General features: G+C 38.3%; 2 protein-coding genes and 1 non-coding gene across 7 annotated transcripts; all 3 read right to left on the bottom strand.

Moving 5' to 3' along the window:
* Window positions 1-493: 493 nt before the first annotated feature.
* On the bottom strand, window positions 494-11849 carry NDUFA12 (NADH:ubiquinone oxidoreductase subunit A12). Its single transcript, XM_070407933.1, has 4 exons — window positions 11722-11849; window positions 10761-10843; window positions 7996-8083; window positions 494-768 (listed from the first exon to the last, which is right to left on the bottom strand). The coding sequence occupies exons 1-4, from the start codon at window positions 11805-11807 to the stop codon at window positions 588-590; spliced, it is 438 nt and encodes a 145-aa protein (XP_070264034.1). The 5' UTR covers window positions 11808-11849; the 3' UTR covers window positions 494-587.
* A 5552-nt stretch (window positions 11850-17401) lies between these two features.
* Window positions 17402-60072, bottom strand: NR2C1 (nuclear receptor subfamily 2 group C member 1). 5 transcript variants are annotated; one of them, XM_070410834.1, is made up of 15 exons: window positions 59049-59381; window positions 51760-51832; window positions 49651-49724; window positions 48198-48428; window positions 44464-44545; window positions 42250-42429; window positions 41107-41254; window positions 40921-41011; window positions 36036-36220; window positions 34677-34842; window positions 29189-29310; window positions 24654-24793; window positions 22474-22611; window positions 21529-21634; window positions 17402-19498 (listed from the first exon to the last, which is right to left on the bottom strand). In XM_070410834.1, the coding sequence occupies exons 3-15, from the start codon at window positions 49702-49704 to the stop codon at window positions 19324-19326; spliced, it is 1818 nt and encodes a 605-aa protein (XP_070266935.1). In that variant the 5' UTR covers window positions 49705-49724; window positions 51760-51832; window positions 59049-59381; the 3' UTR covers window positions 17402-19323. The 5 variants fall into 5 exon arrangements, with proteins under 5 accessions (XP_070266935.1, XP_070266937.1, XP_070266934.1 ...); XM_070410836.1 differs by lacking the exons at window positions 51760-51832; window positions 59049-59381 and adding an exon at window positions 59883-60072 and having other exon boundaries at window positions 22474-22596; XM_070410833.1 differs by lacking the exons at window positions 51760-51832; window positions 59049-59381 and adding an exon at window positions 59883-60072.
* On the bottom strand, window positions 24320-24455 carry LOC139007904 (small nucleolar RNA SNORA48). Its single transcript, XR_011471035.1, has one exon. It is a non-coding gene; the product is annotated as a small nucleolar RNA SNORA48 (small nucleolar RNA).
* Window positions 60073-60948: the final 876 nt, after the last annotated feature.

Consider the following 60948-nt stretch of genomic DNA (forward strand, 5'->3'; position numbering starts at 1 on the left):
CCCAGAAACAACCAATGCCAAAGACCCCTCATTTCCAGGAAGGTCTGCCTACAACCCATTTTTTGGAATCAATATAGACATTAAAGTTCTTTTATTTGCAAACAACAAAAAAAATCAGTGACCCTAGTTAGCTTAAAGAAATAATATAGTGGATGGATTCTAGAATGGTTCACACATCCAAATAAACTGGAAAGAACCAAAGCCCAGGAAACATGAATCTCTGAAAACCTCCGTAGAGCTACCATAAAAGCCATCCATCCAGTTCTGTTCACTCAACCTCTCTGTCTCTCGAGAAGATCTGTTGGGCTCAGCTCAGCTTTAGGTCTTCCCCTATCAATCAGCTGTGGTAGGGAGGCAGTCGCAAAGCACAGACACGGCCCTGGGTAAGGAGAACTGTAAACCAGCACCCACCCCAACAGAAGTCTATTTCAATTACCCACATCTGTAAGCCTCTATTTTGCAACTGATAAATAATAACAAGGGCAAAAAGACATTGTTTAATCAAATAATTTTAATTAACAGTAAGCAGCAAAAGTGCAATTACATGAAAAGCCTCATATTTTACATGTTTAAATTGTTCATTGTCTTTACTTGTAAGGTGTTGAAGGTGGGACCCACTCCTGAATCTTCTTTCTAGTGGTGGAATAAGGTACATATTGCTCTGAAGTGCCACTCAGGTTGAATTTATGGTTTGTCCAAATGAATTTACGAGCAGTAGGTGGTTTTGTTGTTGGAGGATCATCAGTCATACAGTGAAGCCAACGGTGCCTTAAAGAGAAAGAAGACAGTTAGGAAGAGGCCGTGCAGTGTCGGGGAGGAAGGTTAAGAGGGCAGCTCTGGGGCTATTTTGTTGCTTGAGCTCAAATTTTAGCTCCATCACTAACTAACTGAACTTTTCTATGACTTAGTTTTCTCATCTGAACATCTTATTTCCTAAAGAGGGATAAGGATTAAATGAGATGATACACATAAAGCACCTAGAAAAATTCCTGTGCATAGTAGGAATTCAACAAATGCTAGCTATTACTATTATCCTTACTGTATTTCATCAAATCTAGGACACCATCAATTTTAAGATACACCATTATTTTATGTATCTCTAAAAACTAAAAAATGCTGCCAATTAACTTATGAGACTATTGATAGAATATGTACCTAATTTTAGATGTAAAAATATGTTAGAAAATTGATGAACTACAGTATCACTATGAGATGCTAGAGGCTGACTCTGGAGTTCCTGTGTGCTGAGTTGCTCTGCCTCATGAAGCTGTAGTTGGAAACCCAATGCTGAGGAAAAGGAAGAGGTAGAGGGTCTCTACATGCACCTTAAATTCAAGCTTAAGTCTGAACACTGGAGAACATAACATTTGTTACCTTAAAATTATTAGATCACAGTTCACAAGTATTTCAGCTTTAAGCGTTTAACCATTTAATTTCAAAGGATACTTGCTGGGAGGGGCCAGAAATCTGGCCTGAAGGAAGCTAGGAGCTTTCCTTGGAGTCTACAGGGGGGTGTCTCTCTAATGACAGAGAAAGGAAGAATCAATGTCCAAGGGACAAAGAGTAGAACTGAGCAGGAAGCCAAGCTGAATTTATATGGGAAAGGAAGGAGCGAGAACTCATCCCACATCCCCCAAGGCTCAGCGCTCATAATACAGATATGACCCTATAAAAACAGGGAACGAGGAGACAGGCATAGAACGCAGCTCCAAGAAAAAAAGGTTAACCAGCTACAGAGAAAAGGGTAAGGGGAGGAGGTTTCACTAAAATAATTAAGACTAAACCTAATAAGAAAAATTTATGATGCTATGTATGTTCAAGAGTGTTTATTAGCAATAATTGATAATACATAAAATCTGAAAACGTTTACCCAGTAAGGCTACTGGCAAGAGTCAGGGAATGAGTAAACAATTTATTCTCATAAGAAACAGGCTAGCATAACCCTTCTGTTACAATTAGTATTGAATAAAGGCTAAAGAAATAATATGATTTCCACACCAAAGAGTTTTTGCAAAACAGGTTTTCATTTTTATTCCAATCAATTAAAGACACCATTGGACTAACAGCACTGTCTAGAAAACTATGTTGCAGCTGGCATTAGAGCTTCAATTTTATGTCACTTATTTTCTTAAAGGACAAAATACAAAATTACTTAAACTTGATGATAAAGGCAGTGACACTACAAATGAGGACACTGAGAGAAAGGCAAAAAGTTATAAATACCAAAGAGATAAATACTTATAATGAAAATATAATACATTTTGGGAAAAACTCAGTACTCAAATATTAGTTGTGTCAAAATAACTGGAAACAAAGATATTAAATGACAATTATATACTAAGCTGCTGTAAGAAAGAAAGAACTCTTACCATTTGCAACAGCATGGATGGACCTGGAGACCATTATGCTAAGCGAAATAAGCCAGTCAGAGAAAGATAAATATCACATGATCTCACTCATTTGTGGAATATAATGAACAACATAAACTGATGAATAAAAATAGATACAGAGATACAGGTAGCCTTCCCAGGCTGCTGAAATGCTAATCTCTCTTTCCTCTTACCTTGCTAGCTACTACTCATTCTTCGGTGCTGGCTTGACCTCTGTGCTAAGCTCCAGATTCAGTTACTCCGCTGTTTTTGTGGCATATCTATTCACTTGGATTTCTGACAGGTATCTCAAACTGATATCTCCAAAAAAGAGGCTTCTGATTCCAACCCTCCACACACCCCAACCTCCCTTCTCCCAGTATTCCCATCTGAGTGAATGATATCACCACCTATGAATCACCTGATTCCTCTCTATCACCTCCCAGTAATCCCCCCTACCTGCCATCCTCTTCTCTACACAAGCTTCTAGAACATTTTATGCCAACCAAAAAAAACCTGATCAGTGTATACTGTATACATTTCGCCTCCTCCACATCTGTACATTCCCAACCAAAGACTGAAAACAGTATAGGCATTTACAATCTGCATTTAAGTGGATCCATGCAGTTCAAACCCGTGTTGTTCATGGGTCAACTGTATAAACTCCAAGAGAGCAAGGATGCAACAAGAAGAACCTGACATTGCTTCTGTGACATTCTTGCCAGAGCATAGTCTGAATCTAGTCATAAGGAAACACTGTACAAACCCAGCCTGGGGGACATTCTACCCTATAACATATCTGACCTGTAATTTTCAAAAGTGCCAAGGTCATAAAAGATAAGGAAAAGCTGAGCAACCAATCCAAGGTGAAAGAGCCTAGAGAGAATTAAGATGCACATGAAATGTCTGATTAGATCATCTTGCAATAAAGGACATTGTTGGAACCACTTGATGAAACTTGAATGAGGTCTGAAGATTACACAGTAGTGGTGTATCATTGGTAATTTCCTGACTTTGATGGTTATATTGTGGTTATGCAGCAGGAATCACACATTAAAATATTCAGGAGTGATGGGGCATCATTTTGGCAACTTAATATGAAATGATTCAAATACTTGTGACTTTTCAAAAATTTGATATTCCCAATTTTTAAAAAATTGTGAAACAGATCACATCCTATCCTACCCTCCAATGAGAAAAAGTCAAAGTGTTCACCATGACTTACAAGATCTACATGATCTAGGCCCTATTTCTCCTACTTCATTTCCTAATATCTTCCCCTCTCATTCCATTCCAGTCAAATTGGCCATATTGCTGTTCTTTGAATACAAGAAATACATCTCAAACACACAGGGCTTTTGCACTTGGTTACTGCTGCCTGGAGCTCTTCACCACCACCCCACCCCCTTTCTCCTTGCTCTCTTCATTTCCTTGAAGAAGTCTTTACTAACCCCAGGATAAAGCAGCCACCTAACCCTCCATGCTCTTTATCCCTTTATGAATGACAGCTTCATATTATCTTCTTTGTGTTTATTGTTGCCTAAAACATATAACGTATTTATTTTTCTCTTTGAGAGCAAGAACTTTGTTTTATTCACTGTTGTATCCCTGGTGTCTGCAATAGGTCTTTGCACCTGATAGGTATACAATAAATAAAGTTATTTGAATGCATAAAGATGACACACTGTATGTGTTATTCATTACTCTATGTGTAAGATAATACCTGGCTCTAATAAATCAACCCTACTTCAAACTTATTCAGGAATCAAATCACAGGCAAGAATCCACAGATTTAGAATTCCACAGTACATGACACTCAGCAAAAGGGAGTCTGAGAAACAAACAGCTGCGCTTGTCTCACATCACTTCTTCCCACAAAGACTAATCACAGGCCTTTAAACTTCCCTTACAAACAAGGGTCACTGAAGGTACTCAGCCTTTAGAGGAGGCTCCACTCCACAGAGAAATTCAGCTCTAATCCTCAATTGCCCTCAGGCACCTGCTGGAGTGCTGTCTTCTACCACTGTCAGCTTTTCTCCATGTGATGCCAGATTATATAAAAGGGCTTGCTTGGCTGAACAGCACTTTTATCTCTTCATATCTTTTACTATTTTGTAATTTTAAATTTGTTTCATCTCACATAATTTAAATCAGTTCCCTCCCCCATGCCCTACTCTCCCAAAATATAGACCCTGAGACCAATGTTAGATGAGTACTCTGAAGGAGATAGATCTCAATGTGAACAACACACCTACCTGCCTTCTACATCTTTACAGGACCAATCCCACCCAAAAAAAACAACCAAACAAACAAATAAAAACCGGGACATTTTTTAATTTCTAAAACCAATAATTCACTTTGAGACCTTGGTCTTGAATAGTGCCCCTGACATTCAGAACGCCCCTTCTGAGAAGGTAGACAGCTCTAAACCTAAAATCACAGCTCCGCAGACCTTAACAGAACCATACATTACTTCCCATTTAAAAGAGGAAATCCAGCCTCAAACGTGGCATCAGTGCTGCTATTAAGAGCCAATGAGTTTTAGTATAGACATAATCCAATACTGTGGTTTTCAAACCACATCAATGTCATGGTTCAATGCTCCTAACTGGTCCACGTGGTAGACCAGAGGTTGAAAACTGGTTGTAGGTGAAGTCTTATAAACATGTTTGCTTAGCTCACACAATATAAAACAAAAACAAACAAATAAACAAAAACAAACCTATTCTGAACAATCAAATAGCCCATTTAGTTTAAATAAAATTAAAAATTCACTTTCTTAGTCACATTTCAAAGGGACACATGTGGCTAGTGGCTACCCTACTGAACAGAACAGATACAGAACATCCTAGCATGTATTAGATAGTGATGTATTTAAGTTGACAAATATTTTAAATTAACATAAAAAAAACCAAGAAATCTCACCATAAAATACAGATTTCTACTTTCCCTTGAAAAATCATCTATCTGGAAACCCTTGGTCAAATTCTCACCTGATGGAACTGAGGAAGAATGAATAGTGCTGCTGCCCTCTTTGATGTAGTATGTGCTTTTCAGTTCATTATAGTCTTCACTATTCCTTATTGTCTCACATCTCACTCACTTTGGTTAAATGCGTGGATTTCTGATTGAGCTTTTACAATGGAAGTGAATACTCTGAGATTATCCCACTTGCCCAAAACTATTTCTGATGATTAAGCTCAACTAAAATAAAATGTCAGTTAACTTGATAAACTTACTTTTAGTTTTTTGGTGAAATTTTCTAAACTAGAAAGGATCTCCCCAGATTATTGTATATCAAACAAATGGTATTATTTCAGCAATCTATGGAATAGAGATCGGTACTTTGTCTTTTTTTTAAAGTAAATCTTTATTGTTCAGATTATTAGTTGTTCATCCCCCCCCCCCCCCCCCCCATAGCTCCCCTCCATCCGGTTCCCCCCCGCCTCTGCCCTTACCCGCCCCCACCACTGTTCTCATCCATAGGTGTACAATTTTTGTCCAGTCTCTTCCCACCCCACCCCCGTCCCCCACCCCCGAGAATAGTCAGTCCACTCCCTTTCTATGCCTTTGATTCTATTATATTCACCGGTTTATTCTGTTCATCAGATTATTTATTCACTTGATTTTTAGATTCACTTGTTGATAGATGTGTATTTGTTGTTCATAATTTGTATCTTTACCTTTTTCTTCTTCTTCCTCTTCTTAAAGGATACCTTTCAGCATTTCATATAATACTGGTTTGGTGGTGATGAACTCCTTTAGCTTTTCCTTATCTGTGAAGCTCTTTATCTGACCTTCAATTCTGAATGATAGCTTTGCTGGATAAAGTAATCTTGGTTGTAGGTTCCTGGTATTCATCACTTTGAATATTTCTTGCCATTCCCTTCTGGCCTGCATAGTTTCTATTGAGAAATCAGCTGACAATCGTATGGGTGCTCTGTTGTAGGTAATTGACTGTTTTTCTCTTGCTGCTTTTAAGATTGTCTCTTTGTCTTTTGCTCTTGGCATTTTAATTATGATGTGTCTTGGCGTGGTCCTCTTTAGATTCCTTTTGTTTGGGGTTCTCTGCGCTTCCTGGACTTGTAAGTTTATTTCTTTCACCAGGTAGGGGAAGTTTTCTGTCATTATTTCTTCAAATAGATTTTCAATATCTTGCTCTCTCTCTTCTTCTGGCACCCCCATAATTCGGATGTTGGTATGCTTGAAGTTGTCCCAGAGGCTCCTTACACTATCTTCATATTTTTGGATTCTTTTTTCTTTTTGTTTTTCCGGTTGGGTGATTTTTGCTTCTTCGTATTTCAAATCTTTGACTTAATTCTTGTGATCCTCTAGTCTGCTGTTGGAACTCTGCATAATATCCTTTATTTCAGATAGTGCATGCTTAATTTCTAATTGGTCCTTTTTCATAACCTCAAGGGTCTCACTGGATTTCTTGAGGGTCTCACTAAATTTATCGGCAGTCTCACTGGATTTCTTGAGGGTGGTTTCTAGAAAATTCTTGAAAAACCTTAAAAGTGTGGTTTTGAACTCTATATCTAGCTAGTAGTTAGCTTTCCCCCATTTCTGTCATTTGTGACCTGTTTCTTTGTCTCCGCATTTTTTATGCTTCCCTGTGTTGATAGAGTGGCTTTCTGTGTTAGGTGTCCTATAAGGCCCAGTGGATCAGCCTTCCCAATTACCTGAGGTGGACACTCTTGGTGCACCCCTTTGTGGGCTTTGTGCACAGTCTGGTTGTAGTTAAGCTTTGATTGTTGTAGGTATCACTGGGAGGAATTGACCTCCGAAATCAGTACTTTGTTTTGAAATATTTAATATTTGGCAATTCAAGTAAAAGCATTAGAATTTCATTTCAAAATGGTTATATATAGTTATAAAAATCAGTTTTTAGAGATCTAAGGAACTTGGGGTTCTCATTTTACAGGTGAGAAAACTAAGTCCCAGAGAGATTAAGAAACTTGCTTAAGGTAGAGCTGCAAAAGATTAGCGCCAGAGTTCTTTTTGCTTTTCCCTTCACCCACAGCCAGGTGTTACTGTGGAATATTGTTTTTTCCCATAAAACAGCTACACCACTATATATCCCCACAAATAATGTGTTGTCACACCTCCATCAAGAAATAGGGTCTATGTTCTTTCCCATTAAACTTGGGCAGAATTATCTAATTGCTTCAACCAATGAAATGAGAAACTGATACTGAGCGATCTCTAAGACTAAGTGTGGACAAGGCCTCTCTCTCTCTCTCCCTCTCTCTCTCTCCCCTCTCTCTCTCTCTCTCTCTCAGCACTTGCCTGAGGAAGCCCCAGCTATGCCCCCAACTGACAGTCAACATCAACTTCCAGACACTGAATGAAGTCTTCAGATGGCTGTGGTATCCAGCTTTTGAACCTTGCACCTAAGGCCCGAAATCCTGGAGCAGAGATAAGCCATCCACAGGTTGCAACTATCTAAATTCCTGACCTACAAAAACTATGAAATATATAACTGAGACAGATGCTTTCAGAATACCATTAACTGCCTTATAAATAAATAAGCTATTTAATAAATATTTGTATAATAAAACAAACATTGCCAAACCCCCTTATCTCCCCCCCCCCCTAAAAAAAATAGAATGTTGACTTAGCTTACCATTCAGGGGGCACCATGCTTCCATCCACATCCCAGAATGTATTTTTGCCATTCATTTCAGTAGTATATATAACCCACCGGTGACGGCCTGAGTGAAAAGAGCAACATTTAGAAAAATGTGAAAAAGTAAAGATAACTTTAAAAGAAAACACAAGCCAAATCCGGTTTGGCTCAGTGGATAGAGCGTCGGCCTGAGGACTGAAAGGTCCCAGGTTCAATTCCGGTCAATGGCATGTACCTGGGTTGCGGGCACATCCCCAGTGGGAGATGTGCAGGAGGCAGCTGATCGATGTTTCTCTCTCATCGATGTTTCTAACTCTCTATCTCTCTCCCTTCCTCTCTGTAAAAAATCAATAAAATATATTTAAAAAATAAAAATAAAAAAAATAAAAGAAAACACAAAAAACCATAATTGCAAAATATCAAAGAAGACAATCTTTTAGTTAAGACTTTTATGTGCTCTTACATAAGAGAAATAGCACCCAAGGTGTAATGGTGAAGGCAAGCTCCAGGAAGTGTATGGCAACCTTCTATCAACAGCCTGGCAGCTGCCAAAGCAAATCCCTGAACAGGGACTAAGACCTCCTCTGTGGGCGGGGCTCAGGCCTTTCCCACAGGGGAGAACCCTTGCTTCTACCCATGCCAAGAAAGCAATGGAGAGGGTAGGGGAATGTGTTCCCAGCCAAACAGGGTATTCAGGAGAGAAAGTGCTCCTCCTGCAAATGGGGCAGCAGAAATGTACTCACAGCAATCATACTTGGCTTATATGTTTCCATATAAATATTTTTAAATGACTACCAGAGATCCTTTCAGAAATTGAATACACATAATAAGCAAACTATGTAAATGATGGTTAAATAAGTAGGACAGTTCATGTCATCAAAATAATACGGCTATGGCCTTGTTTAACACATTTCTATGGAGTAGTTGGAGGCCTAGCCACAATTTACAAGACTATTTCTTTATTTTTTATTATTATTATTTTTTTAGAGAGAGTGGAAGGGAGAGACAGAGAAACATCAATGTGAGAGAGGCATGTTGATTGGTTGCCTCCCACACATACCCCGAGGGGGTCTGGGGATCTAGCCTGGAACTGAGATACATGCCCTTGACCGAAATCAAGCCCGGAGCCCTTTAGTCCATGGGCCGATGCTCTATCCACTGAGCCAAACTGGCTAGGGCTACAAGACTATTTATTTTGGGTCCTTAAGATGGGCAAAGACCTGGATTCCAATCAAGATTCCGTCACTTATCTGTGAATATTAGGTACATTTTATGAGACTCAGTCAGTTTCTTTGTCTATAAAAGTAAATGTTTATACCTCATTTGAAGGTTGCTGTGAAAATTAAATATCACACATATACATCTACTTTAACATCAGACATGTAAGTGCAAAATAAGTATCAATTCCTTCTACCCCTTCCTCACTGCCCCAACCCACAGGGAATACTGAATTCAACTCTATAATAGATTTTAAACCAGTAAGCACAAGGTAATCTGCATTTACTTTATAGAGTTTATTTTATAATCAACAAATATAAAGTAATGCAATTTAAACATGACCATATCTATTTAAAGAAATACAGATTTAACCCTAACCAGTTTTGCTCAGTGGATAGAGCGTAGGCCTGTGGATTCAAGGGTCCCAGGTTCGATTCCGGTCAAGGACATGTACGTTGGTTGCAGGCACATACCCAGTAGGGAGTGTGCAGGAGGCAGCTGATTGATGTTTCTCTCTCGTCGATGTTTCTAACTCTCTATTCCTCTCCCTTCCTCTCTGTAAAAAAATCAATAAAATATATTTTTTTAAAAATAATAAAGAAATACAGATTTCAACCAGGATCTGCTTCTTCTATTAGAGAGATCAATCTTGACAATAAATAACTAAAAGTAAGCTGTAATCCAATAAGGCAGGGGAACCTGAAGGCAAATGGAGAAAACCTTGGGTAAGGTTCATACAGTTAGGCCATGATGCTAGAGCTGGGCCTTAACAATCTTGAGATAAATATATTAAAATTTTAAATGTGTATGCTCAGACGCAGCAATTCCATGTACAGAAATTTATTCTTAGAATATTAGAAGTAGGTACAAGCAAGTTCACTGAAACATTGTTTCTAGCAAAAAAAAAAAAAAAAAAAAGTTGAAGGCAACCTAAATGGCTATTGATAGTAAAGTGTGTTTGGCTTCAGTGTATAGAGCGTCGGCCTGTGGACTCAAGGGTCCCGGGTTCAATTCCGGTCAGGGGCACATGCCTGGTTTGCGAGCTCGGTCCCCAATGGGGGGGCGTGCGGGAGGCAGCTGATTGGTGATTCTCTCTCATCATTGATGTTTCTATCTCTCTTTCCCTCTCCCTTCCTCTCTGAAATCAGTAATATATATATATATATATGTATATATATATATATATATATAAATTTTTAAAAAATAGTAGTGTTTGAAAAAATAATGGTTCTTCTATACAATGGAATATTGTGTTGCTATTAAAAAGAATGCTGTGAAAATTTTTTTAAATAAAAATACACAAATATCCAAACAAAAAAGAATGCTGTAGATACATCCAACTAACTAATATGGGAAAATTGCCCAAGGTTTTTATGAAAAAAAAAAAAAAAAAATTCCGTTTATCAACAACATGAATAACACGGAATAAAAAGAGTGTATGTCGGTTTATACATTCATTAAAGAAGCTACTTGTACATTATGGGAAACAGAGTCAAATCAAAATTTAAGCTCACTCCCTTTACTCATACCCATACTGCACTCACCAAAAAACTGCTTGTTGTCTTCATAGTACTTGTTTCCATATTTGTCTTCACCCACTAATGTACCAACCCTCACATCATTTGCCCTGTGAATACCCAAAAGAAAAGAGATAGTTTAGAAAGATTCTTTGTTCAAAACACAAACATAAGTAGAGAATACCGACTTTAAGAAACAAAGGCTGCTGCATCAAAAAGAAAAAAGAGGAGATGCTTGGGGAGGGACACTAGTGTAAACTTCCAGCCTTCATCTCGAGGCTCACCCCGCCCACTGCTGCACACTCGCCTCCAGGTGCAGCTCTAGAACACACGCTCCTGTTGCCCCCAGTGCCACCTGAAGAGCAAAAGGCGGGATAAACTGGCCCAGACGATATACTTAAACTGCACTAAATATAAAGATGCAAATTACAAAACTCCTTTTATCTCCTATCAGAGGCACTGGAGTTAGTAAAAACCTTCAGGAAATCAGGAAGCCAAAGTCTATCATCTTAAAATGATATGAATGTCCGAGCTGTCATTCGACTCGGGGTCTCCAACCGGCTTCCACGGACGTTGCTGCTAGTTGGATTCAGCGAATGTCAGGACTAGCAGAGACCTTTACGATCACCTTGTGCAACGCCTTACCGCACACAGTAGGAAACTGAAGGCCAATAAAGGGTTAAAAAGACCGTTCCCAAGGTCACACCGTGCGTGGTTAGCAACGCTCATTACGCTCCAGGAAGCAGGGCAGGGGGCAGCCGAGATGCCCTCGCCTCCACGTCCCAGCCGCGTCTGGAGCTGGCTGTGGTCCTGTCTCTGGGAGACCCCGGGAAGAGACTAAGGCCCGGGGGTGAAAGGCAGAGATTGGGCCGGCTGTCCTTGACCAGAGCTGCGGTTTCTCCAAGGTGACCCAAGCCCGCGCCCCTTTCCAAAAGCCCAGCCAGCTCAAGTCCAGCCCAGAGGCCGGGCGCATGGCTCCGCCGCCTACCTGAAGAGCATTCGCAGCCAGCCTCGGAGGCCGTTGTGGCCGCTGACCTGCTGCAGTCCTCGCCTCAGGACCTGCAGGAACTCCATCTTGCCCCGCAGGCCTGGCCTTCCGGGTGCGCTGCTCAAAATGCGGCCGGGGGAAGCGAACGCTCACTTGCAGGGAGCCTACCACACAAGGTTCCCACAGTCTGCGCATGCGCGCAGAGCTGGCGCTTGCTCGCGCGACTGCTTTCCCATTTCCGAAGAAAGTGCGGTTAGGTTTCCTTGGGAAGCAAAGGCACAATAAACTTTCACCAATGCATATAAGTTGCATTTAGAAGGCGGGATATGTGGTGGAAAACACCTAGACTAGGCTTCCCCAGGTGGAAGTTCCTCTTTTGGAGACCCCAGGTTCCCCATCTCAAATGATTGATTCAGACTTCAAAATCCTTCCTAGGGCCAAGATTCTTTAGAAACAAGATGCCATTAAGGAATTCAATATCGAGCTCATAATGATATTGAGTACACATACTAGCGTTGTGTAGGAATAGCGAGGAGGAATCGAAACGTATATGATTAAGTATCTGCTCTCAAGGATTTGGTGATTTAGTTTCAAGGTTAAAATTCAAGTATTTAAATTTATTACAAAAGTAATTTGTGCATTATATATAGTTTACTTTAAAATAAACAAATATAAACTAATGCAATTTAAACATGACCATATCTATTTAAAGAAATACAGATTTCAATCAGGATTGCTGCTTCTATTAGAGAGATCAATCTTGAGAATAAGTAACAAAAAGTAAGCTATAATCCAATGAGGCAGGGGAATGCAAAGGCAGATGGAGGAAACCTTGGGTAGGTTTTCATAGAATTAGGTATGGCCCTAGAGCTGGGCCTTAACAATCTCACAATGAACACATTAAAAATGTAAATGTGTGTACAATACGTATGTACAATTTATATTTTTTATATATGTACATAATTTTTGATAGTTCAATTGGTTTCTTTCATTTCAGATTTACCCCATTGGAATTAATATTCAAAGTGTGCATACATTTTTTTTTAGATACCCTATGTATATACTGTCATACAGGAACAGAGCAACACAGTCGCAAATGAAGCCCCTAAACTCGTTCCCCCTCACCCAGAACTGCCTGGAGTGAGGCGGGGCTCAGAGTCTGATCAGGAGGCCTCCTGGATCTTCAGAGGCAGTGCCCTTAGCTTCCTTGCTTGAGGATGTGTAAACCTGCTCCAGCAGTGGCACAAGCCCTAGTCCCTGGGTGTCCTGCTGTCCATAGAAATCTTCAGCTTGTCCAGGTAGGAGTCCTGGGACCTCACCAGGTCAGGGGCACTCTGGTAGAACTCCACTACCAGCAGCATCTCATGAAGGATGTCATTAGTCAGGAAGCTGTCCTGGACATAGGCTATCTCCACCTCTGTGGGGATGCTTAAGTCACTGGACCTTTGCCAGCAGGGACACCAGCCGGTTACTACCAGCCACTCCAAGCCTCCCAACCCATAATGCTCCATCCCACACATCAGGCCCTGCTGTGCATATTTAAAATTTTAAATAGTGCAGGCTATTAAATAAACACTATTCCTAATTTTCCAGTGGCTATTTCATTTTAAACAATATGCTTTAAAAAAAATCTATATATTCCTTGACCCATCAATTTGGAACACTTTCTCTTGATTCTCAGCTATTTGAGATGAGAAATTTAGCACCTCACTTTCTTCACCTATTTTCATCCTTTGCTCTTCAGACTCTAGGTCAACATTATCATTACTTTCAAAAGATTAAGGTTTATAAGATTTACACTTGAATCGTAACTGCAAGTTTCCATTGCTGTGAGTTTAAAAACTGAAGCACAGTATTTCATGAAAGGATCAAGTAATATAACTAGATCCAGGAAAAGTATTTAATTTTATACTATTAAATCTTCAACCCCAAAGGAAAAACTTGCAAATATCAGGGTTCAAATTTTCTTAGACTCTATTAATTAGTCAAAATTCAAAATCACATTTGAATTTGTTTTTTTTTAAATATATTTGATTTTTTACAGAAAGGAAGGGAGAGGGATAGAGAGTCAGAAACATCGATGAGAAACATTGATCAGCTGCCTCCTGCACCCCCCCCACTGGGGATGTGCCCGCAATCAAGGTACATGCCCTCCACTGGAATCGAACCTGGGACCCTTCAGTCCCCAGGCCGATGCTCTATCCACTGAGCCAAACCAGCCAGGGCGAATTTGTTTTATGTTGAACTGTGATTTTCATGCACTTTTTGTTTTCCTATTTTTTAAAAGTATCCATTTGAAATATTTTTATATAAGAACTCTTAAAAACAGAATCATATTGTCATTATCTCACATTAAAAAGTTAGTAATTCCTTAATATTAAATACTCAGAGGGTTCAAATTTCCCCAACGGTCTCAATACCTTTAGTTTTTCCAACCATATGTTGTAACTGGTTGATCTTTATTTCTTTTAGTCTATAGGTTTCTCCCATTTTCCACCCCCTGCTTCTTTTTTTGTCCTTCCAATATATTTGATGAAGACACTGGCAGTTTCTCCCGTAGAATTTCCCTTAGTCTGGATTTTGTTGATTGTGCCTCTCATTAGTATTCTTCTATCCCCTGTATTTCCTGTATATTAGTAATTAATCTAGGTGCTTGACCAGATTGGTGGGGTGTTAAGTATATTTTATGTGATGATATCCTTCCATCAGGACACACACATGGTGTCCGCTTGCTTCACTTTTCATTTTAGCAGCCACTGATGAGCACTGCCTAGGCCATAATTTCCTAATATCCCTAAAGTTCTTTTTCCTTTTCTTTACTTGAAATTTTAAATTGAGATAGTTATAGAGTCACATGCAGTGTAGGGTAATACAGAGATCCTATCCTGTTTATACTTCTGTTTCTCTTAATGGTATAACATTTTGCAAACTATACCATCACAACCAGGATACTGACATTAATGCAATCCACTGAGCTTTACCTCTACTCATTTGTGTGTGTGTGTGCGTATTTAGTTCTACAGTTTTATCACCTACAAGTTCTTGTATGGCACCACAGTCAAGATAGTGAACAGTTCTATCACAAGATATCTCTTCTCTCCCCTCTAAAACCCCCTCTTCCTTAAACTCTTACTATTAAAATATAAGACCTCCTGATTTGACTCCCTAATGTTTTCTTATTTTCTATTTCTTTATCTTTTCTTATGCTTTCTGGGCGAGTTCAACTTCATCTTCCAACGAATTGCTTTGGCTATAATTTTTAATTTCCAGGGACTGTTCCTTGCACCAATTTTCCCTTTTTAAAGTATCCTGTTCTCATTTAATGGATATAACATCTAGCTTTTCAAAATATCAATGAGGGTATTTTTCTGATCCCTCCATTATATCCCCCCCCCCCCCCCCCCCCCGCTCTATGTGTGATTCTTAGGTATTACAGATTTTCCTTAAATATCTGGGGATCCGGGCTCCACACTCCTATTTAATAGGCACTAAAGAGTTCAATGAAAACACCATGTATACACACACACGTCTTGAAAGCGGGTTTCATGGAAGTGATAATGTGATAATCAGGCATGTTATCTAGACACAAGCAAAAGTGAGTGTCTGGAGATCATTTCTCTGGAGGTAGTTTTTCTGAAAACAGCATTCTGGAAACACAATTAGAGAGCCCACATTCAGAATGCAGATTTTAACTTAATCCATATTTTCTTGGATGGCATTTTTTTTCCCATTGACTTTTTTAGAGAGTGAAAGGGAGGGGGGACTGAAAAACATGGATTGGTTGCCTCCCACATGTGCTCTGAGAGGGGTGGGGAGACAGGGATTGGAGCCTGCAACTGAGGTACGAGGTACGTGCTCTTATTGGAATCAAACCCATGATCCCTCAGTCTGCTGGCCAATGTTCTAACCACTGAGCAACTGGCTAGGGCTTAATCCATATTTTCAACCCTATATCTAATCCAAGCCTTCTATTATGCCTGGCATCCTGTAAGTCCTATGATCTTCCAGTTAGTTTTTAAATAGCATTAACCTTTGACTTGCTGCTCAAAAAGGGGGGTGGGGGCAGCCCGGCTTGCATGGCTCAGGAGTTGAGCATCAACCTATGAACCAGGAGGTCACGGTTCATTCCCAGTCAGGGCACATGCCCAAGTTACGGGCTCAATCCCGTGTTGGGCATGCAGGAGGCAGCTGATCAATGATTTTCTCTTATCATTTGATGTTTCTCTCTCTCTCTCTCTCTATAAACACACACACACACACACACACACACACACACACAGAGTGGCCAGAAATTATGACCATCCCATCAGTACTTCGTTGGGCCACTTTTGCCTTCAATACTGCGGCGATTCTTCTTGGCATCGATTCCACAAGATGTTGAAAGGTGATGCAAGGAATCTGACACCATGCCTGATGAATAGCACTGTCCAGTTCTGTGAGATTTGATGGTTGTGGAACCAGCTGCTTGATGGCTCTTTTAACTTTGTCCCACAGATGCTCAATTAGATTGAGATCTGGTGATTGTGGGGGCCACCTAAGCAAGGTAAAGTCTCCCTCATGTTCTTGAAAGCACTCCTGCACAATACAAGCACCGTGGCATGGCGCATTGTCTTGTTGGAAGAAGCCATCTCCATTGGGATATGCCATCAACATGACAGGATGAACTTGATTAGCAACGATACTTAGGTATGTTGTGCTATTCAGACATTGCTTCACATGAATTAAAGGGCCCAAATCATGCCAGGAAAACATGCCCCAAACCATAACACTGCCACCAGCTTGAAGGGTTGTACTCATGCATGTGGGGTGCATGCTTTCATGCTGTTTCTGCCAAATTCTCACTCTGCCATCTGCATGATGCAACTGGAAATGTGATTCATCGGACCACATGACTTTTTTCCAATGCTCGACTGTCCAATCCTTGTGTTCCTGTGCAAATTGGAGATGATGATTTATCTTGGTAACTGCAGACAGCAAAGGTGTTTGAACAGGCCTTCGGCTTCCATATCCCATACGATGCAGTGTACGGCTAATATGCCTACAAACGTCAGGTGGTCATAATAATCTGGCCACTGAGTGTATATGTATTTATTATTTTAAATAAATATATTAAAAAAGGGGGGGGGGACGAAAGTGATCGCCTGGCTTAAGTATAAACAAAGACAGTTCAATGATTCTGTACACAGACTTGCAATCAATTCTTTCTTATTTATGTCCCAAGCACCATCTCTGAATATGAGCACCTGGGTCCTCCAGATAATGAGCATCTTTTCTGGATACTGCAAGGTGTACAGGCGTCTTTCTCACTGTATTGCCTTTTGCAGGCACTCATATTAGAGTGTCCTTGATTCTGGCTTTCTCTACCTGGATTTTGTTTTCTAAAAACTTATTGAACTCTCTTATCCTTTGATTTCTTCTCTTTTGTTTTGTCATTATGTAGTTATACTTTACTGCTTTACTGTCATTTTACTGAGATTTCAGGAGAGCAAGAAAATAAATTAATAGTCAATCTAATATTTAGCTAGAAGTCTTCAAATTGAATTATAATCCTAAAATAATGGATATGGAAATGTTTTCCCTTCCTGGAAGTACTTTAATAAATCTTACTAGAAATTTCTTAATAATGTGGCCAACAAACAAAAGGATAACTACTCAACAAATAGAACTCTGAAATCAAATATACTGTCAGGAAACAAATTTATAATGCAGGTCACATTTTAATAAAGATCTAAAAACACTTCCAAATATAACTACAAATTTAATCATGAAAAACACCTGCAGTAAACATTTGTGTTAATTGACCATTATTACATTATTTCTAAATCCGTGGCTTACTTCTTTGGATTATAAAGGTATAAACCTACTAATTTTCCCATTTGTGTATTTTTATAGTAAATGTAGTTTTCTCCAGCTAATGTTATAAATAAACCTAATGACAAAAAAAAAATCATGTTTTAAGTAGGGAAAAATTTCCCTTAGTAAGTTGGTAAAGACTGTACAGTGATACTTTTAAACTTTTGATTTACTATAAAGTAGTAATTAGTAAAATCCACAGCCTCCCCAAATTCAGCTTCTCTTCTATTACAAAAATCTTTGTAAAAGAAGTATTCTGAGTACAATGAAATCTCCATTTTGTTTTTTATAACAAAGCAACAAATAGACATACTAAAACAATTCATCATGAAATCAGAGCAAATAAATATTTAATAGCATTAGGTTTGCTATGGAAAACATTACTCTGGAAGACATCCAAGGAATTTAAAATGCTTTTGTTGTAGCAATAACAAGGCTTTAGGTTGATGCTCATACTGAAATAGCCCTCCCCTCTTTATAGTGAAAAATCAGTGCATATTCCTTTATCAGCGGTTCTCAACCTGTGGGTCGTGACCCCTTTGGCAGTCGAACAACCCTTTCACAGGGGTCGCCTAAGACCATCCTACATATCAGGTATTTACATTACGATTCATAACAGTAGCAACATTACAGTTATGAAGTAGCAACGAAAACAATTTTATGGTTGGGTCACAACATGAGGAACTGTATTTAAAGGGCCAGAAGGTTGAGAACCACTGCTTTATATACTAAAAAATTTTAATTTTTAAAAACTATTAACTGCCTTAAAATAATTGTTTCACTCACCTTGAAAACACAGATTGGTTATGATAAATCCATTATTTAACAAACTGTATTTCTAATGACCTAAAAGAAATTGGCTAACACCCATGGAAGGGTCAGGAAACTATATAATGCGGATCAGGAAAGAGGGAGAGGACAGATGTTTTCTGTGCAATGGAAGAGCAACACGTGTAAGATCTCTTCTGCAATACTGAAACATTTTGGGCTCAACCAGTTTCTACTACTTTTAAAACACTGCAGTAAACTGAAAATATTAAAACATGAACCTTATCTTATTCTCAAAAAAAATTTTCTGCTGTATACATAAATAAAAAGTGCTTGTAACTAATAATATACACCACTAAAAAAGTCAAGTCTTAAGATCATGAATATCCTGTCTCATTGCCAGCAATGAGTGGTCTATGCTATGGGTGCCACAACATTTACAGAAGACAGAAAAATATATCTTCAATTATGATTTCCTCTGGTTCTAATGTTATCATTACACCATTGACCATAATCTTATGACAAAGTAATTAAAAGATTATAGAAGCGTAAAATACAAGGATATCCTCAGAGATTTCTGACAATTACGTATCTGTACGAGCTCATAATGAAGTTAAACATGAATAGAACACAATTCTGGAAAAAAAAAAAAAACACAAAGAACTAGTTTATTTGTTTCACCAAATAAGATATAAGAGATCTTAGTTTAGATAGTTAAAAGGTGACAGCTTTAGGTATCATCTTAACCAAGAAAAAATTCATAGTATTTCTTATTCACTTAAATAAGACAGGAAAGGGAACTCTAATTCCTGCTACCTGCCCAGTCACTTTGAAAATTCTTCTTAAGAAAGTAAAAATAAAAATATCTTGGTTTTTGGTTATTCTTTAAAGTCAAAATTTCCAGGTGCTCTGGAAAACCATGAGTTCAATTTGGTGTCTTGTGTTCTGAGAAAGAACAATTTTACACTGAGTGCTCAGCTTTCATATGCTGTGACCAATTATTTGTGAGTTATAATCTGCAGGTTCCATTTTTAAAATATGTGGGATAACACTGTCAATTCGTACATTGCCAATGAGACCTTTGAAAAACAATTCTTCAGTGATGGTAGCATTCATCAACCTCAAAGCTGGCAATCTGAGTAGTAGTCTGGACAACCTAAAAACAAAAAAGAAAGGGGAGGGGGACAAGATTATAAATCAAAGAGAGAGTAAGTAGAAAAATATGAGTAATTTCTGCATGTATATTATTTGTGGTCTAATTGAATAAAAGATCTAATTTTCAAAAGTTGAAATAAAAACCTTAGAATTCAAGCTTTAGAGTGTATGACAATCAACTGGATATAAGTGCAGTCTGACAGACTTCATAGTCAAGCCTTGCTCTTAACTGCTATGCCATTAAACCACGGTTCAAGCTATATGTTTAAAAATGGTATAGGAGCTTATTTTAGGTTGTAAGAACAGCAATATTTCGTGTTATCAGGGCATACAGACTCAATTATAATAGTTTTCTTGATTTTGCTTTAAGAAATACTACTGGGAATGGTAAAACAGGCAATGGTTGTTATTACTGGGAAAAGCACAAGACAATGGAATCAAGATCACTGGACTCACATTTTGATTCAGTTGCCCTCCTAGCTGTGTGCTCCCTGCCTCTCTTCAGTTTTTTTTGTGAAAATTAAAATGATATCTGCCAGTTTCTGTATAGTGAGGTTCTTAAATTTTGGCAGGATATCTTGTGTGAAAGAAAGTACATTATACATTGAAAACTGCTATCGAAAGATAATTTGTTATTTTTAAGTAACTAGAAATGTAAGAAATTCAAAAATAATTCCAAAGATCAGTGAAAGCACCTGGAATCTAATGAAACAAAAGTCAGCCAACAACGGTACATCTAAGGAAGAAAAAATGTAAATACTGTATTTACTTTATAATGAGGCATAAAACAACTTTAGAAACATTTTTAAAAATCTGAAAAATAATCATGACAAACCAACAACAAAAGAACCACCTTTCCAAAAAGCTTGTGGTAATGTTTATCCTGCCTCTAGTCCAGCGGTCGGCAAACTCAATAGTCAACAGAGCCAAGTATCAACAGTACAATGATTGAAATTTCTTTTGAGAGCCAAATTTTTTAAACTTAAACTATATAGGTAGGTACATTGTTAGTAACTTAATTAGGGTACTCCTAAGGCTTAGGAAGAGCCACACTCAAGGAGCCAAAGAGTCACATGTGGCTCGTGAGCCGCAGTTTGCTGACCACGACTCTAGTCTAAGGCCTTGCACTCCAATGCTTGCGACCAAATGAAACCAGCAGCCCCAGAATTAAGTGACCTTCATATAGCCATGTATCCTATTTCTCAAATTACTCAGTTCCTTTTGTTCCCACCAGCTGAGTTGCATCCACAGAACTGGTAGAAAGCAGGATAAGAGAACTGGTTAACTAAGTCTCATTTTCACGATGGAACTGGCTTATACATTTATTATTTAATACCTATAAAACATTGTTATATGTGAAATGTTCTTTTACTAGCTTGAAGTATATTAAATAATGTTAGTAAACACATTTTTATAGCCCTTGCTATAAAACAGGCACTGTTCTAAGCTCTTTACATTATTAACTGATTTAAGCGTTACACTAATTGTAAAATGTGGATACTATTATCTCCATTTTACAGGTGAAGAAACTGAAACAGAGAAGTTAAAAACTACGTGCCCAATGTCATACAGCTAATAAGGTAAGATCAGAGGTCAAACCTAGGTACTCTGGCTTCGATGGCATTGTGTTTACTCTACAATACAGTCCTTCAAACATTTAATTGATCTTATAAAATATGTTTAAAAAATTTCTACGTTAGTAGAAATATCATAAGCCAAATCTCAAAGTTATTTATATAAAACAAAGAGTTTGGGCACTACTGCCAGACTACCTGGATCCAGTCAGGCTCTGCCAATTATTGTGATCTTGAGCAAGTTACTTAACCTCTGTGTGCTAAAGTCATCTCTATATAAATACAAGAAATGGATGAAATATTACATGCAATAATGCATACTGCTTTTCATAGCATTAACTATTTCAAAGTTTAACTAGAACATTTTATTTACTCTTGAAACATAAAATAATGAAATAACAGATTCACAAAAAAGTTAAAAATTAATATAGTTAAATAGCATTTAACTTCTAGATACCTGTAGGTGTCATCTGGATATGTTCTGGTTATATAATCTTGAAATTCCACATAAGCCTTTTCCTGAAATTTCTCAATCTGTTCCATGTTTTCTAGACCTGGATGGTCTGAAACATGAAAGAATATATTATTATCCTGCTTCTGAATGTTCATTTACTAAGACATCTAGAGTAGAGGTGGAAGGGAATGAGAAGAACAGTTCAGTCAAAAATGAAACCTCTTCATATGTGTGGCTCTTTCCATAAATATTACTAAGTACCAGGCACTGTACTTTAAAGCCTGTAAAACTATTTTATCTCATACACAAATTCTAATATCTAATAAAAAATGAGATCAATGGGTTCTACTAAAATAGATATTATTTTCTTTTATCCCAAAAGTGGAGAAGGAATTTTGCTCACTGGTTTTAGCTTTTCTTTTTTTCACATCCAAATAAGTGTCCAGCATTCATAAAACTCACCAATTTAAAGTGTATAATTCAATTATTTTAGATTTTTCACAGAACTGTGCAACCATCACCATAATATAATTTTAGAACATTTATGTCACTCCAAAAGAATGCTGTACCATTCAGTCACTCCCTATTCTTCCCTCTCCTTAGTCCTTGGTAATTACTAATTACTAACCTACTTTATGTCTGTAAAATTTGCCTATCCTAGATATCCCATTTAAATAGAATTATGTAATATGTGGTCTTTTGTGACTGGCTTCTTTCCCTTAGCATACTGTTTTCAAGGTTCATCCATGTGTAAGAACTTAATTTTATAGCTGACTGATATTCCATTGTATGCATATATTACATTTGGTTTATTTATTCATTTGTTGATGAACACTTGTTTCCACTTTAACTGCATCATTTTATATTCCCACCAGCAGGGTATGAGGGATTCAATTTCACCACAAGCTCAAACATTGTATTTTAGATAAGATGTCACTATTTGTGTACCTGGACTGAAGAGCACTATTGCTTTCAGGTAGGCATATTCATAGCCATCAACACAGAGTTTAACCATGCTGTTGCAAAACTCCTGGAGTTTGAAGATGTGCTCCATCAATAATTTTCTTCTTTCTGTTGACATTTTATCTTTAATTAAAAACAAACAAAAGCTTCTAATTTTCTGCTAAAATGTATGACTATTTTTATCCAACATATTTCCTTCCCATTAATTTCCAGCGTTAAATATAACCAATCTGTACATGTTTCAAATTCAATATCTCTACAAGTACAGATGAAACTAATCAATGATCTTTGGACAGGCTTCATTCAAGAAAAAAACAAACAAGCTGTTAGTATAAAAAACCCTAAACATAATGTTTCTCCTTTCAAGACACACCTTTGAAAAAATAAGCTGTAAAGACAATCATCTGAAAAACTGGCAAAAGAAATTCAAAATATTCAAATTTGGTAACAGGATTTTATTTAAGCTTATATTGATTTTTAAAAGTGAGCAAAATCATCTAGATTTTTAAAAGTTACCAACACTGCCCAGCTGGTGTGGCCCAGTGTTTGAGTGCTGACCTATGAACCAGGAATGGTTGGATCCCAGTGAGGGCACCTGCCTGCACCTGCCTACGTTGTGGGCTCAATCCCCAGTAGGGGGTATGCAGGAGGTGGCAGATCAAAGATTCTCTCTCCCTCTCCCTTCCACTCTGAAATTAATAAAAATAATAATAATAAATAAAAAAGTTAACAACACTAGTAAAATAAAAATATTTAGCAAAAAAAAACCATTGTCAAAACCAAAGGAGACTAAGTAAAATTTACTGTGGAGGGATATGTTTAAAACACATCTGATTACTCAATTACAGCTTTAGTGAGAGTAGGCTATATAATGCATTACAAACTTATGAGAAAACAATCAAGATCAGGAGTCCACAAATAACATGGGGATGCAGTGCTGCTTTCTGGAGCTACTGCTGATGAAATTTTAAGGAGGACACATATAATTTAAAAATCATATAAAACAGTAAGAAATGGAATATGGTAAAGAAATAAAACATAATTCCCAATTTATATATTCCTAAACGCAAGTGACAGCTTCATTTGAAGAGGGGGCACATTTTTGGTCAGTCACATGTCTTTCTGAAGTAAAATATTTATAAATCAGTGACTGCCTGACTCCTTAAATTAGCGGTTCTCAACCTGTGGGTCGCGACCCCTTTGGGGGTCGAACGACCCTTTCACAGGGGTCGCCTAAGACCATCGGAAAACACATATATAATTACCTATTGTTTTTGTGATTAATCACTATGCTTTAATTATGTTCAATTTGTAACAATGAAAATATATCCTGCATATCAGATATTTACATTACGATTCATTAACAGTAGCAAAATTACAGTTATGAAGTAGCAATGAAAATAATTTTATGGTTGGGGGTCACCACAACAGGAGGAACTGTATCAAAGGGTCACGGCATTAGGAAGGTTGAGAACCACTGCCTTGAATGAACGTTGTCATTATCTTGGCATCAAGAAAAGGAAAAAAGAGAGGAAGGACTGTTTTGTGACTCTTCAGTACTTTTTAAATAAGAGAATATACCCTGGTGAATTGACCAAAAAAGATCTTGGAATTCAAAGGGTTACAATGAAGAAAGGTAACTTAAAAATTGGTTGGAAGAATACATTTTAAAGTATTTACTCAACTTTATATAAGCTAACCCTGGATTCCTTGGTACCTATACCAAAATACAAAAATTCACAAGGCCTGGTCAGAAATAGCCAACCAGACTTAAATATACTTGTTTCAATCTTGTTGTGCTTTAAAACATTTTAAAATTCAAAAATTTTTTTCAAGTGTCCAGGGCATGAACCAGGCATGGGCACAGACCAAACACCAAGCTAGGATAAACAAGGAGTTACTCGGTCCCTGGCTGACATGAAACAAGCATCACCAAATCTGGTGCAACTCTATCCAAGTCAGGGACATACAAATTTAAATATTCAAAAATATTTTTTTTTGGTGGTCAATGAAATGAAATTATCAAAATGTAAAAATTATCTAAAGTAAAAAGAATGTTGTCATCTAAAACATTATCATCAGATATGTAACTTTAATAGTAAAACACTTTATAAAACTGACATCCTCTCTTATATCCTGGGAAAAGGAAATAAAGTGCTTTTTACCTTGTTGAAGGCTACTGTGAAGGCAATTGACAAATGTTGCTAATATAGTTGCCACATTCATTACTTGCCAGCACTGGGCAAGACCAAGAGTAAAAAGTTCATTCCAATAAGCTTTCACCAATGATATGCTGTTTTCCTGCCTATTAAAAACACACACACAAATCAGATATTATTAAAATATATTTTATAAACTTTACAATTGACTCATATATTTTATAGTAAAATACTAGTGAAGTACAATTTACTCTAGAAAGATGAACTAGATCAATTCTGTGTTCTGTATACCTGACAGCACTTGATGAGAAAGGCTTAGAACTTTAATTAGCTAGCTCATTAATCAGTCAGCCAGTTTATAAGTACAGTTTCAAACTGCAGAAGTTGGGGCTTTAATACCACATTTCATGGAAACAGATAGCATAAAGATTGTTTTTAAAAATATTAAAATTAAAAGCATGCATTTAAAAAACTTTTCTCAAGTTTTATTTTGTCTTTAATGTAGGTAAATACTCTCTTTTTAAAAAAAAAACGGGCAATTAAAATTATTTAATGGTAGGTAACAACCAATTTCCTAGGAGAAATGGTTTCTTCTTTAAGTATGTTTCAGATGAGATATTATCTCTATAAATGAGACACCAAGGATTTTACTAGGGGTAAGAAGGATAAGAAAGATCAAAAGTTTTTTCCTGAATTTCTAAATAAGAAATCTCAGCATGAGAGAATAGAAAAAGTAGTAATAGGAGTCAAGAGACCAGGGTTTTAAAACCTAGATCATCAACTTATTATCCATTTGAAATCAGGCAAATAAGCTCCCAAGTTTCAGGCTGTTTAGCTATATAAAATGCAGAGACTCTATAACCTATATCTAGTTATTATGAGGCACAAATGTAAGAATTATGTGAACAGGCCATGACATAAAGTACAAAAAGCCAGGCACTGTAGGAAGCATTGGAAAAACAGCAACAAACAATATGGATTAGGTCTGCCTTCATGAAGCAGAAGGGCAACATAATAAATACGCCATTTTAAATACTTTATATAAATATATACACATATACATATGATTATATATACATTAAGTTAGTTTTAGGCAATAGAAATTCTACATTACTATAAAGTATGATGCTGCATTAGAAAATGGGGATGGGAGGGCCATGTTCAGGTAAGGTAGCTGGGGAAGGCCTTACTAAGGGCCTGACATTTGAGTAGAGAAAAACAGAAAAGAACTTAAAAAAAAACACACACAAATTCTAGGGGAAAAGTAATCTAAGAAGAACAAGGGCCAAACCTGTTGAGGTGAGAACCAGGATGTAGTAGGTACTCAAAAACTGTTGAGTGGATTAATAAATGCTATCCTCCCTTAGTTTTTTAAATTTCTAAACATTTTATTTCAAACTATGGTCTTTTTATGAGTCAGCAGTTATATTAACTTTTTCCTTTAAATTTATTGGGGTGACATTGGTTAATAAAATTATATGTTTAAAGTGTACAATTCTATAATACATCTGTCTATTGCACTGTGCGATCACCACCCAAAGTCAAGTCTCCTTTTGTCACTATATTTGACCCCCTTTACCCTTTACTACCTCTCCACTCTCCTTCCCCTACGGTAACTACCATACTGTTGTCTGTGTCTAAGTTTCAGTTTTATATCCCACATGAGTGAAATCATATGGTTCTTGAGTTTTTCTGTCTGACTTATTTTGCTTAGCATGATATGTTCAAGATCCATCCATGTTGCTGCAAATGGCAGTATTTCATTTTTTCTTATGGCTGAGTAGTATTCCATTGTATATATGTACATCTTCTTTATCCAGTCATCTATTGAAGGATACTTTGGTTGTTTCCATGTCTTGGCTATGGTTAATAATGCTTCAGATGTTTTAATTCATGGATCTCTCAGACGAGCTTGTGTGATGAGCTGGGAATCCTTTGTTGGATCATAGCTATGCAACTTGTAACTTCAAGGGAAGAGAACAGGGGAACCTCCCATGCCTCAATTCCTCTGATGTAACTCCTCCTCCCCTCTTAAATATCCTTTCACTGGCTAAATCCTTTCTATCCCTTAATCTATAACTCAGAGCTCACTTTAAAAAAAAAAAAATTCTCTTACCACATTCCTCTCCCAAGATAGTTCATCATTCCTCCTTCAGTGTCACATATTCATTTATATTTTATACTTATTTCATGGTATTCTAATTTATTGGTTTTGGAGTCTGTCTCCTATACTAGATTAAAACCTTACTGAAGGCTTATTCATGTCTGTATCTCTGTCAACAGCACAGTAGATGGCATATAGAAGAAATTCAGCAAATGATTTCTGATTTCAGGGGATATAGAACAGGGAGAAGTTAGAATTTAGAAAAAACAGAGTTAGAAAAGCTATGGGCATGGACTCTTTTCCTATCAAATAATCTTTAAACCCAAACCTATATACTAAAATCATTTGTCAAGTTAAAACACATAGCCTTCTTTATGACATTACATTTTATTTAAGAATTGAATATACTCAAACAAAACCTTATATTGCCAACTTCAGAGTTATAGAAAGTAATTTTTCTCACTGGAAATTTTTCAGCTGAAATTTTTACTCCAGGCTGATCACTCTTTTCCATTTAGTACCTGAGAAGCATTACTTGCCATAAAAAAGTGGCCATTTAAAATTTATTTAAAAGTAAAGTTTAAATGAAAAGAAAATCAATAGTTTTAATCGCCATATGAAAATGAAAAATTTTAATCTCAAACAAACTAAAAGAAAATAAGATACTATTTTTCATTTATCAGAAAAGATGGATAAAATCCAGAATTAATGAGGATGTGAGAAAATAAGCATTCATTCTTGTACATTGCTGATGGGAGTGTAAACTGTCTCAAATCATTTTGGAGGACAATTTGGTAGCATGTAGCAAAAATGGAAAGGTACACCTCTTAGACGCAGCAGTTCCACTTATAATAATGTACTTTATAGAAATACTAACACAAGTACTCAGTTGGCATCCATCTTTTTAATTCAAACTAAAAGTTATTTAGTGATAATAAAGAGAACTTACATAGCAGCTACACTAATAGTAGGTAAGTCTAACTGCAAAGAATCAGTTAGATTGGCTGTTACACTGAACCAGATTTTTAATACAGATCACAGGGAAATGTGGATGCCACTATAAAATTATACTGTTATAATCAGAAACCTCAGGTTTTATTTTTGCTTTCTTCAACATTTGGACTATTTCCATAGGATAATCACACTTAATTTAACAGAAGTACTTAAGATCGGTATGTTACAAATAACTCAAGGAGTTCAAATCACTACCCCCAAAATCCTTCCTGTTGTTGTTTTACTATAATAATTGATATCCAATTATAAAAAACAGCATCAGATTACTTTTCAAGGTACAAGTATGCCAATTACAAGCTTAGAGAACTACAGTAAATGCTTTAAAAGAACTGCTAATGTATAAATGTAGATTATATTTTAATTTTTCTTAAAAAACAGACTGGAGAAATTCTTAAAGTTAAATGTTGTTTTGAGAGAAAGAGCTAACAACCATTTTAAAGGTTAATCATTCTAAATCAGGCTCTTCGTCTATTGTAATTATATTATTTAAATACATTACTTAATACATGATATTAACGCATGGTATAGCCAACGTTGATTAATAAACCAAATTACAGTGGGGTTCTACATATGCCTCTTAAAGTAATAATTCAGATATGTTTCTTAGTTATATTCTAAATATTCCCTAAGGATAAAGGATGGGCATGGACCCTTCAGTTATTATTCTTATTTGGCAAATGGAAAAACAGATTTACAGAATATGAAAGTGAAAAGTTTACAAAATCGTATTGGTGAGTAGGGTCCTGTAACTAGAATAATACTTTTCTAACTATGGTATTAACATATTCCATGGTCTCTTTGTTTCTTCATACCAGCTACTTTAAAGCAATCTGGCAAACTTTAGGCAAAGCTTGGGTTTCTTATAGTAAACCATTTCCTTTAACATCTGATTACTTCAGAACAGACTACAGATGTGCTATTCAATAGAAAGAACAAAATTCTAAATTATCATAGTAGTACTATGGGGTTTACATTTTCTTTCTTTTTTTCCCCTTAATCACACACAATTATTTCTGTTTTTAAACATATTCACTGCTTACAAGTTTCCGCTCCTTATTAAAATGTTTGAGATGAGCACTAGTCGTGTAAGGAAAACAACAACCCTGGGATAACCCTATAGGCTCCCTACCTTTAAGTCATTCAGAGACAGGCTATTACGAATGCTGGCCATGATTTATCAGTTCCACCGCATATATCCCCTTCAAATTAACTTAGTCAATTCATGAAATATGGATACTCTTACACATAAATATAATACAAAAATACTAGTTGCCATGATTTGTGACATCAATGACAAAACTTAAAGTTATGTGGTACCATTTTTTTTTTCCTTTAATGCAGATCCTCCCAAAATAAAAGTTCTTGTTTAATGTATATTTGTGCTACAAAACCTCATTTACATTTAAGATTTTAAAACACTTACCCCAAAGCCTGGAAGGAAGGAATAGAAAGTGCCCAGTGCATCGATAAGAACAGCAGTCTGGAGGCAGACTCCCCGATATAGTGCACATTCAGGTACTCAGGCATAGGAGAAGGCATGGTGAGCTAGTGTGAACAGGGATTGAGATAAATTATCTTATGACCAACAGTCCTAAAGTGTAATTTCTTTGAAAAAGTTAAATGCAAACCATAACTTATTACACATGAGTCTAATAGATTGACCAAAAGGTAAACCTTGAGATAATCTAAGACACTGGACTTTACAGCTAAAAATAGGATTTAGAATAAATGAGATCATAGTTTCTAACAAAGCAATATTCAGACAAGCAGAATCCTACTTAATAAATATCCAACTATGATATTATCTGGTTGTATTTTTATAAAATATACTTTTATTGAATTCAATGAGGAAAGAAGAGGGAGAGAAAGAAATTATCAATGATGAGAGAGAATAATTGATTGGCCGCCTCCCATACATTCCCTTCTGGGGATGGAGGCCACAACTCTAGCATGTGCCCTGATTGGGAATTGAACTCTGACCTTCTGGTTCATAGGTTGATGTTCAACCACTGAGCCATGCCAGCTAGGCTCTCTGGTTGTTTTTAAAAGTTACTTTTTGTCTTTGTCTAACAATTTCTTCCTTTCTTCCCTTTCTTTATTAAAAAATAGTATACAACAAATTCACTTTAAGGAGCAATCCTGTATATATTAAATGTTCCTTTCATTTAGGCTATGGAGTTAAATTCAAATGCGTATAGGCTCAGGAGAGTATTGATTGAAGCAGGCCATCTGCGAAGTGCATATTCCCAGAGAAAGGGCACAGCTGTGACCTGAGTTCAACACATTAAAAACATATGGGAAAAACAGATGCCTGCTATCAATTTTTCAAAGAGGAGGTTCTTTGTAAAAATAAAATCCCCATTTAATCAACAGGTAAAACCAAGTATGTCTGTGGCCATAATTTTCACAGGCTTCCAGTTTGTACTGCTGACCTTAGATAGTTATTTTAATATGTTTTTCACTGATTTTTATTTTATTTTTTGAAAGAGAGAGGAAGAAGGATAGAGATATAGAGATAGAAACATCGATGAGACAGAAACATCGATTGGCTGCCTCCTGTATGCCCCCTACTGGGGATCAAGCCCATAATCCAGGCGTGTGCCCTGACCAGGAATCGAACAAGTGACCTCTTGGATCAGGAGTTGATGCTTAACCACTGAGCACACTGGCCGGGCCTTAGGTAATTATTTTAAATGTGTGACCACTGCCTGGCCAGTGTGGCTCAGTGGTTGAGTGCCAACCTATGAACCAGGAGGTTGATGAATCCAAATTTCCTTCACTGAAGAAAAGAATAATCTATAGAGTACCTTCTAGGCATTAAATTAGTAAGATAAACTGAGATGTAATGGCACAGAAAAAACATCTCATAGATACCTAGAGAAAAAACTGCAAAACAATATGTGGATGATCCAACTTACACATATAAATAAAGGAGAGAAGGAAATACACCACACAGTTAACAGCAGTAGCTAACCCTGGGGTGGGATAAGCTCGATGTGCCCATATATATTTTTCTGGGGAATGGATATATAGCTTTCCACAAATTCTCAAAGGTGTCTATGATGCCAAGAAGATCAAAGGATTTGTTGTTGTTAATCACCTGAGGATATTTTCCCATTGATTTTTAGAGAGAATGGCACGGCTCAGTGGTTAAGTGTTGACCTATGAACCAGGAGGTCATGGTTCCATTCCTGGTCAGGGCACATGCCCAGGTTGCAGGCTTGATCCCCAGTGGGGGGCGTGCAGGAGGCAGCCAATCAATGATTCTCCTTCATCATTGATGTTTCTATCTCTTTCTTCCTCTCCCTTCCTCTCTGAAATCAATAAAAATATGTTAAAAAAATAAGAGAGTGGAAGGGAGGCAGAGAGACAGAGAGAGAGAAACATTGACGTGAGAGAGACACATCAATTGCTTGCCTCCCACAAGCACCCTGACCAGGGCCGGGATGGAGCCTGCAACCAAGTTACCGGCCCTTGACCGGAATCAAACCCAGGAACCTTCAGTCCACAGGCCGATGCTCTAACCACTGAGCAAAACAAACTAGGGCCGAGGTGATTTAGAGCAGTGGTTCTCAACCTTCCTTATGTTGCGACTCTTTGATACAGTTCCTCATGTTGTGGTGACTCCCAATTTCATTGTTTCAAATTGAACATAATTAAAGCATAGTGATTAATCAAAAAACAATATGTAATTATATATGTGTTTTCCGATGGTCTTAGGCGACCCCTGTGAAAGGGTCGTTCTACCCCCAAAGGGGTCGCAACCCACAGGTTGAGAACTGATGATTTAGAGTGTTGAGACATGACTAAACTAGGATACCTACTTTACAAGTTATTGTCTACATAATTACCTTTCTAGCAGTTTCTATATGTAATTTTCATAATGGGTTAAATAATATAGCTTTAAAATAATCATTTGACTTGAGTTAGAAGATCTGGATTCTATTCCCAACTTGTCATTAATTAACTGTGTGGCCCTGGATCACATATTAATTCAGCAACCATTTATTGAGAGTTCATTGTGAGCCACCTAGCTAAGTGCTGTATGTATACTGTAGTCTCAATAGAGAAATAAAATGGGAAGTGAATGAACTGTAGAAAAGGCTAAAAAAAGAGAATGACATGTCTGAGAAATAATGGGCAATGGGAAGCTATTGAAGGTTTTTATGTAGCAGAGTAACATAACTGGATTGACTTTTAATAATTATTATTTTGTTATCAGTGCTCAAGATGGAGAAGAGAGACTGTAAGCAAAGATATTACTATAACACTTAGAGAAATTTAAAAGGCCTGAAATATGGCATTGAAAATGAAGAGAAAGGGAGAAATTCTAATAGACTGGTTAGGATTATGTCAGGGAATGAGGCTAGGAAAATGACAACAACTCCCAAACAGCAAATGTGGTGACTAGGATTGTGATTCTAATATTTGGATAATAAATTTTAGAGAACAGTTTGGGAAATCACCTACCTCTATCTCAAACACTTATTTTCAAATGGGAATAGTATCCACCTTGATTATTTGTATAAGCAAATTGAAATAATCAAGTGAGACAAAGCATATGAAATCACACCAAAAACTCTGAAGTTTAACAGAAATGTTAAATATTGCTGCTGTCATAGATTCTTCAGAATAAAAATTTAAGAAGCATTATTAGACTATTTCTCCTTACTGTCTGGGTTGCTTTGAACAAGACACTAAAAACCTCCAAATCTCTTTTTTTATTCAGAAAATGACAATAAAAATATGAACCTTCTCAACAGACTGTAGTGAGGCTCAAATCAAAGAATGCATGTGGAAGCATGCTGCAAACTACACTCACTGTATGTAAAAATGCAAGAAAGGGACAAAATGCTATTAGTAGCTCAGCAATCAAGAGAAAATTCATTTTTTGATTACAGATGGCATGTCTTGAAACTCATGACCATAAAACATCAAGGAAAGAACTAACCCTGAAGGTACTAGGTTGGGAAGTCACTGAAAAGTGAGACTCTGATTTCATAGAGTCTGTAAATAAGATTCAGGGAAAGAAGGAGCTGTCTTTCTTCAGGAGAATAAGAAACTTTACAGTGCTCATTATGAGGATATCCAGAGTATAGTAGGATAAAGATGAAATGGAAAAAAGAAAAAGTTCTATTTGCCTAATTCATTTGTCCAAAACAAATATTTGAAAGAAAAAGAAAACTCTGAGGACCAATATCAACAAAAATGGTGAACTACTTCTACTTTCGACAGAAGCATTCTTGAGTACCTTTTCCTTGCATTGGGTCCTCTTCCTACTTCTTTTACCCTTCCTTCTCATTTAAATCCAAAGGGGGAAATAAAACTGATAAATATCTTTTACTTAGAATAAGAAAGAGCAATGGGAAAAATCAGTTTTGCTTTGCTCCACCCCTGTCCATAGCTCCTACCATATTTTTAAGGATGACACTGATTATTCCCATTGCCTCCTCTTATAGCCTTCCTAAAAAGTGTTCTTGTACAATGCAAATAAAACTTTTCTAATTTTTTTCATGTTATCTTTGTAAAATTTTACATAAAGATTGGTTTCACTGATGTTTTACTGACTATCAAATTAGAGCAATTATTATTTAAGTCACTGTGTTTTCTCTGTGGCTATTTCTACCAAGTAGTTAAAATTTGCATAAACAAACTTTATTATATGCAATTTTGGCCAGTATTAGATTTATTTTGTGCTCATTATTTCTACCAGTGATGTGTGTATGTATGCTGTAGTCTCAATAGATATAGTTATCTACTTGATAACTATATGTTTTCATAAGAAACCCATGGAAATGTGTATTCTATAGTAAAGTTATGAGCAATTACACTCAGGTATTCCAGAACTACTATGTATTGTTAAATGTCCTACATACTTCCAAACACTGCATATAATTTGCTAACAGTATTCACAGCTAGCTGGCAGAGCAAAGATACAAAGTGGTTAAAATGGAGGGTCAAAACAGCTGGGTCTTAATTAGGGCCTCAATGGTCAGCATATCTATAGCTGAATGACAACCATCTGTACTACAAATCAAATATTATAAAGTTATTTTCTAATGTTGTATATGTGTTACTCCTAGTATTCTAAATGTAACGTTTCCATCATAAATTTATGTATATTAGGGGAGCAGAAAATAAGTTACAAATGTACCTTCTCCAAAATGTTTAAAGTATTAAAAGCTAATACAAAGTTAAAATGTGTTAAATGATTTTTACCTTCTTAAAATAATTGAGAGCTAGCAAATTGGGGTAATACATAATAAATGGAGTTCTCTGTAGTTACTCTGATAAGAGCAGAGTATCTGAGTCTTAGATACTGGTTTATACTAAAGTAATAGTAGCGAGGCATTGAAAAAACCAGTGCATTTGACAGATCATGATTGCCAATATTTAATGTCAAAAAAGCAACAACTTGCCCTGACCAGTTTGGCACAGTGGCTGGAGCGTCAGCCTGTGGACTGAAGAGTCCCAGATTCGATTCTGGTCAAGGGCATGTACCTTGGTTGCGGGCACATCCCCAGTAGGGGGTGTGCAGGAGGCAGCTGATCAATGTTTCACTCTCATGGATGTTTCTAGCTCTCTATCCCTCTCCCTTCCTCTCTGTAAAAAATCAAATAAAATATATTTTTTTAAAAAGCAACAACTTATGTATAAATGTTCTAAAAGCTAACTTTTATAAACTGAAACCCATTAATTAATATTTTAACTATGCTTTAGAAACAGGATTTATTAAGCCATTATTTTATATAGGCAGATGTATATGTTTTAGCTGCTGTTTTGAATTCTATCAGGGATATTTCTGACTTTTAAAAGTACAACAAATATACTTTGTTTTTTGAAAGGAAGATTAAAATCAAAATGGATAATACAACATAAAAATTATAAAAAATATATATATATGGAAATACCCTGAAAGCTACATGTGAATCGCTGAGAAGTGGCCCCTCTTTTTCGATGTAATTTATGCTTGAGTCTCCAGCAATTAGATGTACGTTTCCTTCCATGCCCTCTACTGAGCTCTGACAGGCTGTGCTCTCTCCAGGATTCAATGCTTTTGCAAGAGTGTCAAATGCCCTATAAGGAGACATCAGAAGCTGTGAGCTTGGACATCTCCACAATAAAATAAAAATTGTATATAAAATTCTGGAATTAAGATTTAGGCCTAAAAACTGTTTAGGAAATAAAACTTTGGTGTATCACTGAACACTCTATTTCAGTGATATCTATGACTCTCCAAAAGCAACAAATTAAGACTTCATATGTATGAAAAAATATATTAATGTATTATCAGAGAACTAGTCTTTAAAAAAAATCTTAAGTAATTAAGGAGGTATAATTTTTATACTTTGGTATAAAAATATGCTTTTACAAGTTATACATTTGTTACAAGATATCAGCTCGTTCATTTTACATTAGCAGTTATTTAGAAAGAACAAGGGCTAGAATTTACGTTGACCTGACTGTGTTCTATACAACATAAAGTTAGGTTTTAACTTTATTTTATAATTCAGAGAATATTTTAAAACTTGTGGTTACATAGCTACATCTAAACGGTAAGAATTTGAGATTAGAATAGCAAATAATTAACTAATGTTAGTAAATAATTATTCAAAGTAGTTCTCCATATTTTCTAATGAGATGCCTTCTAGATTTACTTAAAACCTCTTGTTCAACAAAGTACTTAATGAGATTCTTAAATGAAGTTTCTTCAATATTTGAGGTGATGGAAAGAATGTGAAAAAAGCCTAAAGAAATCTGATTTCTACATGCTAAATATTAATATTGAGAGAATGAAAAATAGAATTCTGATGAGTTTCCTGAAGTGTAACTTAAAAATTTGATTTAACTAAGTCTTTAAAACTATTTCATCACTAAAAATTGATGGGAAAAATGAACATGACTCCCTAATAAAGATAAATGGTTAACTCTAAATACACAGAAGATAAAATCTGACAACTAAACTATATCTGAAATTTCAGACCCAAATAATCATCTTTAGTGGAAAAAAATTCCTGAATTTTATGACTACATTTCTAACATATAATAATATTCACTTATTGCTCATTATGTATAATGTAGCCTGCTGGAAAAATTTTACATCTGAATGCAATTTTTTAGTTAAAACTGACTATGCCTTACATTTTCTAAACCTAAAGAAAATACCAGTTTTTTGAAACTTCTATAAATAGTATTCAACCTAAAAATATCTTAAGAAATACTAAAGGACACTTAAACAAAAGGACACTTAAGATCAAAACAGACCTTACCTTGAAACATCACCATTGGTATGAATTTCTTGATTAAATTCACACAAAGAGGCATCACCATTACTTAATCCTTCAATCATAGACATTTTATTACTATTTTGAAAAAGATCTTTAGTTTTTCCAAGATTTGCTAATGATGTAACCACACTGGCCAATGTACTTAAATCTCCCTGACATGTATCAGCCTTAAAAAAAAAAAAAAAATAATTAAATTCTGCAAGTAGGTATCTGTCAACTTTTAAATCTGAAATATCCAGTTGTAAATTATGAAATGCCAAAATAAAAGTACTTTAAGATGAAATCTAAAAAGTAAAATCAAAGAGCTGTGAGCATTTAGAAGCTTGTTGAGGAAAATACATGTTTAAAAACATCAGGTACATTTTCTATGTTTTCAACAATACGTTATACAAAAATTACTTCAAACCAAAAAAGGCACTTAATGGCTCACCTACCCATCCATATCACAGTCACTTAAAAGGCAATTAAATTACCTGGCCTGGTGGTTCAATTGGTTGGAGAGTCGACCTATACACCAAAAGGTTTTGGGTTAAATTCCCAGTCATGGCATGTACCTAGGTTGTGGGTTTGAAACCCGGTGGGGCGAGTATGGGAGGCAATCAATCAATGTTTCTCTCACATCAATGCCTCTATCTCTCTCCTTTCCTCTCTCTCTAAAATCAGTAAGAACTTATTCTTGGTGAGGATAAAAAAAAAAGGCTATTAGATTATCCTTTTTAAATTTTGATAGTTATAATTTCCAAAACATAAAATAGAAATTATAAAGAATGTAATAAAATTGTAAAGAATGTAATAAAATTATTATTAGTGAAGAGAGGGAAAAAATGTAAATGTATTATTGAACAGACTTCCTAGGATGCCAACTTTTACTAGGCACTGTGTAGTAAATACCAGGAAATGTGCAGCTCAAAAATCTTACATATTTAAGATACTGGGCTATTTTTACATATTACATTATTTTCCCATTTGCCTTCAGCTTCTTTTTTTGTTAATGGTGCATATATTTGTATATATTTACATATTAATTAGCTTATTAAAAACAACTTTCCTTAACTCTGACTACCCAGAAATATAATTTGTACAGCAAAGGTAGTAAAGTGCTTGATTCTTCTTCCTTTTATTTTCCAATTAGTAGAGGAATAAATCAATGTCGTAGCAACCTCTAATGGCAATAGTGAGTTTTGAGTAACATTTTAAATTCATAGATTTTTATATATTTGATGTTTTTCAATCCATTAGTCATTCTTTTTTAAATGTCCAAATTATTCCATCCTAACCTAATGAGAGGTCTTCAGTTGCCTTCTCTGACATATTGACAGGATCCCTTAATGGTGTGTTTTATTCTTCTTTTATGGTTTTTGTTTTCAGTGTTCTTAATCCTAAGAGAATACATGTTTCTGTGATTCATTTGTTATGGTAATTCTTTAGTTTATGTGAAATTAATTTTGGTGAATAAGTAGAATGAAATAATTTTTGAGTTCTCCCCAAATGAATGAATGGTCCCAGAATCATTACTGAGCAACCCATCAGTTACTGAGTTCTTGCATGATTACTACTTATATATTTTATTTAATCCTAACACTGTGAAATAAGAATCATCATCCCTTTATTGATGATAAGAATTATCCATCATCACTCCAGCAGTAGATAGGGGAAGCAGGGTGGGAAGCCAGGTCTGATGGAAAAACCCATGTTCCTAACCATTCTGCTGTAGCCTTCTTATATTTGAGTAAAAGATTTGCCCTAGCCGGTTTGGCTCAGTAGATAGAGCATCAGCCTGTGGACCGAAGGGTCCTGGGTTCGATTCCGGTCAGGGGCACGTACCTTGGTTGCAGGCTCCTCCCTAGCCCAGGCCCTGGTCAGGGCTTGTGCAGAAGGCAACCCATCAGTGTGTTTCTCTCACATCAATGTTTCTCTCTGACTTTCCCTCTCTCTTCCACGCTCGCTAAAAATCAATGGAAAAATATCCTCGGATGAGGATTAACCAAAAAAAAAAAAAAAAAAAAAAAAAATTAACATTTTTTTTTTTTTAAATATATTTTATTGATTTTTTACAGAGAGGAAGGGAGAGAGATAGAGAGTTAGAAACATCGATGAGAGAGAAACATCGATCAGCTGCCTCCTGCACATCTCCTACTGGGGATGTGCCCGCAACCCCAGGTACATGCCCTTGACCGGAATCGAACCTGGGACCTTTCAGTCCGCAGGCCGACGCTCTATCCACTGAGCCAAACCGGTTTTGGCAAAAATTAACATTTTTTAACTAAAACTTAAACACATATATTCTCTTCCATTTCATAACAAGTCTATGTAACTACAATTTTAAGTTTTGCCACTCTTGGGCAATGTGGAAAGACCTCACTCAGCCTGTGACTTGAGAGTTTGGGGACCATTTGTCAGAAACTTACCACACAAGGTTGATATTACAATGTAATACAAAGACATATAGACTGCACAATGTCTAGACAAATAGTAATTTCTCAACAAAACTTAGTTCTTTTCCTTTCCCAAAGGAGTTAATCCTATCTAATAATAGACAAACATGGTAATTGACCATACCTTCGCTACACCTCCCACTGGCTAATCAGCATGATATGCAAATTAACCGCCAACAAAGATGGCGGCTAATTTGCATATACTGGCTGGGAGCGAAGACTGAAGACACTGTAGAAGGAAGCCAAGCAATGGAGCCAAGGTAGCGGAGACGGGAGGGAGAGAAGCGGCAGAGAAGGGCGGGGTAGGAGCCGCAGAGATGGGAGCGAAGCCCTATTCTTGCAGGAATCCTCCTGCAACGGGCCTCTAGTATACAAATAAAATTCTAAGTAGCAATCTAACTTTGAATCATTTAGACAAGGCTAAATCTCCTAACTCCAAAATATATGTTAAGAGGCCAAATCTCATCACTTAGTAGCAGCATGCTAAAGCCCAATCTGTTAGGTTGACACTCTCATTATCCCTATTTTACAGATGAAAAAGGAAAATGAGACAAAGAGGTCAAATAACTTGCCCAAGGTTATGCAGCTAGCAGGTGGCAGCTGAAATTAGACTCAAGAGCCATAACCGGTTTGGGTCAGTGAAATTAGACTCAAGAGCACAAGTATTAAGAGTGAGTGCCTTGCCCTGGCTGGTGTGGCTCAGTGGTAAGAGTGTCAACCTATGAACAAGGAGGTCATGGTTTGATTCTGGGCACATGCCTGAGTTACAGGCTCAATCCCTAGTAGTGGGTGTGCCGGAGACAGCCAATCAGTGATTCTCTCTTGTATTGATGTTTTAATCTCTCTACCTCTCCCCTTCCTCTCTGAACTCAATAAAAATTTTTTTAAAAAATGAGTGTCTTAAAGTATTAATCAATAGATATATAACAAATCTGACCATAAATAGGATGAAGAATCTTACATGGTATATAAAACCAGATAACATTACAGGCTAAGAGAAACAAGTCATGGGCTCCCTAAAATCTGTTTTCACAAATGAGTCTTCAGGAGAAATTTTTTTTGTTCTCATAAAAGGTTCCTGAAAACTACAGAATTTTTAAATACTCAATCTAAATAAACAAACCTTTATTCCTATAGACTCCTTGCTCAATAAAGAACTGTTCCAAATCTCTAAGAGAACCCAGATGACTTGGATACATAATGAGAGCTCTTGCAAACCTATTCCTACTCTTAACTCAAGTTGGTGATTTGAGTCAGGTGTGTTAGGAATTTCAGGTGTGTTGAAATTCACTATACAACCTGTAGTGAAATATAATAGGAATATTAAAATTTTCAAAAATATTTTCATTAATTTTTTAAGAGAGACAGGTTAAGGAAAGGGGTAGAGAAAGAAACATCCATTGATGAGAAACATCCATTAGCTGCCTCCTGCGCGCCACCCTACTGGGGATCAAGCCGCAACTCAGGCATGTGCTCTGACCTGGAATCGAACCGGTGAACTCTTGGTTCCTGGGTAGCTCAACCACTGAGCTACATGGGCTGAGCAGGAACATTAAAAATTTTTCAATTATAAATACCTACTTATGATGACTTTTATTTCAACATGAAAAAATCTGGAAGACTTTTTATTTTATTTTATTTATTTATTTTTTAAATATATATTTTATTGATTTTTTACAGAGAGGAAGGGAGAGGGATAGAGAGTCAGAAACATCGATGAGAGAGAAACATCGATCAGCCGCCTCCTGCACACCTCCTACTGGGGATGTGCCCGCAACCAAGGTACATGCCCTTGACCGGAATCGAACCTGGGACCTTTCAGTCTGCAGGCCGACGCACTATCCACTGAACCAAACCGGTTACGGCCTGGAAGACTTTTTAATGTTTGTCATTTTCACACTGAAGCTATAATTGTCCTAGTGGAATAATAAATATTTCTACTAATAAAGTTAATTCCTACAGTACTGAGAGCCACGAAATGGAGGGTGCTATAGTGGCTCTGCCTATGTCACAAATGTAAACTAAGCCAGCCTGTACTTACCCTAGGAAAAGAGGACCTGCTGGCCTTAAGAGGAAATCCCTGACTTTGCAGCCAATCATGCTGTTTCCTTGCTGCTGCCTCTCATGCTCTGTAAAACTCACTCTTGCCCAAACTCCTGGGGAAGAGTGTTCCACTGCTTATGAGGAGACACTGTTCTCTCCCAATGCATGGGTTGTTTCTCCTTGAATAAAGGACATCAAACTCTTAACTAAATTGATTATTTTGTCATTTGACACTACAAGACAGTTGATAATTTACATATTTTTTTAAAAAGCAACTTGTAATAGGGAATATTTAGGACCAAATCAATTGACTAAATTGATAGAAATAAAGGAAACCATTTTAAAAGCTTAAAAGTGTTTACTCTTTAGATTAATTGCACTAAACACACCTTATCTGGTGTCATCAGCATAGAGGACTCAGTTTTTATTCCAGACGGATGAATATTCACAAACATTCCTGGATCTAACAGTCCTGCTGACCTGTAACAAATAAGAACAAGTTTCAGCCTTCGTTTCAGTGGGAAGAAAAACAAATGACCAGCTACTTAATGTTTTGTTTGTTGTATTTACTATACCTTGCAGTTTCACTATCTGTTACAAAAGTAGGAGTTGCAGCTAATGGGCTTCGAAGGTCTTTTCGAATGTAGATTTTTTCTGTTGAAGCGGCACAGTTGGAAGATTTTTCTCTTGATACTTCAATGGGTTTTCTTTCACACTGAACAGCTACAAAAATGTGGTAGACTGTCACAATGCAGAATTTACAGGCAATTATAAATGTAAATTCTAGGTCAGCAATGCTGCTCACTGAAGACATGGTTATTATAACTGAACTCCAAAGATAACCAACCATCAATCTTTAGAAATTATTTGCAAATTCGACAAAGCTGCTTTAGTCAACTGTAATAAATTAATGTAAAAGTGGCCATTTTGAATTCTTTCCTCTTTCTGTCACTGCTGTGGTAGAAATGTAGATGAATTTATTTATTTATTTATTTATTTTTAATATATTTTATTGATTTTTTACAGAGAGGAAGGGAGACAGATAGAGAGTTAGAAACATCGATGAGAGAGAAACATCGATCAGCTGCCTCCTGCACACCTCCCCACTGGGGATGTGCCCGCAACCCAGGTACATGCCCTTGACCAGAATCGAACCTGGGACCCCCCAGTCCACAGGCCAACGCTCTATCCACTGAGCCAAACCGGTTTCGGCTATGAATTTATTTTTTATAATCTCAGTCAAGCCTGGCCAGTGGCGCTCAGATGGTTGGGCATCCTCCTGTGCACTGAAAGCTACCAATATTCAAATCCAAGTTTTGCCACTTATTAGTTGTGTGACCTAGAACAAGTTACTAAACTTGCTTACTCAAATGTAAAATAGGTAACAGTAGTACCTACTGAATAGAATTTTGCTGTGAAAATAAGAAAGTTATTAGGCATAGTTAGAGCTCAATCAATAATAGCTGCCAAAAACTAAACTTAGTTAATTATGCTTTTTTTTTTTTTACCATGTTCAAACTAGAAATACACAACTGGCATATAGGCACTCAAAAACTATTTGTTGTGTGAATTAAAAATACATATGTATATATTTCTATAATTTTAGTTGGAAAACTATAAATTAAAAAGCATATAAAACTGACGTTTTAATGTGCTAATTTTAACATACTTCTAGTCTGCCTGAATTCTTAATTTTCTCCTTTAAAACTAATACATACAGTCTTGTTTCATTCCAAACGCAATACATCTCTGTAACCTGCAATATTGACAGCGGTTTCGATGATGTTTATTGATAATACAGTCCTTAGATCCTCGACATGAGTAAACTAAATTTTTTCGGATACTTCTTTTAAAAAATCCTTTGCAGCCTTCACAAGTTACTGCTCCATAATGACGTCCTAGAGACAAAATATTTAAAAGTCATATATTTTAGAATAGAAATGAAATAAGCCCATTTCTTCCCTTTAAACAACATATATGAGATGAAACTGAGATTTTTGAGTTTGAGTTTAGGAGTTACCAAACAGAAAATGAAAACAACCATATTCTCTGATAAGATATATTAAACAATACCAGTGTTTTTAATTTTATAACATAATAACTATTTTCACTTCTGATATCACAAATTAGTTATTATATACTGCATATTTCAATCTAAAAACTATGCTCCAAAAAAAGGATATAATATCAGTTAGTATCTGAACTATAATAATCCCTCCTCGCTGTGGGTTCCACGTGTTTTTTTTGTCCACCAAATTTGTTTTAATTTTTTAAAATTTATCTTTATTGTTGAAAGTATTACAAATGTCCTTCCTTCTTTCTCCATTGACTCCCTCTGCCCAGGCCTTCACCACACTATTGTCTGTGTCATGGGTTATGCATATATGCATGTATGTTCTTTGGTTAAATTCTCCCTACATACCCCTATCTTTCCTCTGAGATTCATCAGTCTGTTCCATGCTTCTATGACTATGGGTTTATTTTGTTCACTAGATTCCACATATGAGTGAGATCATATGATACTTGTCTTTCTCTGACTGGCTTATTTCACTTAGCATAATACTCTTCAGGTCCCTCCATGCTGTCTCAAAGGGTAAGAGACCCTTCTTTATTTACAGCTGCGTAGTATTCCATGGTATAAATGTACCACTGTAGGTTCCATTTTTTAAAACTCTGGAAGCATCTGTAGTGCTCTGATTAGCCTATCATTTCACAAACCATTTCTTTGGCATAACATCTATTAACAAACTGAACACACTCTAAGTAAAGCTCTAGTGAAGATTTTTGTAATTAAGCTATGGGCTAGTTTAAAGAAAATTAACCTCTAGAGTGCCAGGGAGTGCGATCGCACTCCACCTGTCTTTCCCCCAAAAGTGCCGGGAGCGCTATCGTGCTCCTCCTGCAGTGTCACTATTAGATGCTAGTAGTTCACTCTTTATTGACAGACGGCACCTAAGTGCAGATTACTTATGATGCCGAATGTTTGTAGTTCTAAAATTGACCACTGGCATTTATCTGCCTAATTTTCATAATTTTTTTCCTAAACTGCTGTAAAATCAGCAAAAATGCCTTTGCAATTTTAGCATAGTTCCTAGGATATTCGTTGGCACTCAAAGGGTTAAAGAAAACAAACTGGGCCCTTAAATTATATCACACTGGCACCTATAAATACATTTGAATGAACATGGGTTTGTATTTCTGGCATGAGGTAACAATAGCCAGAACTAAAATGACATAGCCCTGAATACTAGTAACAGGTTTGGAGAAATGCCTGATGGGCTATGCAAAGCATTAAATAAAGGTTAACCAGAGCTTTTTCCACCTCAATAATTCAAGTTACTCTGTATTGCTAGAATAAGAACAGGGCTCAACAGGTAGGTTACCAACTTTGTGTTATATATTACCAAGGATCACAACTCATTTTTACCAATTCTCTGACAAAACTGGTGTCACATTAAAAAAAAATTTCCACACCTTCAGTTTACCTTCAAAAGGTAAACTGGCCAGTTTTCTCAGTGGTCAGAGTGTCGGTCCTTGGACCAAAGTGTCACACAAATTTGATTCTTGGCCCTGATCTGCACCTTGTGGGAGGAAACCATATTGATGTGTCTTTTTCACATTAATGTTTCTCTCTCTTTCTCTCCTCTCTCCCTTCGCCTTTCTCTAAAAATCAATGGGAAAAATATCCTCAGGTGAGGATTAACAACAACAAAAATGGTAACCGTCTTTCATAATGCAGATCAAATTAAACGCATTGAAGAGAAAAATCTTTACATGAATAAAAAGCTCTGGGGAAAAATCAGGTAAATTTCATTAGCTACAAATATGAACCATAAAAACTACATGCGCCTTTATTTTTCTTTTTACTTTCATGGAAGTGTGACAGTTATTTTAACAACACAACAGATATAGGAAATTATTTTTAATGTTACCTGATGCTTTGTCTCCACATACTACGCAAAGATCAAAAATCTTATTTGGTCCTTGGTCTGAAGAAGAATTATCTGTTAAGAACTAAAGTAAATCCCCCAAAACAAAAACAAAACACAACAATGTTATTACTCAATAATGCTTTTCACGTAAAAAATTAAAAGAACATCCAGTCTTATTTTTTGCTTCCTTTTTAAGTTATTTTGAAACTTTAAACTCTATTATTATGCATATAGCAATTAAACTATTAGTAATTTTCTTAACATATAGGAAAAATTTCAATGTTATAAGAAGCAACAACAGTAAGAATACCTTTTTAATTTGATCCATAACAACTTCATTAAAGTAAATGACAAACAAATGAACACATAAGTAGTTTTTAATGCTTTTCACAGATTAAGCATTTAATATGCATATGGAACTTGTCAAATTATCACAACAGTTATCAATCTTTTTTTTTTTTTTTTAAATACATTTTATTGATTTTTTACAGAGCGGAAGGGAGAGAGATAGAGAGTCAGAAACATCGATGAGAGAGAAACATCGACCAGCTGCCTCCTGCACATCTCCCACTGGGGATGTGCCCGCAACCCAGGTACATGCCCTTGACCGGAATCGAACCCGGGACCCCTCAGTCCGCAGGCCGACGCTCTATCCACTGAGCCAAACCGGTTTCGGCAACAGTTATCAATCTTATCATGACATTTGTCTTTAAAAAGCTTAGAACCTTTCCACTGGAATGGCATGACTAAAATATGCTATGACAGCATAAAAAACTAACTAGATTTTTAAAAGAAAAAAATTTTGTTGCTGTATTAACTTTATAATTATGGAAATATAATTGATAAAGGTATAAATAAACTTTTTATTAATGGGCTGTCTTAGGTTTGGGCTAGGTGTAGTGGTGGAGAGCATGGATTCTGATAAATGGTAGCAAGTTAGTGGGACTAGGTGGAATAGCCTTGGGTAAATTACTAAGCCTCTTTCCTTTATATAAAGAGCTCATCACTAAGGTCAACTAATGCTGGTAAAGAAATACTAGTTTCTTCTCTTAGGCTTATCCTTCAATCTTTTCATCATTTTCTTTCAATCTTTTGAAAAGTGAACAAATTAATTTCAATCCCAAAAATGTGATATAGCATTTAGTAAACACCTTCCCCTGCTTTAAAACAACCCACAAAGTAACCCTCTACTTTGACTTTTTCTTCTCTTAGGGGTGTGAATGACTTTAGAAGTAATTCTGATTTTAAAAAATTTAAACAGCTCTTAAAATAGCTGTCCTGTTATGTTATAGTGCTATCATTTCTTTTTATATTACCATAAAATCAGTCTTCAATAAAACCTTTAAAAAAAATTCTATTAGATGTCCTTTGAAAGCGCCTAAGACAAATACCATTCTTTTCCTAAATGGCACATCTATTGCAAAAGGTGTTAATATTTTATCTGCTACTTATTTCTAAGGGTAGAAGAGATATTGAGAGGGCAAGGGATTTGCCCATATGCCATCTTAGGTTATTAGACCAGAAAGCAAATCTTGGTCCAAGAAATTTCATCCTATACTTGTTTCTCTTTCATTGCCCTTAGCAATAATCCATGAAGTAGTAAAAATACCAATATTACTTCCATGTTCATAATACAATTTTTTTTAAAGAGTAAAAACCTGACACACATTTCTTCAGCCAGGAGATCAAGGTTAATGTCACCAGTCATAAGGTGTGATGATAGTAAGTAAGTACCCTTGATATGATGTAATGAAAATGGCACTTAAACTCTGTGATCCTTCTCCCCAAAACCCACGACCCCAATCTAATATGAGAAAAATATAAGCCAAAGTCTCAGAGGGGGGCAACCTACACTTTACCTAACCAGTATACCGCAAAACTGTCAAGGTAATCAAATACAAGGTAAGTATGAGAAATGGTCATAGGTAAGAGGAATCTAAGGAAATATGGCAACTAAATGCAATATAGTATCCTGAAACAAAAATAATACTAGGTAAAAATCAGGGAAAGATAAAAATAACTATTTTAGTTAATAATGTATCAACATTAATTCATTAATTATAACAAATGTGTCATCCTAATGCAAAATGTTAAAACAGGAGAAACTGTGTGTTGGGAGGTTATATCGGAACTCTGCATACTAACTGCTTATATTTCTATTAACGTAAAACTTCCAAAAAAAATCAAATTTGTTAATAAAATAAAGAAATTAAGGTATGTATAATGTTATAAATTTTTTTAGTGACTCCTATCCATTTTCTACCTCAGCAGTTTCTAAAATGATGTAACTGAAAGAATAAAATCCAACAGGATACATAGGCAAGATTTTGTGTTTCATGAATTAGGAGTTTTTCAATCCTGAAAGGAATTTTCTTTGATCAGTTTTTCATTAAAAAAATATGGAATCCAATTTTTAGCGGGCACTCACCCAAAATCTCTCTGGAGGCAAACTTAATGGTTCATTATATTTGTATTCAATTGTAACAACCAGAAGTAAAAACACCTACATAACCATAGGCATGCAATGTGTAAAAGCCCTAACTGGCTCTTGAAGTATAATATAGAATTAGCAAAAATTAACACTAACTACACTACTGAGTTTGAATATTAAAGGAGACCATAAGAGTAAATGGCTTGCTTTATCAACGAAGATGTAGATGACAATAGAAGAGGCTAACTGACAAAGACAGCAGCTATGATACCAACTTGTTAATATGGATGCTGCTGGTTCAAGGCACAGGCATCTTGGTCCTAGAAATTGCAGCCGCAGAAGATGCTCCTGATCTGATCTGGCAGTTTCCTAACTGTGCAAAAGCAGCAGGACTCTTAGAAGTAGTTCTCAAGTGTGCTCCAGTAGTTATTTTTTGAAACCTGACCTAGAACTGTTTCTTCAGCCCTCCTGCAACAATTCTTTGAGCTCTCTATATTCTATACTAGAGGCCTGGTGCACAAAATCTGTGCATGGAGGGGGGCGGTCCCTCTCCTCAGCCCAGCCTGCACCCTCTCCAATCTGGGACTCCTCAGGGGATGTCCAACTGCCCTCTCACAATCCTGGACCACAGGCTCCTAATCGCTCACCTTCCTGCCTCCTGGTCACCCCTTACTGCCCCCCAACCCCCCGGCCAGCCTGATCGCCCCTCACCGCCTCTGTGTGCTGGCTGATTGCCCCTAACTGCCCCCCCTGCCGGCCTGGTTACCCCCAACTGCTCCCCTCTGCCAGCCTAGTCGCCCCCAACTGCCCCCCTGCCAGCCTGGTTGCCCCCAACTGCACCTCCCCCGCCGGCCTGGTTACCCTAACTTCCCGCCCCCTGCTGGCCTGGTTGCCTCTTACTGCCCACCCGCCCCCGGCGGGGCTGGTCGCCCCTAACTGCCCTCCCTGCTGGCCTGGTCACCCCCAAGTGACCCCCTGCTGGCCTAGTCGCCATACACAGCCTGCTGTTCAGTCGTTTGGTTGTCCCTCACTAACCCCCCTGCCAGCCTGGTCACCCCACGCAGCCTGCTTGTTCAGTCGTTTGGTCGTCCCTCACTAATCCCTCTGCTGGGCTGGTTGTAGGCAGCCATCTTGTGAGGGCGTGAGGGTTAATTTGCATATTACATCTTTATTATATAGGATTAAGTCCCTTCCTGCTAAACTTGCCAGAGTGGATCTTACTGTATGTAACTAAGAGCATACTTATGACATGTTTTTTAATTCTTTTCAAGTGTAAGATACAAAGACACACTGTGTTATTTACCTGGAGGTGTTGTGCAGACAAATCAGGAGTTGTAAAAAATAACTGGTTGACACCTGCTGCATCAGGAGTTGTGAGAAAAACTTTCCCAGGTGTGGAATCTTGCCTGGCCAGAATGACTTTGCTTGGAGTAGAGACATCGTGATTTGTCAGAATGAACTGCTTGCCTTGTGTGTTATGATCAAGTGATGTCACAATCTGGATTTTTTGGCCAGTTTGCTGCTCTGTAACAACCTAACACAATCATGTAAAATTAATAATCAAATCAAATCAATTTTTCCTCTCTCAAAGAACACAATTTTGTCATACCTTCAGACAAAGCTGGAAAAGCATACCCATCACACATATATTCAATACTAGTGCCCTGATGCCACAGATTCGTGCACATTGAAAGGAAATTAATTACAAGGTGGCCAGCAGGGCGTGACTGGGCAAGATGGACCGGACATGCCCTGGAGCCAACCTCCCATGGTCCCTCCCCAGTCAGCCACACCTGGGGCAGCACCATGGCTTGAAGGGCTCTGCAGAGTGAGCGGGGTCCCTCCGGCAGGTGGGGTCCCTCAGCCTGGCCTGCGGGGATCGGGCCGAAACTGGCTTTCTGACATCCCCCAAGGGCTCCCGGATTGTGAGAGGGCAGTTCTTGAGTGACGCACCCTGGAATCGGGCTCCCTCCTCTCTGGTTCCAGGGTGTGTTACCCAAGAACTGCTGCTGCCAGTTCATCACATATATATTCAATATAATACACATACACACCTTTTAAATTAGCAATTCTACTTCCATGAAACCCTACCTTACAGAAATAAACCAATGTAAAAATAAATAAAGGTACAATTGTAAGAACATTTAGACCTCACTATTTTGATTTCTTCCTTCCCCTTCCCTTTAGACAAGCATACACTGGGTATATTCTATTTGCAAAGCACTGTTTGTTCTGGGTCCTAGAATAGAGCAATAAACAAAATTTTTGTTTTCATCAAGCTTTACAAGTTCTGGATTTCCTACTGTGTGAAATGGAGATACATTGGAGGGTTTATGAAGCAGAGGAGTGCCAGGATCTTTTTCAAAAAGGATCATTCTAGATTTAGTGTGAAGACTAGACTGTGAATGTTCAAGAGTAGAATTAAGGGAGACCAGAAAAAAGGATGTTATTACACAGATACTGGCAATATTTGGGTATTATATATTGGCAGAGATACTGGCTGAGAACAGGGAAGTAGCCATGCTGGGGAGGTGGGAAACACCTGAATTTGGGATATCTTAAGAAAGGAAAGATGACAAGATGAGCTGAATAGACTGGAAGTGAAGTATAAGGAAAGAGTCGAGGATGACTATAAAATTTTGGCCTGAGGAATTTGGAGGACAAAATTGCCATCTTTTATCACTGTATTTCAGAACCTAGTATATACATTTGATGTAGTTTGGTGAACTAGTGAATGAACTATAAACTAACCATACCTCTCCCATCTGTTGTTCAATAATTTGATGAGCGATTTCTTCTATGGTTGCCATGATCTAATTGCCAAAATGTCCTGCCAAAAATAAAAAGATAATTTTTTATAATTATACCCATAAAACATATTTATTCAAGAATTTAGAAATGAAATTATATGTTAGGATTTTCCTCAAAGCAATCCAGTTAAGGTGGGCAGGGATGGGAAGGAAAAAATAAAACAAAATTGACCATGCACTGACAGTTACTGGTTAAGTTTACACAGGGGTTCATAAAATTATTCTGTCTGCTTTTATATATTTTGAAAATGTCTATTAAAAAAACTATTCAACCAAATAATTTCACTTTTCAAAGATACTGAAGCCTAAACAGAACTCTACTACAGATTAGGAGTAGTTTATGAACTTAAACAAGGGTAATCCTATCTGTAAACAAACACATCACTGTAGCCATTTAACACACTTTTATCAAATATTATAAAACTGACAAAATAATTGCATTCATTCAGAAGGATGGAAGAGATTTCTCTAGAATTATTTCACTAATGATCATTCTTCATTAGTGGCAATTTGGTTAACTGAATTTAATGAAAAGTTGTCTACAAATGGATTTGAGAGCCTGTAAGATTAATGAGTTGACTTTGACTTGTTTTTTCTCTACATGGGGTAGTCAAGAATATAAAATTTACTTTGGGCTTTATATTATACTAGAGGCCCAGTGCACAAATTCGTGCACAGGTGGGGTCCCTAGGCCTGGCTGGCAATCGAGGCCTATTGGGGCCTCCGGGCTGGGGGAGAAGGAACTATGACCGGTAGGGGGGAGGGACCATGGGAGGTTGGCTGACCTAGGGAGGTTGGCTGTTGGAGTGCACTGACCATCAGGGGACAGCTCCTGTGTTGAGCATCTGCCCCCTGGTGGTCAGTGCGTGTCATAGTGACAGATCACTTAGGCTTTTATATATATATATACTAGAGACCCGGTGCACAAAAATTTGTGCACTGGCGGGGGGGGGGGGGGGTGGCCCTCAGCCCCACTTGTGCCCTCTCACAGTCTGGGACCCCTCGGGAGATAATGACGTGCTGGCTTAGGCCCGCTCCTGGGTGGCAGAGGGCAGGCCTAATCCCTAGGTGCAGCTCCTGTTCGGGCTCAGAGCAGGGCCGATTGGGGGGTTGGGGCGCTGCCCCGTCATAGTCAAGGCAGGGTCAATGGGGACGTTGCCGCGCCACCCCGTCATGCAGAGAGCAGGGCCCATCAGGGGGGTTGGAGCTCCGTACCCTGTCACACACAGAGCAGGGCCGATCAGGGGGTTGGGGTGCCACCCCCTGTCACCCACAGAGCAGGGCTGATCGGGGATTGGGGAGCTCCCCCCTGTCATACTCAGGGCAGGGCCGATGGGGAGGTTGCGGCTCCACCCCGTCACACACAGAGCAGGGCCCATGGGGCGGGGGGGGGGGGGGGGTTGGGGGGGTTGGGGCATCGCACCCTGTCACACACAGAGCAGGGCCAATCAGGGGGTTGGGGCGCCTTCCCCTGTCACACACAGAGCAGGGTGGATCAGGGGGTTTGGGCTCTGCCCCGGTCACGCTGCTCCAGGGGCCAGGAGGCCTCGCTGCTCCGCTGATCCCGGTGCTGGAGGCCTCACTGCTCCGCTGATCCCGGTGCCAGGAGGCCTTGCGGCTCCGCTGATCCCGGGTTCAGGAGGCCTTGCGGCTCCACTGATCCCGGTGCTGGGAGGCATATTACCCCTTTGCAATATAGGATAGAGGCCTGGTGCATGGGTGGGGGCCGGCTGGTTTGCCCTGAAGGGTGTCCTGGATCAGGGTGGGGGTCCTGCTTGGGTGCCTGGCCAGCCTGGATGAGGGTATGATGGCTGTTTCCAGCTGGTCACACCCCCTTCAGGGTGGGGGTCCCCAGTGGGGTGCCTGGCCAGCCTGGATGAGGGGATGATGGCTGTCTGCAGCTGGTCACACCCCCTTCAGGGTGGGGGTCCCCACTGGGGTGCCTGGCCAGTCTGGGTGAGGAGCTGAGGGCCGTTTTCAGGCTGGCGGGTGACTGAAGCTCCAAACCTCTCCTTTTATTTTATTTTATTTTTTTATATTCTTGGATTTATTTACCTTCTATGGCTGTCACTGGAACTGAGAGCTGGCTTTCTCTTGAGGCTCGGCTCCAGCTCTGAGACCTTGGCTGCTGAAAGCAGGTATCTGGTTTGTTTGGGTTCTATAATCGAAACACTGTTTCACCTCCAGCTCTGAGGCCCGGCTGGCTGAAAGCAGGTTTCTGGCTTTTTTTTAGCTTCTATAATTGTAACAATGTTTCTTAAACTGAAAGCTCAGAGGCCGGCAGCGGCAGGCGGGGAACGTTGGCTTCCTCCATCACTAAAGCAAGCAAGCTTCCTGTTCGCTTCAAGCTGCCTGGCTTCTGGCCGCCATCGTGGTTGGCAGTTAATTTGCATATCTCGCTGATTAGCTAATGGGAAGGGTAGCGGAGGTACGGCTAATTACCATGTTTCTCTATTATTAGATAGGATAGACTAGAGGCCCAATGCACAAAATTCGCCTCCTTTCCTTCCCCAGAGCCTCCCTCCCTTCCCCCAGCCAGCCCGGCCCCTTGGTCGAACTCCCGGTTGATGGGACAATTTGCATACCATGCTTTTATTATATAGGATATTGTTTGTCATAAATTCATTAATATTGGGTAATTATAATTAATATTAATTGTCAAGTTATCTGAATTGTTTTTCTTTGTATCACTTTTATTAAAATTATAAATGCTTCAATTAGTTGTGCTAAAAAGCAATGTTCAATATTTAGCATGATTATTCAACTCTCACTAGACTGGAAAGCAGTGGCCTCAACCTCTCTGGAACCAATCAAGGAGGCAATGCTTCTCCCTGGGCCTTGTGTTCTGGGCCCATGGTAGCAGTGTTAGTACTGTTAACTTCTGACCCATTTTTGAGGCACATTCTTCCCTATTCTTGAAGGATAACACATGTTTAAAACTGAATAGCTCTGCTGGCCCAACCAATAGAATCCCAAAAGTCCAAGAGCCTGCCTTTATTTCATCTCATTTGTGTCCTCTTCAGTCCAAGCTGGTAGCATTTCTGCTGGTATAAGATCCTCAAAAATCTTGTTCCTCCATGCAATTCATAGTGGTGCAAGCCATCCAAGAGTCCCCTAAAAATCTCTCCTGGATAAACCATCTCTATTCCATCTCTCATTCTGTTGAGATGACTGACTGGCTCAAAATATCACATGCCCATAATCTCTTTAGCAAATGACTGCCCAGTTACACCCAAACCTGGGTAGTCTCTCCAGAACAAGCTTTCTCCTTTTTTTTGCAATATGGATAAGCTGAGTATTTTCCAAAATCTTCAACTTTTGGGTTCTATATTTCTTAATAACTTCAATTTATCTCTCCTCTCACATTTTACTATAAGTAGCAAAGGGAAATCAGGCTGCATCTTCAACACTTTGCTTAGAAATCTCCTGAGATAAATATTTGAGCTTATCACTTACAAGTTCTACTTTACACAAAACACTAGAATACAACACAGCCAAGTTCTTTGCCACTTTATAACAAGGTTCCCTCCCTCCAGTTTCCAATAACATGTTTATTTTCATCTGAGAGCTCATCAGAAGCACCTTTAATGTATGTCTACCAACATTCTGTTTTTGATACATGTATATATCTCTAAGATGACAGCACCTTTTTCTATAGTTCTCTTCTTTCTGAACCCTCACCAGAATTGCCTCTGACATCTGTATTTCTACCAACAATCTCGTTAAGGCAAACCAGGTTTTTTCTAGCATGCATCTCAAAACTCTTCCCATTTCCCAGTACTAAAAGGTTTACTGGAATTGACATAACAAAGTAGCAGAGGATGGGTGGTTTAAACAACAAAAATGTATTTTCTCACAATTCTGGAGGCTAGAAGTCTGAGACAAGCAACCCGAGTCTGAGTTAGCAGTATTGGTTACTTGTGAGACGTATCTCCTTGCCTTGAAGATGTTCATCTTCTTTGTTTCTTCACATGGCTACCCTTTGGTTTATATCTGCGTTGTAATCTCTTCTTATAGGGACAACAATCAAATTGTATTAGGGGCCACCCTAACTGACCTAATTTTAACTCAATTACCTCTTTAAAGGCTACATTTGTAAATACAGTCCCATTTTGACGTACTGGGGTCAGAACTTCCAATATATAAATTAGGGGTGGAGGGAGACAATTCAGTCCATAACACTTAGGCATAAATCTACTAAGAAATGTGCAAGATCGATGTAAAGAAAGTTTTAAAATGCTACTTAGAAAAAGAGAAAGCTATATGGAAGAACATATAAGAAAAGGTTCAAGTGACTACCTTCAAGGAGAACTGGAAATCTGGGAACAGGGATGGGACGAAGACTTACTTTTCACTGAGTAAGTTAGTTCCTCTATAATTTTAATTACTATGTGATGCACATGTGTGTGTATATGTATGCATGTATAGGTTCAGGCTTAATTGTATACTATGTCATTAGCAATGCTACAGGTAACAACGCTAATGGATTTTAATGTTAATATTGTTGGAAGAGTATTCTTGAGTACTGAATTCAGGGATATTCCGGTATTTTGTTTTTTTCTGTTTAGGAAGAGCAGGAAACTGCAATGGATTCACCACCTTTTTTGGAGTTACAAACTTCTTAGAGAATCTGACTAAAGCTACATATGCTCTTCAAAAAATATAAACATATTTATATTTGAGGGATTCTATTTTGTGACCCAACACAGCAATTTTCTACTTCTTGCTATATAAACCCTCTGCACTACTGCAGTTGTCTAGAGTCATTATGTCTTATGTTTTATAGATCCATATAATCCAAACTATTTAGTAAAAGAATGCTCAGGTAAAGTTTACTGGAATATTTACTTTAGTGATCATATCTTAATTTGTGTACCTCTGCCAGCATTTCTGTCTGGGAGAAAGTTGCCCCTCCAGCTCTCACCTGATGTCAGATACTTCAGTTTCTCCCCATATAGTCCCTGGTTGCTTTCAAGTGCTGCCCTAATGCTGGAGCTCAGAAGGATCAAGTCCCAGTAAGTGTGCACAGGGCCTTTTGAGGAACTGCATGGGACCCCACCCGCTCTCTGCCTCACTCAGCTACAATCCCTGCTCGTTTTTACAGGCAGAAGTTATGGGGATTTCTCTTCCCAACACTGGAACCCTGGGCTGGGAAGCCTGGTGTGGGGGTGGGACCCCTTGATCCTCAGGGGGAACTTCTGCAGCTGAGATATTCCTCCTATTTTTACCCACCACACCTGGATGTGCAACCAGTCCATTCTGCGCCTCCACTCCTTCTACCAGCCCTTTTTTTAAAAAATATAATTTTATTGATTTCAGGGAAGGAGAGGGAGAGACAGAAACATCAATGATCAGAGAGAATCATTGATCGGCTGCCTCCTGCACGCCCCCTACTGGGAATCGAGCCTGCAACCCAGGCATGTGTCCTCGGCTGGAATAGAACCTGGAACTCTTTAGTGTACAGGCCAACGCTCTATCCACTGAGCCAAACCAGCTAGGGTTCCTTCTACCAGTCTTGATGTGGCTTCTTCTTTATATTCTTAGTTGTAGGACTTCCATTCAGCTCAGTTTCAGGCGGTTCTGAATCATGGCTGTTCTGTAGTTTAGCTGTACTTTTGATATGGTTGTGGAGTATGAGAGAACAGCATTTACCTACACTACCATCTTTACTGGAAGCCCACTCATTCATTCTAGAATTTTTTTTTCATCAGTACCTACTTCTCTTATTAAACTAACCAGGAATGTTATACATATTTAGATGTAAAAAGATCCACAAGATAATTAAAGTACATCATACAATCTTGTTCATTTCAAAAAAGCTTTCACCATTTACAAAAAGAATTAGATTATCTAAATTAATTACAAATCCTATCCAAACTTATTAAGTTTTACTAAAATTCAGAAATTTCCACAGGATAGTTAATATTATTCACTTCAATACAAAATATTAGCAAGAGGGAAAATGATGAAAACCGGTAAAAATAATACAGGTATTTGGCATGAAAGTAGGTATCTATGAGAGTGCATTAGCTCAACTACTGTTAGTTTAAGCAAAAAAAAAAGGGGGGGGGGGGCGGGACTGTGGAATACACTGCTAGGACCACAACACAGCTAACCTTGGGAAAAACTGGAGCTAGGATTTCTTAGGCTGTCAGGAATCTTCCTATCTCAGCTACACCCTATGTGGCTTATTTCTGACTTTGTAGTAAAACACAAGGAAAGGAAAAGTAGTCTTCTCAAATCCTAATTTTAAAATCTTGGTAATGGATTCAGATTGGCCTAGCTTAGGCTGTATGCCCACCTCTTGGATTAATCACTGTAGGTGGAGCAGGAAGAGAGAAAGGAAGGTTAAAATGATTGGCAGTTTGTGTATTTTCGGAAGGCCTATTTACCAAAAGATGGGACTAGCACAGACTTGTCTACTGATATAATCACCATGAGCCAGGCAACCACTCTAATTTGTTTCTACTAATGATACACAGAACTCTTCAACCAGAAGAACATTAAACATTACTACTAAGCTACTCAAATTTAATTCAGCAGTGACTGCAATTTTCTACTGTCAGTTGAAGAAATCCCAAGAAGAAGAAAAAAACCCTTATTCCTATAACATATCAAGAGATCTACTTTTGGCCACTCCCAAATCTAATTTCTTGCTTTGCGAGTTCTTTAAGTAAATGATAAATTTAGTTTTATAGCTATGTTGTTTTAAATAACCTCAAAAATTTCTAGAGAATTCACAAAACAAATTTTAATAAATTTTTTCAAGTATACCATAAATACACCAAAAACATTTTTGCTTTTCTTTTTTAGTTGGTAAAAATAGGCATAAGAAGTAAGGCAAGACAGTCTTGCAATCCTTAATATTAAAAACTTGAGGCCTACCTAGCAAGTTTGGCTCAGTGATTAGAGCGTCAGCCAGTGGACCAGAGGGTCTTGGGTTTGATTCCCCATCAAGGGCATGTACCTCAGTTGCAGCTTCAATGCCCGGTGGGAGGCAACCAGTCAATGTGACTCACATCGATGTTTCTCTGTTTCTCTCTCTTCCCACCCACCATTTTACTCTCTCTTTAAAAAAAAAAAATTAATGGAAACAATACCCTGGGTAAGGATTAAAAAACAAAACAAAAACTTGAATCCTAGCTAGTTTGGGTCAGTGGATAGAGCGCTGCCTGCGGACTGAAGGGTCCCAGGTTCGATTCCGGTCAAGGACACGTGCCCAGGTTGTGGGCTCAATCCCCAGTGGAGGGCATGCAGGAGGCAGCTAATCCATGATTCTCTCCCATCATTGGTGTTTCTAGCTCTCTCTCCCTCCCCCTTCCTCTCTGAAATCAATAAAAATATATTAAACAAACAAAAACAAAAAACGTGAGGCCTAGAGTCTTAAGGACTGGAAGCTGTTATACTCGTTTATGAAACAAAAGATTATTAGGAGATACCAGTTACCCTAATGTACTGATATTCAGAATTTTTTTTTAAAAGTGTTTTTATTGATTTTAATGTTTGTTTTTTGTTTTGTTTTGATTGACTTCAGAGAGAGGAAGGGAGAGGGAGATGGAAACATCAATAATGAGAGAAAATCACTGTTCGGCTGCCTCCTGCATGCCCCCTAATGGGAATAAAGCCCAAAACCCAGGCATGTGCCCTGACCAGGAATTGAACCTGTGACCTCAGTGCATGGAACTACACTCAAGTAACTGAGCCACACTGTCCAAGGCCAGACTATTCTGGATGGGGAAGGTCTACTGACAATTTGAAAAGAATCAAGTATGTTTTGGGTTACCAGTCCAGATTTTATTCCCAGCTTTAAAGGAAAGCTAAAAAATGAGGTGGCTAATGATGGGGGAGTCAGTAATGGGGAGAAGAGGTATATAGTATTAATTGTTTTCTAAAGAAAGTTAGATTTAAAAGGAATAATTATTCTTTTTTGTTTGTTTTTGTTTGGTTAATCCTCACCCGAGAATATTTTTTTCCATTGATTCTTTTCCTCACCAGAAAACACAAGTTCACATTCACTTACACCAGGGGTGGGGGACCTTTTTTCTGCCAAGGGCCATACAAAATCATCAACTCAAAAGTTAGCCTACTATATTTGGTCAAACATTTAATTAACTCACCTTTAATGCCTTGGCAGAGCCAGACCAAATAATTTCTCGGGCTTTATACAGCCTGTGTGCCAGATGTTCCCCAGCCCTGATTTACACTATAAATGATGGTGTATGCTGAATTTCCAAGGATTCATAAAACTTCCTGTGGCCAGTCCTAGGCCTTCAAGTTAAGAACCTTTTGGGTAAAATTTCAGCTACTGCCAGATTTGAGTTTCCTGAGTGTATATTCAATATACCCAGCTTTATGTATATGAAAGGCCCCTAGAAGGCAAGAACTATCTTTACGTATATTTGAAGTCCCAAGAAGGCAAAAATCATCTTTTTGTCCTTAACTCTGACAAACAGCAATATCCCTAGATGCTTACAGAACTGAACCACAACGCTTTTTTCCTACTTCAGAACTATCAGTGTCTCTTCAATGGTCAACGTATAAAGTTTCGGCCCTTCAGGTGTTTTTTTTCTTCAGTGTTTGCTAAGCCCCTGTAACATGCCAGGCACTGTGAGTACACAGGAGAGTGTTCTTTAGAGTCTGATTTCTTCTTCTCATTGCATCTGCTGTCACTCTCAAGAGGGGTCTCTCTCCTAACCAACCATTCCAAACCCCTCCTCCCTCATTTAAATTCCACCTGACCTTTCCCACTCCATTCAAATGCTGTTGTTTTTTAAATCCAATCTTTCTAGGTCCAGCATTTATGGTGTATACTGAGGTTGTTAACTAGGATCCATAGAATTCTATTAACTTCTAATATTTTACTCAGAATTTTTATGTAAAGGTGCATTTTTCTGGAAGGCCAGTCCATGGCTTTCGTAAGATTTTGAGGCTGCAGAGGGTCCTATGATGCAAAAAACGGTAATTATACTATCAGTTAGTCTATGCTGCTTCTTTTGTCTTTTCTATTCCCCACGGGTAGGAGTTTCATACTCTGTGTGTGCAAAAAGTATTTTGGGAATGTTTGCTGACTGATTTGTGTCTCCCTCAAACCCTTCCTAAAAGAAGACTTAAATACCCCTACAAAGAATGATGACATTCATTATATTTGATGCACTTTTTTTTTTATAAGAACAGAGATACCTTTTAAATCTCCCCATTGCACATATAAGAAAAATTTAAAAACAATCCTCACATACCAATGAACCACACAGCATTGTTCAAAAACCTCAGTCTTAAAACAAAACAAACCCTCTGTCTTAGGTCTACCCACAACTTCAGAGGCACAAAAACCCATAAGGCCTTACTTTCAATTCATTTTGCTTTTCCTTTCCATTTTTTTTTTTCTCTTAAAACAGGCTGACCTACTTAGTGAAGGTTACGAGGCAACTAGGCACCATTTGCAGTCCATCAAACGCTATCTGCAAAAGCGGGAGGCAGAGCTCCTTAACAAAAGAGCTACTGGAAACTTGGCCATGCCCGGCGCAGGGAGCACCCTGGGCCGATCCATTTTATTTCTCAAAAGATACGGGTCCGAAGGCAGCGACTACTCTCGCCCACTTGTGGTGAGAGGTGTCCCTCCGTCCAAGCACGAGGGTCAGCGAGGGGCCCCCAGCGCAGGGGGTTCGGGGCTCGGCTCGGGCCCCTCGGGGCCAAGGCCGGCCTCTCCCGCGTCCCGCCGGCCACGGCAGCCCCGGAGCGCGGCGCCCAGAGGCGGGGAGCGGCGGCGGCGCCCGACGGAAGCTTTCCCTGCAGTTGAAAGGTCAGAGGCGCCGCGGGAGGCGCCGCAGGAGAGGCTGCCGAGCCGCTCGCGGACTCCCTCCAGCGCCCCGCCGCCCGACCCCGCCCCGGGCCCCGGGCCCCGGGCCCCGCGCCCCGGCCACAGCGTCAGCCTCAGCCTTTCCGGAGCCCCGCGCGTTCGGCCCCACCGCTCCGGCCACTCTCCGCGCTCCAGCCCGGCCCGAGCACCCCGCCGCCGAGCCGCTGAGCGGGCCAGCCCGCCGGCCGAAGCCCGCAGGCAGTGGCGGGACTGTGGGGGGGGGGGCGTCGGTTGGCAGTTGGGAGAAAGGGACACCGCCCCCACCTCCACTCCCACCCCCATCCCGGGCGCGGCCGCTTTCTCCGCACCCGGCGCTTCTTACCGGCTTCTCCGCCGAGCTGCGTCCGGCACCGGGCGTGGACCGGACGGTCCCGCTGCGACGGCTCCCGGGGGTCGCCGGGAGGAGGTGGCTTGGATAAGGATGAGGGGGAGGGTAGAGGAAAGTGGGGGCAGGGAGCTTTCTGGGTTTGTGTATTTGGAGGGGGTCAGAGTTCGTGACCTCTCGGCTCCGCGGTGCGCGCTCCAGCCCGCGCCTGCGCGTGAGTGGTCTGGGGAACAGGCGAGAGGAGGGCGTGACGCTCCCTGGGAGGAGGGATGCAAGGACCCACCCTCTCAAGACCGACTGCCCCCTAGCGGCGAGGAGGGAGAATGCCCCGCCATTGCTGCGCCTCTGGGGTCAAGGACTTAAAGACCCAACGGCGGTCCTGAAAGGTTTTGAAACAACTTTTCAGATTTGAGTATTGAGATAACCCTCATCAGTTTTAGGCAATTCTGTTTGTAATTTTGGGAAACTGGTCTCTGTTATAGGCTCTCTAACATTTATCAGAGGACTAACAAGTATGGGTAAATCCCAATAAGATATTTTAAATTCCCTTCAATAAAATGACAAACTGGGGTAGAATCCTGTGTAGTAAAGCAAAGTTTTACTTATCAGCTCTTGTAAGTAAATAGGTATAATTGCTAAATGGTGCGTGGATATAATTACTTAGAATGTAAAATTCCTGAAGGCTTATTTTTGTCTGATTTGCTCAGCCGTGTATTCCTAAGCCTATAGGACAGTGCCTGATGGCCAACCAAAAATTGGAAAGAGCTATTGATGGAACATGACATTCCGACAGTAACCGCCTGTGGCACAGAGGAGTGGCAGGAAGAGCTTTCCTGTATGCAACGTACTGTGTGATGGTTTGGATTTTAAGAGAAGGGGTCCTCAAAATTTCTTTAGTATTGGCCAGCACTAGGAAAGCAGTCATGGATGGATTCAGGCCAGAAACCCAAGTGAGGAAAACAAAGGTGCACTGGGAAGGAGAACATCTCTGTCATTTCCTGCTGGAACTAGGAGTCGGACACAGGATCCAGAAAAAAGGATGCAACTATATCCCTAACAAGTA

Source organism: Myotis yumanensis, unplaced genomic scaffold, assembly GCF_028538775.1.
Source record: "Myotis yumanensis isolate MYYU_CA2020_CCGP unplaced genomic scaffold, mMyoYum1.0.hap1 SCAF_3, whole genome shotgun sequence".
Lineage (NCBI taxonomy): Eukaryota > Metazoa > Chordata > Mammalia > Chiroptera > Vespertilionidae > Myotis > Myotis yumanensis.

Excerpts from the sequence above, each read along its gene's own strand:
- NDUFA12 (XM_070407933.1), bottom strand. The coding sequence starts at position 11,807 with ATGGAGTTCCTGCAGGTCCTGAGGCGAGGACTGCAGCAGGTCAGCGGC. Across the intron at positions 8,084-10,760 it reads AGACAACAAGCAGTTTTTTG|GCCGTCACCGGTGGGTTATA; the intron begins GTGAGTGCAGTA and ends CTTTTCACTCAG. Across the intron at positions 769-7,995 it reads AGCATGGTGCCCCCTGAATG|GCACCGTTGGCTTCACTGTA; the intron begins GTAAGCTAAGTC and ends TTTCTCTTTAAG.
- NR2C1 (XM_070410833.1), bottom strand. The coding sequence starts at position 49,704 with ATGGCAACCATAGAAGAAATCGCTCATCAAATTATTGAACAACAGATG. Across the intron at positions 44,546-48,197 it reads TGTCTGCACAACACCTCCAG|TTCTTAACAGATAATTCTTC; the intron begins GTAAATAACACA and ends GATTTACTTTAG. Across the intron at positions 19,499-21,528 it reads TATCCAGATGACACCTACAG|GTTGTCCAGACTACTACTCA; the intron begins GTATCTAGAAGT and ends TTTTGTTTTTAG.